Here is a 72,089-nt window from a genome sequence, read left to right on the forward strand (position 1 = left end):
CATATGCTTTAAACAATTCGGCCGTAAAAAATGCTGTTGACGGATTTATTTGAACCCCTCGTTAAAGCTTTATATTTGATGCGAAAAATGATGTGGCTGTCTATACAAATATACTGCACTTTTTCTTGTAAAACTATTATATATTACTTCTGTTCAACTCTCTGTTTCTGAACCTTTTTTCGACCCCAAATACTAAGTGTAAGTATAAAGGCGAAGCTTTGGTGACCAGATTCCTCACTGAACCTTGTGCTATCCATTTTTGCGAAAACTGGAACCCTTCAATTGTCTTATGTTCTCCATAACCTCTTACATAGTTAATATTGGACATAACGGGATACATTTCCAAAAGGCCTTAGCGTAAATGAAAACACTTTGTATTTTGTTTGAAAACCGAACATTGTTTTATCAATCTGCCAATATAATATTAAAATCTCAGCAATAAATGACTACAACCGATGAGCGTTACATTTTTATTTGTACAACATATAAAGCGACAAAGACAGGGGCGCATTTAGGGAGGCACCAGACCATCACCGACTTAGAGCGAAATTTAAATGCATATTTGCGCATGCGTTTGCTCTTGAACGACAGGTGTTAAAACAATCTATTTTATTTTGACACGAACGTTATGAGGTATGTTTGTAACATAATCTCTAAAAATAAAAATAAAAACTTGTGTCATGCGCGATATCATCTTGTTGTTTCCACACGTTAAACGGACTCAAGCCGTAAGACCGAAAAAAGAACAACATTAACGTCGAAATAAAAAGCAGTTTAGAATAAAACGAAAATAGAACTAATTCCTAATAGTCGCAGTATCGTCCAAATCAGAATAAGTCCTAAATTGGTTGGAATAAGAGCTAAATGGTCACGTCTAATCAACACTTTGCCTAACCCCAAACCGTACCCCAGTACACCATTAAGTCCTCTAGTAATTTCAACCGTAACCCATTTTCTAACCCACCAAATTACACCTAACGGCGCCCTGATGGTGCTAACGGCGCCGGCCAAAGTAAGTCCAAGCGTATAGTCACCAAAACAGCCAATGCCAGACCGTTGCCCCCCTCAATACCTCTACCTTTCAGGCGTTAAGACCTTATTTCGACCAAATTTTAATAAACCAGTACAAACAGATGTTTTAATACGCCAGTTTAAAAGTCACACCACAAACAAAAATCATCAATCCGCCCCTAGACGTGACGTAATTTTAAGTGCTGCGTCAAATGCTTCTGTATCACCTTACTGTTAAAATCAGCGAATAGAAATTAAAAGGATATCATCAAAGTGTTACCTTTGTTCTTATTTAATTAGGATAAGATCAATATTTACGACGTTTGGGTCTGCATACAAAGTAATTCTGAATAGAAATGAAAATCAAACTACATTATAAAACAATGCCAAGCAATATAGTACGCTATTTTATAGAAATTTTGCGCAGGGTGTCATTTGCACAGTTTTGAAAGTAGCGAATTTACCTATAGTGCAATTAAAGCATTGGTTGCTAAACAATGGCTAACTGACCAAAAAGAGTGGTTTATTTTTTGGTCAAGTTTATAGTGATGAAGATGGTATATTCGACTGTATGACAGCAAAGCCACCTCTCTTTGAAAAGTTTTTACGCATTTTGAGCTTAAACTATACAAAATGCATTTGTTGTCTTGTTTTGTTATCGACCAATTGCCCGGTCATACTGAGTTTAGTTTTCTTGTTTTGTAATTATAATGTAACTAAAGCTCTTCACGCGTGTTACGATTAATTTTTTAAGGTTTGACTTTGGGTACGGCTCAAAAAAATTGGGGGACCTGATTTAAAAAAGACCGGTTTTTCCCTAAGTGTGTACAAAAATCTGTAGAAGTAATTTTAAGAGACTTTTGAGGACAATTGTAAGGCTGCTTTGGTTCCTAAAGAAACTTAAAAACGCTTGAACATACAAGCTCAAGAACCATGCTTTGTTATAATGATACGTGTGAAATGTTACTGCTCGTTGGACTCCATTCGCGAAACCAAAGTACGTTGACTGAATAACTGATTTGATTCCGATTCTCGTCCCTCTGTCTCTTTCTTCAGGCAACACATTGATCGAAGAAGATTTCTTGCCGCCTTTCGGAACTTTTTATCCACCACGCTGTAAACCAGCACGTTGACAACACTGCGAGAAAAATATGATTCAAATTTTGAGGTTTCTTGAATTGAATATTGCTGTTTGACTTTGGAACATTAACAAAATTTCAGGCACGTTCGTTATTAAAAAAAAGAGTTTGATTAGCTCTGGAGATACCGGTACTTTAATTTCGTATCGCTTGACCCTGAACATGAAAAAAATTTTGACCCTGAATATGACAACGAGTCACGTACTTTAGTAAAAAAAACAAATCTTGGATTATAGCGTTGGTGATACTACAATTTCGTATCGCTGTTTGACCTTAAACCCGAAAAAAAATTTTAAAGCAAATTTGCTATATCTAAAAAAAAATCAACATAAACCTCTTCGAATACTTATGCTGCATAATAACGTTTGATTTGAACCTTAAAACAGTTTTTATGCAGGTTAAAAATAACGTAAGAAAAGGGATGTAGGAAGAAAAAGAAAAAGGAAGAAAAAGGATGAGGATGACAATACTGCGGGAAAAATATGATTCAAATTTTGAGGTTTCTTGAATTGAACTCTAATTGCTGTTTGATTTTGAAACATTAACAAAATTTGAGGCACGTTCGTTATTAAAAAAAAAGAGTTTGATTAGCTCTGGAGATACCGGTACTTTAATTTTGTATCGCTAAACCCTAAACATTAAAAACATTTTGACCCTGAACATAAAAACATTATAGAGCACATTTGCCATACTGAAAGAAATCAGGTTAAAACTATTCGGATACCTATACTTGAGCTGCGTATTACTATGTTTGATTTGAACCTTAAAACAGTTTTTAGGCACGTTAAAACTAATGTGAGCATGTTAAACTAAAACACTTTAGGGTTGTTATTTCTTTAGGGTTGGAATTGTGTGCTTTTGTTTTTGTTGTAAGGTCTAATCAGCCACATTTTGCCATTTATAAGAGTATACATGGTAGTAATTTTACTTTTTAACGTATAAAGTTTGTTGGGATGTTTATTTATCTTTTTCAAGGAAATATATTTTCGGTTGTACATCCGTTAAAAAACATTTTTATGTTTTGTTGCAAAACTAGTTTTTCAACCAACTACTGATGGAAAACATAATGCTTTAAATTTAAGTTTTGGGGACTCTACGGTATACAGAGTAGCATGGCAAAAAATAAAAAAAAATAGGCTGGTAAAGGAAGAATAGCCTGCATGTGGTTGACTCAGCATTAAAACTGTACCATTCCGTTATTAATCAAAGAGTAACAAAAACATTTATCAGACTATTTCGATCAAAAAGTCAAAAGTGGTGCGTTTCCGCGTTTATCAACGTTTTCGCTGCGATCTAAATACTAAGCGTAATTCGAAATGTGTAGATTTGGGAAAGCCATTCTCTTCAATGAACATTTCTTAAGACTTAAATTGAACAAAACACTAATAAGAAAATAGTATTACTGTACTAAAATTTAGTTAATATACGCCATTTAATTGCTGCTTCCCCAATTTTCTTCCATTTTTAAGAAATTCTGTTCAGATTTATTTCTAATAAATGTATTCATAGGAAACTACTGCAGCGGGTCATTTCACCAAGCCAAACAGCCACGCAGTTGCGTAAACATGCTTTCATAAGCGAAATCGTAGATTTATTTCCTATAGTTTGTGGAAGTGTTTAACCAATAGGTGGCCAACATCTGGGCTCTACTTTATTTTGGTTAGTGACTTCCACCGGATGATCTTAATAAGTTAACTGAGCACTTCCTTTGTGCCGCGATCACGGCATAAGTTGTATAGACAGCATGACGTATTGGTCTACAGCACAGACGTGTGCAAAATATTATACGTGGACACATTCGCCTCAGAGCAATCTATACGCCCGCTTCTCATTTTCAACCAAACGCCAAAATAAGCCTTTATGTTTGTTTTATCTTTATTTTAGAACACCTTGTAAGGCTACCGACATCTTGTAAGGCAATCTATGTCCCTACCAGTTTTGCAAAACAAAATATTTATAGCTTTTTTCAAACAAAATACACCATATTGTGCATTTTGGTAAACGTTTTGAACCGGCCCTCTACGACATTTCTATTTTTCATATAACCCCCTGTTGAAAATATTTGTTGTTGCCCACCCTTGCAAGATCACTTTAATCCAATAATCCCAACACGTTTAAAGAAAATGTAATCATCCAATACTCAATTTGTAAAACGGTATGGAGTTTACAGTTAATTTGAAAACACAGCAATGTTCTTGATTGCTGAAGCATTGAATACGTTTATTCTGTATGCTAAATAAAATAATTCTCTTACACAACATCAATCTTAGAAATTGTTCACTTCGCAGGTCCTTAAGTTAAAATATTACCTTTTATTCAGGCAGGGGCGCCCGCAGAAAATTTTCCAGGGGGGGGCAATCAGGAGCGTAACCAGAAAATCAAAGAGGGGGGTCCTGAATTTTCAACTTAGGGAATTTATTTTTTTCGTCTGACGTTAATGAATGATGACGTCATAAAACAGTGACAGTATGACGTCAAAGAATGGTGATTGCAGGACGTGCTAAAAAAACTAATTAGAAACAGCCAAATACGTCCAACAAAAGCGACCGCGTGCGTCGTCGACAATCCTGTCAGGCGCCAATTGCGAAACCACGTTGTGCAATCGTTAACTTGAGGCGAAAAAAACAAACGAAGACCGTGAAATATGTGTGACTAATTGTGGTAGAACCACACATAATTCGACTATCAGTAGAGCAGTTTTCAAGGTCCATGAACGGAACAAGCGCTAAATTACAAGCACGTCTTTAGCAAGGAACATACTGCGTATAACTCGACTATTTTTAGCGAGAAAAAAAGAAAGAAGGTTTGACTTAGCGTTGTCAATTATCGAATACACGCTTGCTAATCAGTCAACCTAAACAAATAACGAAAGAGAAAAACTTCCAGCGTTTACGGTCGACCAAACAAAAGACGAAAAACGGCGTTTTGCGCTCGATTTTGGTTTCGCATTAGATTAAGAAACGTGACCCAATTATTTAAAAAACATGCCGCTTCGAACAGTTTGTTAAACCATGACAAAAACGAACAAAAAACGATAATATCACTTACAAAAGGAGGCAAGAACTCCCGCGCCCTGGATACGCCACTGGGGGCAACGGATAATGTATAATATTTTTAACCTTCATAAGTAATATATATTACACTCATAAATAATACTAATAATCGCATTTTGAAATTCCAGGGGGGTGCAAGTGCCCCCCTTGTCCCCCCGTGCGGGCGCCCATGTATTCAGGGTCAGAGTCAGATTTAGATTCAAATTATTTTTCAAAAATGCAAAGCTGCCCTTTGTAACCTTAACCCTAAAACCATTACCTTCTGACGCAGCCCCGCTAAAAACCACTTGGTAACACTTGCCTTTACCATAAAACTTTTCCATCCTACACAACCCTCATTTTTCCCCTCTTTTTACGTTTCAATAAAGTCGGTTTTTACACAGCATTACCTATTTGTCAAGGCCAGATAGTAGCAGACCACAAAAACAAGTGGGAAGTTTGCCGCGTTCCAATATCCGGTCATCTCCAAATAAACGCCGATGATGTACGGGCCTATATAAGAGCATGGTAAAGATAAAATCAAACTAATAATTATAAGTAACACTAGGTGCTTACGCAAGTTGTAATGGACAGTTCGAGATAAAGAGTTGTTACAGTCTAATGAAATCTTTTAACAGAGTCTATAAAGTCATTATACTGGGGTTTGCCTATTTTGTTTATGGATTTCAACTAGTTATAACTTCGTAAAAACAGTCACATTTTGTAATTAAGGAGCACATGTAGGCTATATTTTAAGAGGCCATTAGACAAAAATACGTTCCGGTCATTCAAAACACCCCAACAAACACTGCGTAAAACATCAGCTTACCTGTAGTAACAGTTAAACCCAACACCATCAACATCAAAGTGACAAAGACCATGACATCGTTGTTTTTCTTTGACCCTTTACGACTTGCTCTGAAGTTTTTGTGTTTTTTTAGATTTCGGCGAAGAAAAACTCCAGTAGTCAATGTGAAAACAGCCTGTTGGAATTAAATGTTTAAGTAGGCTATAGTTCTTTCCAAATATGTGTTGATGTCATTTTTCGGTACTTTAGATGGGTAGGTCATGATGTACAAAATGAAGCTGTGTGTTAAAAACAACCTGAGCCCACTTCCTCCTTTGCAGTTTGCGGTTTTAGGTTTCAAATTGCTATTTGTGGAGGCGTATGCCAGACTCGGGTAGTAGCCTATTATGTTGTCTTACTCAAGTCCAAAGTCTGAATCCAGTAAAATTCACCGACTCAGCTGAGTCCCAAGTCCCCACTTTGCAGCCCTGATACATATACAAGGTTTATATTAATTGAGTAAGAAGGTATAGAGGTGTTTTCTTTTACGCACTTTACAATGTTTCAACCTTTCTTTTTTGCATTTCAGGCTCCATATTCATTTAAAAGACGCAAGAACACCAATCCATCAAAAGCAGTCGATAGATAAAACTTAACATTTTCACTACATCACTTACCATAATGGTGTACGGAAACACTGTCATGAAGGAGAAGTAAAGCTTCATATATCGGTGAGAGCTAGCCGAGTAAAGAAAGATCACGCAGTCGTAAACATAGGTAATCTCCGAAACGAACACTGCATATAAATAAACGTTAGTATTTTGTTTATCATGGACTGGGGTTGTAGTTAATTAATATTAAAGTTCATACAGAACTAAATGTAAGTTTGGAACTTTAGATTTTCATCGAATATCAAGGATCATGGGGTGTAAATATTTCTACACTTGATTTTTAACTTTTGTATAGCGTAATAAATTTTGACTTTTTATTTTATACGCGACAATAAAGCAGGTAAAGTAGAAGTTTTCTGGTTATGGTTCAGCACAGTGATTTTCAAGCGGTGTTCCGCGTGACTGATCGTCATTATTTAAAAACAAAAATGATTCATTTCAAACCTGTTTCATGGAAGACCGGTCGAAAACTACTGGTTTAACACAATAAGCGTATTTATTGGAGAAAAGTGATAATCAAACATCAACCGTTTAAACATTTTATCTTAATTTTCTACATTTATGGTTGTGCAATATGATAGAACTCGGTGTGTAACAATAGGATTGTAAAATCATATGCTTCTTAAAGTATACTAAGTAAACAACGAATACTAATTTTGTGTTCATCTAAAGGCCCAGATATTGCAATAAGAAAACTGAAACTGAATTCAATCGTTGTTGCGTTGTTTATTTTAATTCAATCCTATAAACTTTCGTTTAGTGTGTCCCATTATTTTACCGCATAAGTCTTCCGTGGCATAAAAAGTTTAAAAACATTGGTTTAGCATGAACATACTGTTGCTGCCAGGCATTGTATCAATTGTAAAGGGGGTTCTTCTGACAAATATCTATTCAGTGCCGACGTTTCGATTACCTATACCGGTAATCTTTTTCAGGGAAATAAACTTGTAACTTTACAGAAAGGTAATATACAGCGAGTCAAAAGACGAAAAAACAAGGTGGCAAAACGAGGCGAAAAAAGGAAACAAGGCGCGAATAACGGGAGAACGCGATAACCGGCTGCAGCGTTTTAATTGGTTTAGCATACTTTAAAGATACACCCTATTACAAAAACTTGGAAACTTACAGGGAAACATTGCGATGACAAACGACGTGAGCCAGACAATTGCGATGCCGAGGTAGACGGAATTTTCGTTTTGCTGCTGATATCTTATCGGGAAAGCCACTGCGTACAGGCGTTGCTGGGCAAGCAGTACAAGGTGGTAGAATGACGAGGTGTATACGAGTATGTGGAAAATACCGGCGAAGAAGGCCGTGTCACTCCCGTAAAGTGTAAACCACTCGTTGAAGATGTCCAGGCTAGTTTGGCTCAAAGTTTTAACAAAGTTGGGCAAAATCACGACGAGGAAAAGAAGGCCTGGAAGAAACGACAAGATAAGTAAAGCAGACATAACTTTTCGCAGATGTTTGACTCCAAAAATCGCACTTAAAGAAAATGACAAGAAGAAATGGCAAGATAAGTAACAAAGACATTGCTTTTCGCAGAGGTTTGACTCCGAAAATTTGCACAGGAAGCCTTCGACAGACTCAATGGCAAAAGTATAGCGGAAGTTGGCGCAAAAAAATTTTAAGTCATGTGACTTTTTTACCAGCGATCATTCCACCATCTCCTTGAATGTATTCAAGCCACTACATCGAATGAATAACCTATTCTAAGGTTACTTGTTACAGACTGTTCGGCATGACGTAATTTGAGACGTCATCTGTGGAAATTTGAATGCGTTCTAGTAATACAAGTATTGCACTTTTACCCCTGCACAGACTATAACGGAATCAGTCGATCAATGATGCAAAAATAATAAAAAAACGACTTCAGAAGGGATAGATCACAGTTGTGTACGCGTATGTGTATGTATTTTACAATAAACTTTGTCGTTTAAATATTTGGCAATACTTTGCAATGGACAATTGCTGAGACACCCTGCTCTAGGTCAACCCGTGCTATTCACAATTTTAGGTATTTTTGTTTTAATTTACACTTTTTATAGAGTAACAACTTAAATAAAAGTTATATTCTTTTAAAAAACACTTTCTATGTACCATAGCCATACCTGTAAGAAAATCGGAGAAAGCCAGGGAGACCTTGATTTTTCCGTAGACACCAGTGAAGGAAGATTGGTCCTTTGCAAAAATTATTATCACCAAGCCGTTTCCGAAAAGCACTCCCAGTCCAACCAAGACTACAATAGCTCCAAAGATGGCGGCTCCAACCATACTGCATTCATCGCATTGCTTGATTGGAGTGTACATGCACATCTGTACCGCTCTGTTTTCACAGAAGGGCAAAAATATTGCCATTCCGATGCTGTCATCCTCCGTGGTGCTTTCAAGGGAAGAGTTACTGGGTTTGCCTGTTCCACTGATTTCACTTGCAGTTGTATCTTGATTTATAGATGACAAAGTTGTGTCTATAGGAGTAACTCCGACAGATGTTTGCTGTCCGAGACTTGGAAACAAAATCTGTGCCATGATCATGAAAACAGCGACCCATTTTTCCATATTTATGAACATTGCTAATTACCTGAAACAACATAAAAATGCATGTAGTGTACGCTAAATACACATTAAGTGCACTTAGCCTGACGTATATTGCCGACAGGTTTTATATAGTGTTGTGGTCATGATTAGCAATACACATAATGTACCTATAATGATTTATGTTGTTAGTCTACAGATACACGGCATGTACGCATATTGAAATTTATACATTTGACTATACGTCAAGAACAATGCTATACATTATCAAATCTAACTCGCCCCTTAAGCTTACTTAAATATAGTTGTAGCAAGTTTAAATACTGTGAGTTTATCAACGTTTTGAACGTTATTTGGGTTTCTAACGCCTTCTATTTCATTTAAAGCTTAATTATTCTTTTCGAACATAACAAAGTTTGACTATACCCAAAATAAATCCGCATCAGAGCTAAGCCCTTTCTAGTAAACCAAGTTCAACCAACTCATGCCATACTCGAGAAACAACTTTCGATTCTACCGGACCTTTTTCACCTGACCAATTATACTGCTGCTGCCAGACTTTGCGTCAATTGTGAAAATGTTCTTTCGCCAAAATTTATTAAAGTGAACGTTTCGACTACCTGTTCGGCGAAAATTAATATACCAGACAAACTAAAAAGGTTTACATGCAACAGGACATACGGTCTGCTTCACTATAAACGCTACGAAGTTTCTGCGGATACAAGAATGACGATGTTCATGTTTTCGACCAGCACTGAGCTACATCCGCTGTTGCAGAAAGGAAACAGAGGTAATCAATATTCCTTGGTGACTGAGGTCCTAGTTGACGTTGTCTGCGCTTGGCAAATTTTGTTGCATTGAAGAGCACGTACCAGCAAATCGTATTTCCCCATTTTAAAGCCCAATTTGTCACCTTATAGTTCAGTATTTCGCAACCCTGTGGCGACCGAAATACTAATCATAGACCTAATTCAATTTTGACTGAAATTTTAGGTGAACCATACACATATAAGACAACTGTATGAAACAGTTATAAAACAACTGTATGAAACCGAAATAAATTAACATGAGCCATATCTTCCAATTCTCCCCATGGTTTGGATCAGGTTAAGAACCAATCTTAATAAATCTAACCATATAAACTACAGTCGGCAACCTAACCAAATCAAAGCACCACCCAAACTTATTTGACTATTTGTTTAATAAATTTAAACATGGCTCATAATCAATCGATATCGAGCAATTAAAAGTATTCCTGAAATGTTTTCTAGACAAGTCTCTTTGTTCTTAAAAGTAAGCTTTGGACGAAACTAATGCTGTTTTAACCGACTAAAAAGTTTTAGGAGACGAAAACACCGTTCCCTCTTTCAGACGGTCTTCTTAAAAAAAGGGAAAATACAGTCAAACGACACAAAGTGTGACAGTTTGAACAACACAAACGACTGCTTAAGAAAACATATATCATCAGATCTTGTCAAATTCGCATTTGTTTAGGCTAGCTAAAATCTATGGCTCGTTTAATTTTGCATTTTATTCCAGTTACGGCCTTTCAATATAAGTACACATGCAAACTCAAGGGTGTGTACATAATGTAGAACTTTTAAATAATGGCTAATAAACTAAGTAAGCAAATCCTCCTAAGTTGCACACTTAACATTTTATCATTTATTAATTATAACAACTGAAATATTAGTGAGTATTCAAACTGAGGCATGGAATCCACATGTGTAGCCTATATATACAATCAGCCCTGCCAAAGCAGTACTGAACAACGATCACGCCATACTCATAACCAGGGAGTCGAACCGGAACCGAACCGGAACTTTATTAACCGGTTTTGGGTAAATTTTTTCCGAACCGTAACCGAACCTGAACCGTTTTTTATAGGATTTTAAGGAGCCGAACCGGAACTGAACCGAATAATTTGAAAGTACCTGAACCTTAACCGAACCCGAACCTGTAAACAAAAGCGGTTCGCTCCAGCATGACGTCACAACTTCTATTTTAGAGAGTCAAGTTACGCCATGTTCGAAATTTTATGAAAAAAAATACGAATATTGAATGAAAAAATTGTTGATTGTTTATTTTTTAGATATTTACATAATGAGTTGCTGTTTTTTTTAATAAGTCACGTAACTTAGTTTAAATGACTTCCAATTCAAAGATTATTCTCTACATTTATCGACCCACATTTTGAGATTTAACGCAAATTATATTGTATCTGAACCGGAACTTTATGAACCGGTTTTGAAATAGCGATGGTCGAACCAGAGCTAAACCGGAACTTTTAAATTCCTCCGAACCGAAACCGGAACTGAACCGGATTCCGAAAAAATCCTTGAACCAGAACCGAACCTGAACCGGAAAAGTCAAACGGTTCGACTCCCTGCTCATACCAATAAACCAGGAGGCTTATAAAACATGTTTTATTCGATTGAAGTAATCATGATCAAGACATCTAGTGTGCGGTGAGGCTTGAACTCTTGTTTTTACAAAGTTGAAAACGCTTGTACAAAATTACGCAACTCATACCTTTTGTATTCTTTACATTGAAACCAACAAGAAATATCTGCATAAAGAGCCAGCCACAACCCGACAAAACTCAATTTACTAGATCACTTTATAAATATTTAAAGCTAGCTAAAATTGCATGTAATAGATGTGTTAAGCACTAATTTGGTAGTTGCAAAGAATAGCATCATGTTTCAGTGAGTTGAATTTAAAGGGGTTCGCAGAGATATTTTGCTCCTTCTTTTTTTCTGGCTTGACGTTGAAACTCGCCTCTTCTCTTTTTCTTTTAGATGGAAAAACTTTCGGAGAAGTTCTCGCGACGCTTTTCGAAACTTCTTGTCCATTACACTGTAAACCAGCACGTTGACTATGCTGAAGGAAAACAAAAAATTAGAACAATCAAGATTAATTGAACACTGTTTTGCAAGTTCGATCTATATCGTCAACCCTTTCATTAAATTAACCAATGAACTATTTACAAGTATTATTGAACTGACGAAATACTTGGCCTATAAACATTAAGTAAAACAGCTTTCTAATGTAAGTAGATTACAGCCCATTTAACGTCAACATGACTAAAGTATATAATTAGATGTGACAATTATACGATAATTAGATTTGAGAAAATGGAACTTAGACAATTGCAATTGTTACAAGTAGCAGTATTTTTATTCTTAATATGAACTAGAACCAAGAAGTGGACTCTATTATTTACAACTTTAAACTTCCTTTGTAAGGTCAGCAATATGGAAGGTACGGTAGTTTATCCTATGCAGTTTGGTATGCACTTTATATAATGAAATTACAATTTGATTAATGGTGAAAATAACGGCCCAAATAGACGTAAAAAGCGACATGCTTTATTGTTCAAACGTTTCGGCAGATGCCCATGCCATCATTAGTGATATGAAGGCCACAACAGTTACACCTTGGTGGCATCCTTTATGCGTTTGAACAATAAAGCATGTCGCTTTTTTTCACCATTAAACTTACGAACAGATCCGTATATAGTTTTGCAATTTAGTGTTACAATTTGATTGTTGTCAGTAAACCAAAACTTTGACAGTTCGTCTGTATTGGTTCACCAAACCTTCTTTCAAACCATTAATATTACAAAATGGTTTTAACGCCCTAGATAAGCCCTTATAGCTACAAGCTATTTAGTGTTACTTTACTAAGCTTACCCGTTTGTTAAGGCTAGGTAGTAGCACATGGTGAAGGCAAGCTGAAACTTGGGTAAATGAGTATATCTATGCCATGACAAGAAAACTGCAATCACGTATGGACCTAAAACAGAGGTATGAATTTAAACGAGTTAGTATAGCTACAAAGTAAAGTCACTCTAGTGATAACTAACAACGAGAGTGTCATACGCTAAAACAGAGAGGCAGGCAACTTCTCCAGTCCGCGGGCCTGATATGGGAAACTGAAGTACTTGTCGGGCCGGATTCTGATCGATATATTATTATTAATTGTACTGCCATGGCCCGTTTTGTCGCATAATGGTGGCTATTGTTCTACTCTTTGAACACTGCAACACTTCCATTGTCCTGTCAACAACTAATTTTTTTTCTTGCCGACTTGAAAAAGTACTTCGGTATCCAATCGTTCATAAACTTTACGTTTCTCGGCAAAATACAAGGAATAATATTGATGTAAACTCTAAATTTAAATATGGAACACACAATAAGACCTAAAAAATCAATAATACCATAGTTTTAACCAACGACACAATAAAGCCAAACACGCAGTAATACCTACGACAGAATAATAACTATATCTAAATAAGACACAAATCTGTCGGAATAAGTCCTAAATTCTAAGGCCTATATGACCAAAACCACGCCTGAAGCTGTAGGGAGAGGGTATGGGACGATGGCGGCCATGACATTGGCCGCTTTGGTGTTGAATTTTGGGCGCCCTGGTTTGAAGCCGCTGTTATGGCACCTGATTTTCTGGCCCTATTGGGGGTTATTGGTAGCTGGTGGGTAATGGTGGAGTTGGTGATTTACTTCGGGGTGAGGTTTGGGGTTAGGTAAAATGTTTTATAGGCATGATTCTGGTCATTTAAGTCTTATTCCGATGGGTTTATGACTTATTCCGATTTAGACGGTATTACGACTATTTGATATTAGTCCTATTTTGGTCTTATTCCGTACTGTGTGTTAGTTTTATTTCCGAACTGTGTGATATTTATGTTGCTTTTATTTCGAACTTACGGCTGGAAATCTCTAATTTTAACCCAAAACAGAAACTAAAGAATAACTAACAATCACTATTATTTGACGTAGTAAGATAGGAATTTTTGATTGCGGTAGACTGTGGCCGCGGGCAACATTATCATGTAAAACCGGAAACTGTCTGCGGGCCGCTCAAAATCCTGTCGAGGGTCGTATGTTGCCCGCCCCTGCGCTAAAAGATTGGGGTCAGTACAATAAACCTAATAAGAGTAACAATACAAGTCCGATTGTGGGGTATTATTAACACCGATTCGATGACAATTTGATATCGGCGTTTTTATCATTGTTATTTTTCAGAAAATACTGCAGTATTTGTGCATTTGGAGGTAACTAAATATTTTAACAATAGGGTGCGACTTCCTTTGTTTCAATCACTATGACTTCCTTTGTTTCAATCAACCGTTTTTTCTTTTTGATGAATATTTTCTTTATAAATCAATGATGTTATTAGCGTTAGATTAGACAGAACTAACTTAAACCCAAAACACCGGAATCGTTGTTGAAATAACATACCCTGTAGCCTATCTGGCATTCTTAGTAAGAACATTTTCTAGTAAGTACACATTCAGACAGGCACGTTTTGAAACACACACCAGCAACGATATATTAACAAAACGTTTTGAAACACACACCAGCAACAATATATTAACAAATTGTTGCATAAAAATATGTCCAACCTGTAGTGATGGTTAATCCCAGGAGCATAAAAACCAACGTGAAATATATCATGATTTCCCGTTTCTTCCAATCTCGGTTACCCGAAGCAAACCGTTTGCGGTAAAGACAAATGCCAGTGACCAGGGTATAAATTACCTGAGACATAAAAACAACATTGAGAACAGATTTTCTTCTGTATACTTTACACTAAAATGCGGTGATGCAAAAAAGTAACATGGCGAAACTCGACAATTAGTTGTTATATGTATACGCTTTTGCTATAGGCACTGGAAAAACATGGAGGAGTTTTCTTTAATTTTGTTTAGTCGTTTTGTTTAGCCGCAAAGCACTTAGGAAAGGAGCGATAACTAAGGACCCATAATGTCAAACAAATTTCAGCTGTTGTACTTAATTATATTTGTGTTCTTCGGCAATTGTAGGTAACAATATTTGCATATCGAGTTTTGTTTTTTCATAAAAGCTGTATACGTATATCACATGACTGCTTTATCAAAGTTTAAACATCTGAAGCAGACTTGGAAAAGTAGATTGTTTTAGCTTTTTATAATAAGATTAGAATTAAAATTACATCATTTCAGTTTTTCTATAGACTAAACTTAGAAATAGATCATTTTAGTTTTTCCAAATAGATTAGATTTAGAAAAAGATCATATTAATTTTCTCAAATTAGATTCGAAAAATTAGAATTACAGAATTCTTTAAAAAACGAATTTCCACTAGAATTACATAAAATTATTCATTTAAATCGCAAATTATTCTAAAATGAATGTTAATGGTAAATATGTGTGTCCCAAATGTTATGCCTTTCAGCATAACATATGCTTTTCAGTCTGTAAAAATTACCTACATTTTAATTCAGATTCTTTGTTATGACTGAGAGACTCAAAATGGCCGTTGGACAAAGTAGTATTTTTGATCAAATGCGAATTAGATTAGGACTACAATTAAACGAATTTAGAACTAGAATTAAACGAATTTAGCTCTAACTCATTGAATTAGAGAACTAATATTATCCAGTTGTACATGTCTGATTTTGGGTCCTACAGCTTTTTAGAACTTAACACTTCTTACCATCATTGTATAGGGGACGACAGCCACGAATGAAAATAATATCGTAATATAATAGTAGTTGCTGCCTGCAGTGTAGAGGAATGTGGGACAATCGTACATGTATATCACTTTTCGATCGGTCAACACTGTAAATACGTTTCAAATTAAGTTTATTGACTTACATAAGCATGACACTTTTAAATATTTTGAACAACAAATGACGCATTATGTATTGAACTTCCATTATATATTTTTTTGATATCAAATCGGTTCGGTACCACATATTGTGCACTATAGTGACTAGCAGGCCAGAGCTTCATGGATTTTTACCATTGATTTTGTACATTTTTTTATTTAGTAAACATGGCAAAAGCAAAATTCGGAATAAAAGACAGTTAGGAAAAGGCGTAAGGAGTTAAACCTAATAGTCGTCATAATGACGAAATCGGATTTAAACCAAATGGCCAAAATAAGGCCTATACAACCTTTTATCTAACCCAAAACACCATCCATAACTATCAATAACTTCCAGAATATGTTCAACCCTAACCCAATTGCTAACACCACCAACTACCCGCCCATAAGCCCAAACAGGGGAAAAAATCCGGGGCCAAAACAGCGGCGCGCAAAGGCCACAGCAAAAAACAGGGTATCCTCCAATCATTCCATATCCTTTCGCTACAGTCCTGGGCTTAATTTTGTCCATTTACGTCTAATTCCGATTAATTTTGGGCTTAATTTGACATGTTTAGATCTTATTTAGTCTATTTTAGATTATACTCTGTCGTGGTCATTATAGTCTACTGCGAATTTGGTGTTGTTATGTCGGTAGTCTAAGTACTATTATAGATTATTATCTGACTTAGATGCTGTTGCTTTGTAGGTCTTATTGTGTTTTCTACTTAAAAGTACTGTGGAATCAATGAGCTAAGTTTAACAGAAACGTATAAATATATGTTGTATATATTATTTTTTTCCCTTTTGCTTACGGCGCACCTGGCAGCCTTCCATGGCGCACCAGAAAGAAGTGCTGCATTAGATTAACAACTGGAGGTAACCAAATTTCGTAACGTTAATAAACATTATATCTCAATAACCTGAGTTATAACGACCTTTTAAAGTTTCAATTTTATCTATTTTGCCTGTTGAGCATTGTATAAGGTCATTTATGAGATCGGATTGGCATTGTTTTTGTGCGAAATATCGGGTATCGACATCGCAGTAAAATGACAAATATTAAAGGTCCCTGGTTTAAATTAACCAATTGTTTGTAACTTACCCGGAGCTATCGCAACTAGAAACGATGCAAACCATGCAAGTGCAATGCCCAGGCCCACAGTTATTGGACTTTGTAGTCGGTATCTCATTGGAAATGCAACGGCGTAGAGACGCTGTTGTGCTAGTAGCACAAGGTGATAGAATGATGCTGTGTAAATAAAGATGTGGAAAAATCCGGCCCCAAAAGACCCCGGTGTTCCTTGGGAACGCCAGAGTTTCTGAAAGATCTCGTAGCTCGTTTGATTCAGGCTTTCAACATAGTTTGGAAATATTATACCAAGAAACAGAACACCTGCGAAAACGATAAATTCAAAATGAAAATGCATGTTAAAAAATTTCGTAAAAGTGCATATTAGTAGTAGACTTAGCTTTATCTTTAAAATAATGTTATTTCCATTCTAAAACGTTGTTTCTTATTATGGTTTCTTATAGTTTGAAAATATTATAAGAATAGAACACCCGCTAAAAAGATAAGTTTAAATTTAAAATGCATGTCTTTTGTAAATAGTCTTTGCCATGTTTATTTTGATATTCTCAGGCATTAGTTGATATGTTAAGCAAAACGGCTACTTGGATTTGAAACAAAATAACTCACCCGCCAAAATGTCGGAAACTGCCAATGAGACCTTGATTTTACCGTAGGTGCCATTAAAGGAAGATCTATTCCTTGCAAAGATCCAAATCACCAATGCGTTGCCGAATAGCGCTCCTAGTCCAAGTAAGACGACGGCAAACCCGAAAAAACCCGCAGCCGCCATACTGCAATACTTGCATTGCTTAATTGGCGTCTTAGTACAGGATTGCTTTGCTTCCTTCTGACAAAAAGGTAAGAAAATTGCAATATGTAAACGGCTCTTGTGCCGTCTAGGAATCGTTGAAAGCTTGGAATCGTTGAATCCATTGATCTTAAATGCAGATATATCAACGAAGTAAGTCTCGTTTAGGCCCGGCAGGATCAGGGCATAATCAGCATCTGTTGTTGCTTGCGAATCTTGCAGCGATGCGTTCAATGAGACAACTTTGCTTGATGTCTCATGCTGCCCCAAGGTTCAAAACAGCGCCTGGGCTATTATTGGTAAAACCGCAAAGATTTTATACATCAGAATGTTTCAGTGATACTACCATTTATTGCGTATAAGAGCTATACTCAATAATTAGGGAAGAACCTGTAACATTATTTTGGAATAAAATATGTTGTTACTTTGTGCTTTCAGGTACTTCATAAATGGACTATCTTGTCGACCAATAGCTTGACAAGTCGTCAATTAACTCTGAGCTGTAAGGCATAACATTTTTGCATAGCATTTTCGTTTTACGTTTGTCTAAACTGAATTCTACATTTTATTGTTGATGCAAATCCAGTTACGCACGACATGAAAATAGTAGCACATGAGTGTATGACATACTTCCGATAAAAGGGTAGGATATATCAATCTTAAAATGTTTTTTAAAGGTAACGTCCGTGAATAAATTTTATATTAAACAAACGTTTAATTGTGAGATTTAGTTGACGTACGTCTTTAGCCTTCTGTACGTTTTCCGCCTTCATTAACTAAATGGACTTCCCTTTCTTGTCGACTTTAGTTTGATAAATCGTCAATCCCCTACGAGCTATAAAGGCGTACATTTTATTCGATTTTAACCAACGTTTTCACGTGCAACTTTAGTTACCCTTTGTCGTATATCTCATCACACGGCATTCTATATCTTGTGACTTTGTAGCTGCAAAATCCAGTTACACACGACTGAAAAAGTTACCCCGCGATTGTTTTAAACTGAACGGCACGACTTCTTCTAGTAGCACACCTTTCTGTAAATCCTACTATACTGCTATGCTATTTTATGAAAATCTCCTATCATCGTCAAATGACACAACCTAAGGCGATCAATTTTGGAAGGGGCACATTTTAAGAAAGACTCTTTCAACACATAATACTTTCCTGTGACCACTTCACACGTGGCCACGGTAGAAACATGACCACAGTATTTACATGCGCTGGCAACGATACATCCGCTTTGTTAGGGAGGATAAGGCGACCATTAATCTTCCTAGTTTATACGGCCTTGTTTTGCCTTGCTGCAGTTGGCTTTGAGTTGTTATGCTTTGGGGAGGCCAAATCCCGTATAAACAGCATTACAATTTCTGCTAAAACAATAAATATGACTATCATAAATTTATTAAAACGGTTATGGCTACTTGGAAACCATACACACATAAGACAACTGTATGAAAACAGTTCGAAATGAATTAACATGAGCCATGTCTTCCAATTCTCCCCATGGTTTTCTTAAGTTTTGGATGAGGTTAAGAAACAATCTCAATAAATCTAACCATATAAACTACTGCAGTCGGCAACCTAACCAAATCAAACACCACCCAAACTTATTTGACTATTTGTTTAATAAATTTAAACATGGCTCATAATCAATCGATATCGAGCAATTACAATTATTTCACAAATGTTTTCTAGACAAGTCTCTTTGTTCCTAAAAGTAAGCTTTGGACGAAACTAATGCTGTTTTAAAAGACTAAAAAGTTTTAGGAGACGAAAACACTGTTCCTTCTTTCAGTCTATCTTCTTAAAAAAAGGAAAAATACAGCCAAACGATACAAAGTGTGACAGTTTGAACAACACAAATGACTGCTAAGAAAACATATATCATCAGATCTTGTCAAATTCGCATTTGTTTGGGCTCGCTAAAATCTATGGCTCGTTTAATTTTGCATTTTATTCCAGTTACGGCCTTTCAATATAAGTACACATGCAAACTCAAGGGTGTGTATATAATGTAGTACTTTTAAATAATGGCTAATAAACTAAGTAAGCAAATCCTCCTAAGTTGCACACTTAACATTTTATCATTAATTAATTATAACAACTGAAATATTAGTGAGTATTCAAACTGAGGCATGGAATCCACATGTGTAGCCTATATATACAATCAGCCCTGCCAAAGCAGTACTGAACAACGATCACGCCATACTCATAACAATAAACCAGGAGGCTTATAAAACATGTTTTATTCGATTTAAGTAATCATGATCAAGACATCTAGTGTGCGGTGAGGCTTGAACTCTTGTTTTTACAAAGTTGAAAACGCTTGTATAAAATTACGCAACTCATACCTTTTGTATTCTTTACATTGAAACTAACAAGAAATATCTGCATAAAGAGCCAGCCACAACCCGACAAAACTCAATTTACTAGATCACTTTATAAATATTTAAAGGTAGCTAAAATTGCATGTAATAGATGTGTTAAGCACTAATTTGGTAGTTGCAAAGAATAGCATCATGTTTTAGTGAGTTGAATTTGAAGGGGTTCGCAGAGATTTTTTGCTCCTTCTTTTTTTCTGGCTTGACGTTGAAAATCGCCTCTTCTCTTTTTCTTTTAGATGGAAAAACTTTCGGAGAAGTTCTCGCGACGCTTTTCGAAACTTCTTGTCCATTACACTGTAAACCAGCACGTTGACTATGCTGAAAGAAAAAATAATTTAGATTACAAAGAATCGAAAGCAATTGAGCAGTGTTATACAAGTTTGATCTTTAGTCAACATTAACCAATGGATTATTTATTTACTATTAATATTGAACTGACCAAAATCTATAAACATTAAGTGAAACAGTTTTCTAATGTAAGTATATTGGTAAGTAGTTTAAAGCCCATTTAACGTCAACATGACTAATATATAATTAGATGTGATAATTATACGATAATTAGATCTGAGGAAATGGAACCTAGACAATTGTAATTGTTACAAGTTAGCAGTATTTTTATTCTTAATCTGAACTAGAACCAAGAAGTGGACTCCATTATTTACAACTGACTTTAAACTTCCTTTGTAAGGTCAGCAATATGGTAGGTACGGTAATTTATCCTATGCAGGTTGGTATGCACTTTATATAATGAAATTACAATTTGATTAATGGTGAAAATAACGACCCAAATAGACGTAGAAAGCGACATGCTTTATTGTTCAAACGTTTCGGCAGATGTTCATGCCATCATCAGTGATATGAAGGCCACAACAGTTACACCTTGGTGGCATCCTTTATGCGTTTGAACAATAAAGCATGTCGCTATTTTTCACCATTAAACTTATGAACAGATCTGTCTATAGTTTTACAATTTAGTGTTACAATTTGATTGTTGTCAGTAAACCAAAACTTTGACAGTTCGTCTGTATTGGTTCACCAAACCCCCTTTCAAACCATTAATATTACAAAATGGTTTTAACGCCCTAGATATCCCTTATAGCTACAAGCTATTCAGTGTTACTTTCCTAAGCTTACCTGTTTGTTAAGGCTAGGTAGTAGCACATGGTGAAGGCAAGCTGAAACTTGGGTAAATGAGTATATCTATGCCATGACAAGAAAACTGCAATCACGTATGGACCTAAAACAGAGGTATGAATTTAAACGAGTTAGTATAGCTACAAAGTAAAGTCACTCTAGTGATAACTAACAACGAGAGTGTCATACGCTAAAACAGAGAGGCGGGCAACTTCTGCAGTCCGCGGGCCTGATATGGGAAACTGAAGTACTTGTCGGGCCGGATTCTGATCGATATATTATTATTAATTGTACTGCCATGGCCCGTTTTGTCGCATAATGGCGGCTATTGTTCTACTCTTTGAACACGGCAACACTTCCATTGCCCTGTCAACAACTAATTTTTTTTCTTGCCGACTTGAAAAAGTACTTCGGCATCCAATCGTTCATAAACTTTACGTTTCTCGGCAAAATACAAGGAATAATATTGATGTAAACTCTAAATCTAAATATGGAACACACAATAAGACCTAAAAAATCAATAATACCATAGTATTAACCAACGACACAATAAAGCCAAACACGCAGTAATACCTACGACAGAATAATAACTATATCTAAATAAGACACAAATCTGTCGGAATAAGTCCTAAATTCTTTCGTCGGAATAAGTCCTAAATTCTAAGGCCTATATGACCAAAACCACGCCTGAAGCTGTAGGGAGAGGGTATGGGACGATGGCGGCCATGACATTGGCCGCTTTGGTGTTGAATTTTGGGCGCCCTGGTTTGAAGCCGCTGTTATGGCACCTGATTTTCTGGCCCTATTGGGGGTTATTGGTAGCTGGTGGGTAATGGTGGAGTTGGTGATTTACTTCGGGGTGAGGTTTGGGGTTAGGTAAAATGTTTTATAGGCATGATTCTGGTCATTTAAGTCTTATTCCGATGGGTTTATGACTTATTCCGATTTAGACGGTATTACGACTATTTGATATTAGTCCTATTTTGGTCTTATTCCGTACTGTGTGTTAGTTTTATTTCCAAACTGTGTGATATTTATGTTGCTTTTATTTCGAACTTACGGCTGGAAATCTCTAATTTTAACCCAAAACAGAAACTAAAGAATAACTAACAATCACTATTATTTGACGTAGTAAGATAGGAATTTTTGATTGCGGTAGACTGTGGCCGCGGGCAACATTATCATGTAAAACCGGAAACTGTCTGGGGGCCGCTCAAAATCCTGTCGAGGGTCGTATGTTGCCCGCCCCTGCGCTAAAAGATGGGGTCAGTACAATAAACCTAATAAGAGTAACAATACAAGTCCGATTGTGGGGTATTATTAACACCGATTCGATGACAATTTGATATCGGCGTTTTTATCATTGTTATTTTTCAGAAAATACTGCAGTATTTGTGCATTTGGAGGTAACTAAATATTTTAACAATAGGGTGCAACTATGACTTCCTTTGTTTCAATCAACCGTTTTTTCTTTTTGATGAATATTTTCTTTATAAATCAATGATGTTATTAGCGTTAGATTAGACAGAACTAACTTAAACCCAAAACACCGGAATCGTTGTTGAAATAACATACCCTGTAGCCTATCTGGCATTCTTAGTAAGAACATTTTCTAGTAAGTACACATTCAGACAGGCACGTTTTGAAACACACACCAGCAACGATATATTAACAAAACGTTTTGAAACACACACCAGCAACAATATATTAACAAATTGTTGCATAAAAATATGTCCAACCTGTAGTGATGGTTAATCCCAGGAGCATAAAAACCAACGTGAAATATACCATGATTTCCCGTTTCTTCCAATCTCGGTTACCCGAAGCAAACCGTTTGCGGTAAAGACAAATGCCAGTGACCAGGGTAAGAATTACCTGAGACATAAAAACAACATTGAGAACAGATTTTCTTCTGTATACTTTACACTAAAATGCGGTGATGCAAAAAAGTAACATGGCGAAACTCGACAATTAGTTATTATATGTATACGCTTTTGCTATAGGCACTGGAAAAACATGGAGGAGTTTTCTTTAATTTTGTTTAGTCGTTTTGTTTAGCCGCAAAGCACTTAGGAAAGGAGCGATAACTAAGGACCCATAATGTCAAACAAATTTTAGCTGTTGTACTTAATTATATTTGTGTTCTTCGGCAATTGTAGGTAACAATATTTGCATATCGAGTTTTGTTTTTTCATAAAAGCTGTATACGTATATCACATGACTGCTTTATCAAAGTGTAAACATCTGAAGCAGACTTGGAAAAGTAGATTGTTTTAGCTTTTTATAATAAGATTAGAATTAAAATTACATCATTTCAGTTTTTCTATAGACTAAACTTAGAAATAGATCATTTTAGTTTTTCCAAATAGATTAGATTTAGAAAAAGATCATATTCATTTTCTCAAATTAGATTCGAAAAATTAGAATTACAGAATTCTTTAAAAAACGAATTTCCACTAGAATTACATAAAATTATTTATTTAAATCGCAAATTATTCTAAAATGAATGTTAATGGTAAATATGTGTGTCCCAAATGTTATGCCTTTCAGCATAACATATGCTTTTCAGTCTGTAAAAATTACCTACATTTTAATTCAGATTCTTTGTTATGACTGAGAGACTCAAAATGGCCGTTGGACAAAGTAGTATTTTTGATCAAATGCGAATTAGATTAGAACTAGAATTAAACGAATTTAGCTCTAACTCATTGAATTAGAGAACTAATATTATCCAGTTGTACATGTCTGATTTTGGGTCCTACAGCTTTTTAGAACTTAACACTTCTTACCATCATTGTATAGGGGACGATAGCCACGAATGAAAATAATATCGTAATATAATAGTTGTTGCTGCCTGCAGTGTAGAGGAATGTGGGACAATCGTACATGTATATCACTTTTCGATGGGTCCACACTGTAAATACGTTTCAAATTAAGTTTATTGACTTACATAAGCATGACACTTTTAAATATTTTGAACAACAAATGACGCATTATGTATTGAACTTCCATTATATATTTTTTTGATATCAAATCGGTTCGGTACCACATATTGTGCACTATAGTGACTAGCAGGCCAGAGCTTCATGGATTTTTACCATTGATTTTGTACATTTTTTTATTTAGTAAACATGGCAAAAGCAAAATTCGGAATAAAAGACAGTTAGGAAAAGGCGTAAGGAGTTAAACCTAATAGTCGTCATAATGACGAAATCGGATTTAAACCAAATGGCCAAAATAAGGCCTATACAACCGTTTATCTAACCCAAAACACCATCCATAACTATCAATAACTTCCAGAATATGTTCAACCCTAACCCAATTGCTAACACCACCAACTACCCGCCCATAAGCCCAAACAGGGGAAAAAATCCGGGGCCAAAACAGCGGCGCGCAAAGGCCACAGCAAAAAACAGGGTATCCTCCAATCATTCCATATCCTTTCGCTACAGTCCTGGGCTTAATTTTGTCCATTTACGTCTAATTCTGATTAATTTTGGGCTTAATTTGACATGTTTAGATCTTATTTAGTCTATTTTAGATTATACTCTGTCGTGGTCATTATAGTCTACTGCGAATTTGGTGTTGTTATGTCGGTAGTCTTAGTACTATTATAGATTATTATCTGACTTAGATGCTGTTGCTTTGTAGGTCTTATTGTGTTTTCTACTTAAAAGTACTGTGGAATCAATGAGCTAAGTTTAACAGAAACGTATAAATATATGTTGTATATATTATTTTTTTCCCTTTTGCTTACGGCGCACCTGGCAGCCTTCCATGGCGCACCAGAAAGAAGCGCTGCATTAGATTAAAAACTGGAGGTAACCAAATTCGTAACGTTAATAAACATTATATCTCAATAACCTAAGTTATAACGACCTTTTAAAGTTTCAATTTTATCTGTTTGCCTGTTGAGCATTGTACAAGGTCATTTATCAGATAGGATTGGCATTGTTTTTGTGCGAAATATCGGGTATCGACATCGTAGTAAAATGACAAATATTAAAGGTCCCTTGTTTAAATTAACCAATTGTTTGTAACTTACGCGGAGCTATCGCAACTAGAAACGAAGCAAACCATGCAAGTGCAATGCCCATGCCCACAGTTTTTGGACTTTGTTGTCGGTATCTCATTGGAAATGCAACGGCGTAGAGACGCTGTTGTGCTAGTAGCACAAGGTGATAGAATGATGCTGTGTAAATAAAGATGTGGAAAAATCCGGCCCCAAAAGACCCCGGTGTTCCTTGGGAACGCCAGAATTTCTGAGAGATCTCGTAGCTCGTTTGATTCAGGCTCTCAACATAGTTTGGAAATATTATACCAAGAAACAGAACACCTGCGAAAACGATAAATTCAAAATGAAAATGCATGTTAAAAAAATTCATAAATGAATAATTGTAGACTTAGTTTTATCTTTAAAATAATGTTATTTCCATTCTAAAACGTTGTTTCTTATTATGGTTTCTTATAGTTTGGAAATATTATACCAAGAAAAGAACACCCGCGAAAAAGATAAGTTTAAATTAAAATGCATGTCCTTTGTAAATAGTCTTTGCCATGTTTTTTTTTATATTCTCAGGCATTAGTTGATATGTTAAGCAAAACGGCTACTTGGATTTGAAACAAAATAACTCACCCGCCAAAATGTCGGAAACTGCCAATGAGACCTTGATTTTACCGTAGGTGCCATTAAAGGAAGATCTATTCCTTGCAAAGATCCAAATCACCAATGCGTTGCCGAATAGCACTCCTAGTCCAAGTACGACTACAGCAAACCCGAAAAAACCCGCAGCCGCCATACTGCAATCCTTGCATTGCTTAATTGGCGTCTTAGTACAGGATTGCTTTGCTTCCTTCTTACAAAAAGGTAAGAAAATTACAATATTAAAACGGTGCCTGTGCCCGCTGTGTTTGGAATCGTTGAAGCCATTCATCTCAAATGCAGATATATCAACGAAGTAAGTCTCGTTTAGGCCCGGCAGGATCAAGGGATAATCAGCATTTGTTGTTGCTTGCGAATCTTGCAACGATGCGTTCAATGAGACAACTTTGCTTGATGTCTCATGCTGCCCCAAGGTTCCAAACAGCGCCTGGGCTATTATTGGTAAAACCGCAAAGATTTTATACATCAGAAAGTTTCAGTGATACTACCATTTATTGCGTATAAGAGCTACACTCAATAATTAGGGAAGAACCTGTAACATTATTTTGGAATCAAATATGTTGTTACTTTTTGCTTTAAGGCACTTCATAAATGGACTATCTTGTCGACCAATAGCTTGACAAGTCGTCAATTAACTCTGAGCTGTAAGGCATAACATTTTTGCATATCATTTTCGTTTTACGTTTGTCTAAACTGAATTCTACATTTTATTGTTGATGCAAATCCAGTTACGCACGACATGAAAATAGTAGCACATGAGTGTATGACATACTTCTGATAAAAGGGTAGGATATATCAATCTTAAAATGTTTTTTAAAGGTAACGTCCGTGAATAAATTTTATATTAAACAAACGTTTAATTGTGAGATTTAGTTGACGTACGTCTTTAGCCTTCTGTGCGTCTTTAGCTTTCATTAACTAAATGTACTTCCCTTTCTTGTCGACTTTAGTTTGATAAATCGTCGACCCCCTACGAGCTATAAAGGCGTACATTTTAGCCGATTTTAACCAACGTTATCACGTGCAACTTTAGTTAACCTTTGTCGTATATATCATCACACGGTATTCTATATCTTGTGACTTTGTAGCTGCAAAATCCAGTTACACACGACTGAAAAAGTTACCCCGCGATTGTCTTCTTCTAGTAGCACACCTTTCTGTAAATCCTACTATACTGCTATGCTATTTTATGAAAATCTCCTATCATCGTCAAATGACACAACCTAACACGACCACCTTTGGAAGGGGCACATTTTAAGAAAGACTCTTTCAACACATTATACTTTTCTGTGATCACTTGCAGGTGGCCACGGTAGAAACATGACCACAGTATTTGCACGCGTTAGCAACGATACATCCGCTCTGTTAGGGAGGATAAGGCGACCATTAATCTTCCTAGTTTGTACAGCCTTGTTTTGCCTTGCTGCAGTTGGCTTTGAGTTGTTATGCTTTGGGGAGGCCAAATCCCGGTTAAACAGCATTACAATTTCTGCTAAAACAATAAATATGACTATCATAAATTTATTAAAACGGTTATAGCTACTTGGAAACCTATTTGTCCACTTAGTTTAACTGGTATTGTCCCTTTGGTACGGATTAATTCATAGAGTGTCTTTACGAACTACTCAAAATTATAACCAAACAAAGATCCCAGAAGTGGTGATTGTTTAAGGGAAGCTCTTTTGGAATGTATATCAACAGGCGCTCCAAACCAGGTAGTTTTAAACTTCTTAGTATGCCAGCCTTTTAAATTAATAATAATTTTTCTCAGGGCCGGAACATGCCTTTTAGAGGCCCCAAGCACTTAAGAATTTGGTGCCCTATATGTATAATTTTGAAGTCATGTCATGATTAATTTACATGAATTTTCTTTTGGCAATTGTTCTCTTATCCTACAAAGATTGATAAACAGGTTTAGGATGCTATTAAAAAACAGGTAAAAAACAATTTCAGCCTCGCCACTATTGAGATTTGAGTCGTCTGACCAACTCGAATTATTTCGTTAAACACTCAGACAACATTCAAAATTCCAAGACAACATTAAAAAAGTGCCCGCAAGGTTTTACTCAAATGTGTTCTTTAGATTATATTTTATTCAAGTAATTTCCCCCAAAAGACTGTAGTCATTAATTGAAAGACTAACTTAAGTCAATTCGTTGGCATGAGTCATTAAAACACGAAGACCTGCTTACGACCAATGACCATGAACGTCTGGGTTAAAATCCTAATCTGTGAAGCTCTGTTTAAACTAGTGGTTCTCAACCGCCGGTCCGCATCAACTTCCCTGGTCCGTCAAATATATTACAATTTTATATCTTAATTGCAAAATGCAAGATGTTGAAGGCTGCTTGTCCATCAAATTTAGAACTTCGCCAGTTCCGTAATTCTCAGCATTGTTACGTAACATAGAGTTAATGGTTTACATTGGACTTTATTCTACGTCACAATTCTGCAAGTGTTGTGCCAAAACTGTTATAAATTAGGCTACAACTCATTTAAGTCTTAAACTTTAAGACCAGTTGTACGTGAAAAACTTCAATAGAACCACGTATAACACGTGTGATATCGAAAAGACAGCAGCAAATTGCTCATTAAGTTTCGTTTCCGTTGCATACTTTTGGCGTTATAACATTTTGGGTAGATTTTAATTTTTTGAGGTCCGCAAAATTTGTTTTGAAATTTTACCGGTCCGTATGCTCAAAAGGTTGAAAACCACTGGTCTAAACTACTATATTGTTAGCCGTAGCTTTCAGAACGCTGGAAGGATCAGCAATTATTCATCAGAACTCGTAGATGTTTTCTGGTTCGCTGAACGATCATCAAACAGGCGACGACCTGTCTAAAGACCACGCCGCATTTCCTCTGCGTATTTGAGCCGTGACTATATATATAGTCACGTTTAGAGTTTGAATAATGAAACCGGACTTCACCGCAGGTTTTCGCTTGTGGCAAAACAACAACAAACTGAAACGACCAAGTTTATCGTTTTAGCCGAAATTGTAATGTATCGGAGGCAAAATTATTGAATGTCCGTGCCAGAAAAATCAATCAAAAAAGGAACTAAATTATGACATACATTAATTAATGCAGTTCGTCATGATTGGATGTGCGCTACTAATGCTTTAATTGAAATACATCCACATTTTATTTACAGTTCACCTTGTGAAGTTAACTTCAATATAGGTTTCAGAAGATACAAATATTACAAAAAGAAAATATATTTTTTGTCCTACCGGTGTATAGTAATAAAAGTACGAAATCTTGAATCGGTAGCACTTTAACAACTGTGCATTATGATTTTATTGAAGCAAGCACTTATTCCAATAGTAAAATACAAATAAGCACGACTGGAGATATTTTTCAATGCCTCAAAAACAATTTGAGACAACAGTTAAAAAAAACTATTGCAACGTTTAAAATACTTCTTTGGGTGACGACATGTGGTTGGTAAGGTTATACCGGTTTTAAACCACGTATAGGTCTTGTGAAAAAATAAAATAATAAACGACATAAACGAACATAAATAAATAAATAAAAACGATTAAACAAAAAATGACTTTTACAGATGGTTTGTCGTAATTCCCGGTTTATAAATCGTCGACTTGGTCCTCTGTTCGATATAGGCTACATAAGTCTTACAACTCTATGGTTTAAAGCTAGGCTTAATGTAGATCTAATACAAAATAATTTAATGCAAATAATTAACTTAACGGGATTGCGGTTATATTTTGTCAGGGGTTATTTTTCAGGACCCTATTTTTAAGGATGGTTTGTCAATAATTTAAATTGTAACCGAAAGTAATGTTCTGTATTGTGAATAAAATGAGTCGGGTAAATACTTTTTATAATTAATGTAGGATGCGGCCCTCGTGAAAGCAGCAACAATATTAGGCCGTTCATGTTGGCAAACGCGCTGTGTACAAATTCGTATTCCCGGACCAAATCTTTCTCAAGCATAAGTTGAACAAAATGTATGATTCCTTCAAGCTTGCCTCTAAAAACTAATACGTATTATGTTGTACTCTGCGTCTGCGTCATTCGCTTGAGCCGCATGTTATTGCCGATGATTTAAAAAGGTAATTTACCATGTTACTAAAAAGCAATGTTACGGATAGCGTAATACCCTGGCTTGTACGTTAAATTATGTGTAAAGTCGTAAACATTTTAATTTTTTCTAAATAAATCATTTTAATTTCTCTAATCGTTAATTGTTATACAGCATATATGTTGGTCGTCCCTTGACTATTTTTTTGCCTTTTGTGCCTGAAATGGGTTAAATAAATTATTCCCCACAAATGGAGTCACATAATTAGCCTGTGTGGAAGCAGCATTTAATCGGAAGGCGTGTTATAAATTATCGCATTCATCTGCGTGATTGTGAAACATCTAATTGTTGGTCTTCGCAAACTAAACTTTTACATTTTGTTGAAGCAAAATTCCAAATAATGTGTGCTTATTTGCATTGAAACGGCTAAATACCCAACGTTTAAGCACGTCAAACATGTTTTACGTAACGAAAACCAGTGACATATATCAATAGGGAACCCCTCAATAACGTAAAACCTTAAGTTGTATAGCAGCCGTTGTTCGCATTGCGTGATATTCAGCAAATACGTAATCCTGGTACAACGTAAGCAAAATTTCGTTTGAAACTGGAAATTGGTTACGATTAAAACCGCCGCATTAAATGCGATGTTTTGCGAACTCTACCTAAATTTTGCGCGGTAACATACTTCAAGAAGTTCTTAAACCTAAAAGCTATTAATTTAAATTAAGGCAATATTTAAAGCAACAAATTCAATTCTTCGTCTTGTGAGATTAAATTACTATCTTTACACAGTTGTTTTATACAATGCCACAAAGTATGTAACCAAAAAGCAATTTTGGAAGCACTCACAAACGTGAGACGTAATCCCTGTACCATATTGCGTCCAACGTGAGTAATATCTTGTTTGAAACTGGAAATTGGTTACCATTAAAACCTCCGCATTAAATGCAAATAATTCTACCTAAATTTTGCGCGGTTACAGACATCAAGAAGTTTTTAAACATGTAAGTCTTAAGTTGCAAACATTAAAACTTATTTCTATTGAGGCAATCAGTATATTATAATTGCTAAATGGCTAACTTAAGAGTTTTTACAGTTTTAATTTATTTTTTGTAAATCTCAAATTGAAAAATGGCGGGACACCGGGACAAGGCCTTAAAACCGGGACTGTCCCGGCTAAACCGGGACGTATGGCAAGCCTATTTAAAGCACAATTGCATTCACTTAGTCTTATATGTCAGTATGAGCCGTGAAACTAAAGCCACAAACCTTTAAAACGTCATAATACTCTTTATATTAGAATTTCCAAACAATAAAAGCTACTTTTTATGTTTTCAAAACGTTTTGAACGAAATTACAGGGAGGTCCCTTGCAAAATATTTATGCGCATGCTATAATAAAAGTAACAATATCCTTAGGAAAAAGAGTTATATTTGCTTCGACTTTATCAATTCATTTATTTTTTGGGTTTTGTTGTACATTTCCGCAGCTTACGACGCTACAACACGAACTCAGCTTTGATAACCAGCGCTATAGACTTTTAAATTACAATTAGGTCAGTTACACATGTTTCTGTACACAGTTAAAACAAGCAGACATCCAATTTCAGGACTTGACAGCGTCAGAGATTCGGTGGAGCGACCTTTCATCGGCACTGCTGACGAATGACGACGAACCGCCACGACGCGGTTCCGCATTTAGGCTGAACAGCTTCCTTAGCAGCTCTCGCGACGATTTTCGAAACTTACCGTCGATCACGCTGTAAACCAGCACGTTGACGATGCTGGTCGAAAAAGGAGGTTTAAATGTTGATTTTAAAAGGTGCACGGTATAATTACTTGCTGGATAAGTTAACGATACATGCCGAAAGCATTTTTAATATGTTTTATTTACAGATAACCTCATGTCGTAAAAGTTTTTTTCAATGTGTAAAGTAGGTCAAATCGTTATTGTTACATTACTTGAACAGCATTTTAAACTGTATTCATTTTTTTATTATTTTGATTTAAATAACAAACATGCTAGCAATAACTCTGAAAACCCAAGTATAGTATTGGCTGCTAATTACAATAGTCCCCAAAATGCATAACTTTGGTAGATATGTCGTTTTTCAGAGTTTAGTTGCACAAAATGTGAGCATGAATCTTATAACAAGGGTTAAAACTTTCATGTCGAACAAAACTTTACAAACAAAAACAATGTGCTTTGCCTGATGAAGGTTAATTTAGTTTACAACTAGTACCTGTTTGCCAAGGACAGGTAATAGCATATGACGAAACCAAGTTGAAAACTCGGCTGGTCTGCATATTCATTCCATGAGAGAAATACAATCATCACATAAGGACCTGTAATATAGGTTACATTAATTACATTAATTCTTGGAACATCCATAAGAAGGGTAACACCATGAACGTCAAAACTGACGTGATGCTTTCTGCATGCTACAAGCACCTGCTGAAGGACTAGAGGCAGTCGCTAATTATTTTCTTATCGTTTCGTTGCTCGCGTTTATTTCTGCTTTTTTCCTTTTTTGCTTTCCATTTATTGTACGAGCGTTCAGTGTCATTCACCCTGACGAAGGCGGCTTGTATAGGTTGCCGAAACGTTGGTTAACAATTACAATTACCAGAAGAGCTGTTTTTGATTTATATTACCATGCCTGGTAGCAACAGTTTATATATAGGTTATATTAATGTTTCTCAACCTTTTTTCGTTGTGCTCACGTCCTAAGTTTAAGCAGAAGAGCGATACTTGCATGGCGACTCAATTTCTTCACTGAAATTTTTATATTTACTGTGTGGCCTCTTCCAAGCAATTTATGCTTACCTGTAGTAAGTGTTAATCCCACAACCATGAGAACCAAGGTGAAGAAGATCATGTTCTCGCGCTTTCTTCGTGATCCAAGTATTTTGCGGTGAAGGCAAATACCAGTGGCTGCAGCTAAAATCACCTGCGTAAATTAAATACACGTTGGGCTTTGCCCAGTCTTAATAAGTCTTAATATGTTAATGTCACTGTGACAAAGAGAAGCACAAAAAGCATTGGATGAGTTACTAAACAAAAATTTACACTTTAAGAATGGGATCAAAATCAATAAGGTTAACATATGAGGTTAATATACCTATATATTGTTTAGCATGAACCAGAAACCAACATTTGACGCGGTGGTTCAATAAAGGCAAAATCAATAAATTTTAAGTTGTTTTTATTAACTAATTAATTTTGCAACCCATCGGATTTAAATCTTACCATCAATGTATATGGGACCATGGTCATGAATGAAAAGAGTAACGTGATGTATCTGTTTGGGCTGCGTGCCGCGAAGAGAAAAATGACACAGTCGTACACGTAGTCGATTGTAGGATGCCACACTGTAAAAGAAGAAAATAGTGGTAAATAACAAACTGCCGCTTTAGGAAAGTCTTGGCTGAATCCAAGGCATAACAACATTTGTAAAAGCAAGCAAGTGTAAAAATGTTAGCAAGTGATGCGATTCGAACCAATCAAACAACTGAGCTAGGGCGGCGTTCTGACGGCTCTTGGTGTATTTTATCCAGGGAGTAAAATTGTTTGATTTTTCCGGTTCAGGTTCCGTTCAGGTTCAAGAAAATTGCGTAATACTGTTCAGTTCGTGTTTAGATTCGGAGCAATTTAAAAGTCGAAAACAATATAAGTTGCGTTTAATCTAAAAATGCGGGTCATTAAATGTATAGAGAATAATTATTGAATTGTACTCATTGCTAAAAAAATAAAAAGCAACGTTTTGTTTGTCGAAAATTAATTTATTTCCGTAAAATTTTGAACATGGCATAACTTTACTGTGTATAACACAAGTGGTGTCGCCATGCCGGAGTGAACCGCTTTTTGACAGGTTCGGCTTTAGTTAAGGTTTAAGTTTATTCACAATATTCTTTTCAGTTCCGGTTCGGCTCTCGAAAACTTACAAAAATCGGTTCACAGTTTTTGTAGACGGTCCCGGTATGGTCGGAGGCTAGATCACAGTTGTTGAATACATAAGTGTGTTTATCTTTCATTTAATTACCGAATATAAACTTACTCGGAGTTACAGCAATTAGAAACGATATACACCAGACAAGTGCAATGCCGAATCCTACTGTTATCGGACGCTGTTCCCGATACCGTAGTGGAAAAGTCACAGCGTACAAACGTTGTTGTGCGAGCAACACAAGATGATAGAAGGACGCTGTGTAGATAAAGATGTGGAAAAACCCGGACCCTAAGGCTTCCGGTGTTCCTTGGGTGATTTCGAACTTTAAATAGATCTCGTAGCTCGTTTGGTTTAGCGTTTCGACGAAGTTCGGTAGAATCACACCGAAAAACAGAAATCCTGTGATGTAAACGAATTTCCGCGTTATAAGATCACTGTACAGTGTTGTGAACAAGAAATATTTAAATTACCTTAGTCTAAGTCAAGTCATTTGTGAAATAACTCAAATCTAAGTCAAGTCAGTTGTCAAATAACTTAAGTCAAAGTCAGGTCATCTTGAAAAAAAAGTCCCAGTCAAGTAATAATTAGTGCAAGTCAATTTCAAGTCAAGCTATTGTCATACAAAATTAAACGTTAAAACATTAAAATTGGTGAACTTGTCCGATTATATGACCAATAACCCAACCAAAAAAACAATAAAAACGCAAAGTTTAACAAGAAAATTGTTTTATATGCCAAAATAAGATGAATAAGTCATTTAAAATAGCCACGTGAAAACCCTTCATTTCAGTCATGTCGTTTTTGCAAATGACCTAAGTTAAAATTGCGTCGTTCACCCAATTGTCTTATGTCAAGTTATTTGTTAAAAGTAAGTTAAGAGCACTTAGAGTCATTTACCTAAAGTCTTAAGTTATTACTTCAGTGCTAACTAAGTTTCAAGTCTTGTTTTTCACCTGGCATTTTTTTGATTTAAATATTCAAAACATCTTACCTGTCAACAAGTCTGAAACCGCCAGAGAGACCTTAATCTTTCCGTAGGTTCCGGTAAAAGAAGATTTATCCTTGGCGAAAATGCATATCACCAATCCGTTGCCAAACAGCAGGCCAAGCCCGAGTAAGACGACGAAAAAGCCGAAAAAACCCGCAGATATCATGTTACATTCCTTGCATTGCTTCACCGGTATGGAAACGCAAGATTGCACTGCCGCCTTATGACAGAACGGTATGAATATTTTGATAGCAAAACCAACAGCGTCGCTTGTAGAGCTGTTGCTTATGCTGGAATTGCCGTAAATGCCTGTGTGCCCAAGGGAAGGGCTAGAAATTGCTGTTGCTTGTGTGTCTGGGGAAGACGAAGTTGCAGCCACTCCGTTTGAAGTCTGCTGTCCAAGACTAGGAACCAAGACCTGGGATATAATTAGCACCACAAGAAACCTAGCCATGTTGTTTTTCGTACTTAACCTAACAGTAGGCCTACTGTTACCATAACCTAAATGTGGGTTATCAGGGATAAAATAATCGCGCTAACAGTAGGAATTATATATTTTAAAATAAAAATCTGTTAAGACTGCCGCAATTTAAGACAAATCCTTGCTTTATACTTTTACTGAAAAATATTGACAAGCTCTTTTCACATGTAATTACATGTTGGACAAAATTAATTTTTAAATTTACTATAAATACTGTTAGCTTGTCCTACTATAGCCGCTAACAACCTGTGAAATAATAGCGGTAAAGAGCGTGAAACTCAAGATGTTCATTTACTACGAGAATATTTTTATTAAAACACAAACAAAATTTCGAGATGTTATACCAACGTTTTATCTTCTATTTTAAGGTCCTAATTTTCTAAGGCAAATTGTTGCAAATACAGCAAAATACCCGCGCACGTAGCTAACCTATAGCCTACAGACCAAACTGAAGTATTACAGCAATCCTTTTACAGTGATCGTTTCCGTATTTAACCTAGACAGCAGTATTACAGCAATCCTTTAAAAGAATTGATTTTAAATTTGCTGAAAGTCATAACAAATCATTTTAATACAGCTATAACTTAATATTCAACAATCGTCCAACCGCCAACAAACGATTAAGTTGATCAGGTTGTGCTTCAGCCATAACGCTCACCAAATCGCGACATATCCGCTGTTTAAGCGAGCACGGTAAGTAGAGACTTCCCTTAAAGTGGTCGCCGTAGACTTAACTGTATTCGACATTTAAGCGCGACTGACTGTTACACCCCACCGCGACTCGTGCATAGGCCCCGACGCCTGACCCCACACAGTTGCCCGGAAGAGCGCTCTCCAGCGAGTTCGCTCTGTTGGTTCGTGAAGTATTCTGGCTAGATATGCTACCTGTCATAACCACAACTAAAATACCAATCAAAAGTAGCCTATATAGTTACAATGTGAATTCAAACGTTACCAAAAAGCATTATTGAACGTATATTTGTTTTCAAGTTAATGTGAGATAGGCAGCCACCGCCTAATGCTTAACAATGCGCGAAAGACTGCGCTCAAAACCGCTAAGATACTGCATGTATATAGCTTATACATAGAAAGAAAGGAACATGAAAGTTACGTCATATTTGGCCAATAATGCTGGTTCAACTTCGTTAACATAGCTAGGCACTCTTTTCAGATTACGGCGGCCATTCTAAGGCCAATTTGCAGCGGGAGTTGGACGCCAGCAAATTAAGTGGCTTTTTTGCCTTTTTTGTACAATCCTTTTTGTACGATCACGACCCATAGGTTATGTAATCCTGATTAAAAAAATTGTACATTTAAGTTACAAGCTTTAGTCGTTTGATTGGTAATGATAAGCAAAACATAATGGAAGTATTTTTAATCATTACTAAATCAGTGCAAAACTTTGAATTGGTTTTCCTGATTGCAAAACTTTATATTTACTTTGACCGTGAAAAAACATTCTAGAGGCCACAAGTTTTTTTGCAAAATCAATGAAGTAACAGCACCTCAAATGTTTTTAGCGCTCACAGAATAATGATTGGTGAACTGGTGATTCTTTTTGTTTTTCCTACGCAGGCGTCTATTGCATAGGTTCTTAAATTGTGAAGAGCGATCTTAATTCTGTCGGCGACACTTTCATAATTTACATAAAAAATAGTATTTAGGAAAAGGGAAAAGTTACGCCAGTATTACTTTCTTAGTAGAGTCATTTTCAAGGGGTCACAAACCTAAGTAGTGCACTACTTGGTTTTTCATCACTTGACAAACAACAATGTGCCTATAGGTTAGTTTAATGAAAGTTATTAAATCTTATTTTTTATACTGACTTGGACCCAAACATGCAATCACAAAACTGCGTCACGCTTACTTAACCAATCAGTCTATTTTAGTCATGTCTCGTAAAGTAAGACTTTCAGCAAATTTAAAAACAACTCTTTTAAAGGATTGCTGTAATACTACTGCCTAGGTTAAATACGTACGTAAACGATCACTGTAAAAGGTTTGCTGTAATACTTCAGTTTGGTCTGTATAGGTTATATTTACGAGCGCGGGCATTTTGCTGTATTTGCAACACTTTGCATTGGATAATTAGGACCTTAAAATAGAAGATAAAAATTTGGTTTTACATTTGGTATTACATCTTGAAATTTTTTTTGTGTATCTAATAAAAATATTTTCGTAATAAATGAACATCTTGAGTTTCACGCTTTTTACCGCTATTATTTTCACAGTGTTGTTAGCGGATATAGTAGGACAAGCTAACAGCATTTACAGAAAATTCAAAAATTAATTTTGTCCAACATGTAATTACATGTGAAAACATTTTATTAATTTGTTTTCAGTAAAAGTATAAAGCAAGGATTTGTCTTAAATTGCGGCAGTCTTAGCAAACTTTTATTTTAAAATATATAATTCCTACTGTTAGCTCGATTATTTTATCCCTGATAACCCCACATTTATGTTATGGTAACAGTAGGCCTACTGTAGGTTAAGTACGAAAAACAACATGGCTAGGTTTCTTGTGGTGCTAATTATATCCCAGGTCTTGGTTCCTAGTCTTGGACAGCAGACTTCAAACGGAGTGGCTGCAACTTCGTCTTCCCAAGACACACAAGAAACAGCAATTTCTAGCCCTTTCCTTGGGCACACAGGCATTTACGGCAATTCCAGCATAAGCAATAGCTCTACAAGCGACGCTGTTGGTTTTGCTATCAAAATATTCATACCGTTCTGTCATAAGGCGGCAGTGCAATCTTGCGTTTCCATACCGGTGAAGCAATGCAAGGAATGTAACATGATATCTGCGGGTTTTTTCGGCTTTTTCGTCGTCTCACTCGGGCTTGGCCTGCTGTTTGGCAACGGATTGGTGATATGCATTTTCGCCAAGGATAAATCTTCTTTCAACGGCACCTACGGAAAGATTAAGGTCTCTATGGCGGTTTCAGACTTGTTGACGGGTAAGATGTTTTGATTATTTAAATCAAAAAGATGCCAGGTAAAAACAAGACTCGAAACTAGGTTAGCACTGAAGTAATAACTTAACTTTAAGTAAATGACTCTAAGTGCACTTAAGTTACTTTTAACAAATAACTTGACTTGACATAAGACAATTGGATGAACGACGCAATTTTAACCTAGGTCATTTGCAAAAACGACATGACTGAAATAAAGGGTTTTCACGTGGCTATTTTAAATCGCTTAATCATCTTAGTTTGGCACATAAAACAATTTTCTTGTTAAACTTTGCGTTTTTCTTGTTTTGATTTGGGTTATTGCTCATATAATCGAACGTGACTTGAAAATTGACTTGCTCTAATTATGACTTGACTGAGACTTGACTTATTGTTTATTAAAAGTACTTGAATTGAACTTAAGTTATTTCACAAATGAGTTGACTTGTACTGAAGTTATTTCACAAATGACTTGACTTAGAATAAGGTCATTTAAATATTTCTTGTTCACAACACTGTGCAGTGATCTTATACAGCAGAAATTCGTTTACATCACAGGATTTCTGTATTTCGGTGTGATTCTACCGAACTTCGTCGAAATGCTGAACCAAACGAGCTACGAGATCCATTTAAAGTTCGAAATCACCCAAGGAACACCGGAAGCCTTAGGGGCCGGGTTTTTCCACATCTTTATCTACACAGCGTCCTTCTATCATCTTGTGTTGCTCGCACAACAACGTTTGTATGCTGTGACTTTTCCGCTACGATACCGGGAACAGCGTCTGGTTACAGTGGGCTTCGGCATTGCACTTGTCTGGTGTATATCGTTTTTAATTGCTGTAACTCCGAGTAAGTTTATATTCGGTAATTGAATAAAATATAAACACGCATATGTGTCCAACAACTGTGATCTAGCCCTTCTGAAACTGCTTTTTGACCAACGATTACGGCTGACGTATCAATTGTACACCGAAAGCGATCGCATACTCGCCAAATCTGTCGATCATTGATGCAAGCAAAGCAGGCTAGAAAAAACAACTAGCCTGCAGTGAGGTTCAAACTCACGACGACCTCCGGCCAAACCGAGAACGTGGTTTTTCATGCAGGACCCGTTTTTTTATCAAGATCTTTACTCGACCTTTTTGGTTCGGACATTTTTTACAAAATCTATTTAAATTATTTAAAAACATCGAAAATAATGTTATGCTTAGCTATAGTATTGTGTATTGTAGTAATTTATTGTCATTTGATACTAAATTTTAGTGGAATTTCGTGCGCTCTCAATTTAATCAGCGTATTTTATTCAATTGTTTGATTTAGTTTGAATCGCATCACTTGCTAACATTTTTACACTTGCTTGCTTTTACAAATGTTGTTATGCCTTGGATTCAGCCAATACTTTCCTAAAGCGGCAGTTTGTTATTTTCCACTACTTTCTTCTTTTACAGTGTGGCATCCTACAATCGACTACGTGTACGACTGTGTCATTTTTCTCTTCGCGGCACGCAGCCCAAACAGATACATCACGTTACTCTTTTCATTCATGACCATGGTCCCTTATACATCGATGGTAAGATTTAAATCCGATTGGTTGCATCTATTTATTGGCCAAGTCATAGTTGAAAAGTGTTTTATTCCAATACAAAATAATTAGTTAATAAAAACAACTTACAATTTATTTAATTTGCCTTTATTGAGCCGCCGCGTCAAATGTTGGTTTCTGGTTCATGCTAAATAATATATAGGTATATTAACCTCATATGTTAACCTTATTGATTTTGATCCCATTCTTAAAGTGTACATTTTTGTTTAGTAACTAATCCAACGCCTTTTGTGCTTCTCTTTGTCACAGTGACATTAACATATTAAGACTTTTTAAGACTGGGCAAAGCCCAACATGTATTTAATCTTGTTTTAATGCAGGTGATTTTAGCTGCAGCCACTGCTATTTGCCTCCACCGCAGAAGACTTGGATCAAGAAGAAAGCGCGAGAACATGATCTTCTTCACCTTGGTTCTCATGGTTGTGGGATTAACACTTACTACAGGTAAGCATAACTTGCTTGGAAGAGGCCACTTATTAACTAGCCCATTCATAAAGATTTGTGTCACGAGTCAAAGTTTGTGTTTTAGTTTTACATAATGTCATGTACGATAAGGTAAATCGTTTCAATAAATTCTTAAGCCTAAATATCGAGTGAAAAAGTCGAGTATACATCTTCTTAATAAATAAGTTTCGACACGCAATTTTCCTTATATAAGTGAAGTTTGAATATGTTTTAGTTACATTAACTGATGATAAAACAAGTGCGTTTTGAAATGTCTTTTTCAAGATGTTATCGATTTTCTCAACCATTTTGGATTTAAGAGCATTCATTTACGAGCACTACCTATGTTGTTTTGTTTGGCATATCGCAGAAATTTTGTTAAGTAAAGTTATTCGTGCTTCAATATAGGCAAACCCATAATGACTTAAGCAACACGTGCAAATTATGTGTATGTGTGTTGTACGTATACCACACACTATATAAATTGCTGCAATGTCCGTTAATGATATTTCGTCACTTTGAGAAGACTTAATCTATGAATTTCCATGCTACCTGCTGTTAGATGTTTTAGGTAACCCAGTGTTTCTCAACCTATGTGTAGAAACGCAAATTTGTGTCGCCGCTTGATTTGATTGGCTGACTACAGTAATTCACATGTTTAGATTTATTGAGATTAAATTTAAACGATATTTACAATTGTGAGAAAACTGTAGGACAAATACGAAGACATGACTCACAATGACTTAACTCAATTTATTTATGCTAATGTTTTAAGTTTTATTCGCTTATAGAAATTTCAGTGAAGAAATTGAGTCGCCAAGTATCGCTCTTCTATTTAAACGTAGGACGTCAGTCACAACGAAGGTTGAGAAACATTAATGTAACCTATACATAGGTCCCAGGGGCGGATCTAGGGGGGGGCGATATGGCCATGGCACCGTATAATGAATATTTCAAAAAAATGGTAAAATTCGTTTCGCGCACTCGCGCAAAGCACGTTTTTCAGATTTGCAGAGACGGCTTAAGTGACCATACGCTGCCCTCGACTATATAATAATAACTAACTTATATCCAAGTACAATTAAAAGGTGTTTTGTTGTTAATGCAATCTGTATCAGAACCAGCCTGCCAAAATACTTCATCCGGCCCGCCGCCTCTTTGACAAATTAAGCACGAGTCCATTTTAAATACTTTTTGACTATTTTATGCGTGTAAATGCGAAAAATTTTAGCGTTTCGCGCTAATGATCTTTATGCATCCAGTGTGTTTACGTTTTGATTCCCTTTTTGAACTAGATCAGCGCTTCTTTGCTGTTGCGCCGTGGAAAGCTGCCAAGTGCGTCGCGGACAAACGAAAAACGTATTCAAACATAATCGACAAATATTTTTTAACCATTTTTTTTAAATGTAACAAAACCAAGAAAAAAAAATACCTGTATACTAAATTTATCGCGTTTTTTCAAAGTAGTTTTATTACACTTTTTAATAGTAGTAGGGGGATGGCGACGTTTGGGCTCGAATTTTAAACCAAGTATACGCTTTTTTAGCGAATGTGCGCCAAGACACTTTACTGCCTCCTTAAAAGTAATTATAAACACGTTTTTAAAGTGCAAAAAAATCCGAGGCCCACCTGATTCACAATTGTTATAAAGTTGTAATAACACAAAATCTCATTTAACATATGTTGTGCGGCCCGCAGAGACCTTTCTGAGTTTGGTTTCAGCCCGCGACTACTACACAAAGGTTGCCGACCCTTGTGTAAGGATTTGAATAACCTATCCAATGTTAGGATTAACTCTGCATAGAGTTTTGCTCATTTCAGCAACCTTATTTGGCAAAAACCAACTACAGTAACTTAAAAATTGAGAGAAGTGTCATGAAAGAGAACCACAGCTGACCGCAGCAGACAACGCTATGGTTTTATTGCGACGTGGCCTCGGCGCTTTTTCGGTGGCATGTGCGGTTGCTCTCGCCTTTTCGAGAAAAAGCAAGATCTGTAGACAAACCGGCCAACTGTAGAGGCTAACCTTAATACTTTTTCGTGCTTTCAAAAGGTCTGTTTTTCGCGTTATTTTGCAGGAGTTAGTTTATTCGGCCAGCCGATGTTATTTTTACCTGAATTATGACGTCACGCAATGGTATACTTTCGTAACGTCATATCGAAAAAATTTCATGGCCCTCCCCAAACTGAAATCCTAGATCCGCGCCTGATAGGTCCTTATGTGATGATTGTATTTCTCTCATAGAATAAATACGCAGACCAGCCGAGTTTTCAACTTGGTTTCGTCATATGCTATTACCTGTCCTTGGCAAACAGGTACTAGTTGTAAACTAAATTAAACCTTCATCAGGCAAAGCACATTGTTTTTGTTTGTAGTATTTTGTTCGACATGAAAGTTTTAACCCTTGTTATAAAATTCATGCTCACATTTTGTGCAACTAAACTGTGAAAAACGACATATCTACCAAAGTTATGCATTTTGGGGACTATTGTAATTAACAGGCAATACTTTACGTGGGTTTTCAGAGTTATTGCTAGCATGTTTGTTATTTAAATCAGAATAATAAAAAAATTAATAAAGTTTATAATGCTGTTCAAGTAATGTAACAATAACGATTTGACCTACTTTACACATTTTGAAACACTTTTACGACATGAGGTTATCTGTAAATAAAACATACTAAAAATGCTTTCGGCATGTATCGTTAACTTATCCAGCAAGTAATTATACCGTGCACCTTTTAAAATCAACTCCTTCAGGAGAATCAACATTTAAACCTCCTTTTTCGACCAGCATCGTCAACGTGCTGGTTTACAGCGTGATCGACGGTAAGTTTCGAAAATCGTCGCGAGAGCTACTAAGGAAGCTGTTCGGCCTAAATGCGGAACCGCGTCATTAGTCAGCACTACCAACGAAAGGTCATTCCACCGAATCTCTGACGCTGTCAAGTCCTGAAATTGGATCTCCGCTTGTTTGAATTGTGTACAGAAACATGTGTAACTGACCTCATTGTAATTTAAAAGTCTATAGCGCTGGTTATCAAAGCTGAGTTCGTGTTTTAGCATCGTAAGCTGCGAAAATGTACAATTTTGCAAGGGTAATTTCGTTCAAAACGTTTTGAAAACATAAAAAGTAGCTTTTATTGTTTGGAAATTCTAATATAAATCAATGAGTATTATGACGTTTTAAAGGTTTGTTGCTTTAGTTTCATGGCTCATACAAAATCAGTTAAAAGTGGGTGGACGTTTTGAAAATTGTATATAGTTTCATTGTAAGTTAAAAATGTAAATTGCTAACTGTTTATCACCCATTTAAGTTTGGTTACTGTCATCATAATTCTTCCAGCATAGCATGGATTAATAATAACTGCAACATTTCTTAAGCTGGTAGTTTAATTAGGAATCTTTTACCTAAAGAAAACAAAAAAACAAGAAAACAATCAGTAATTAAAATACCTAGACACTAACATATAAGACTAAGTGAAGGTTAATGTGCTTTAAATAGGCTTTCCATATGTCCCGGTTGAGCCGGGACAGTCCCAGTTTTAAGGCCTTGTTCCGGTATCCCGCCCGGTTAACCAATTTGTCCCGGATTTTTCAATTTGATATTTACAAAAAAAATGAGAACTGTAAAAACTCTTAAGTTAGCCACTTAGCAATTCTTTCTCAAAAGTAAGTAATACTTTTTACTTTTCATTTTTTACTTTCAAGCAAATTTTTTTAACATAATTTAATTATTTTTCCAGCGGGTGTTAGGAAATATTTTTCTGGGGGTGAGGTTTCTGGGGCTAGTTTCTTTTTTGTGTGTGGTGAGTAAAAAAATTAAATGCACATTATCCGGCGGGTGCTGGGAGATATCTTTTTGAGGAAGGTAAGCGAGCGCCGTCGCAAACCGGTCACAGTTAAGCAATTTTTATTTGAGCAATTTTTATTTAAGATTTTTTTTCACGTATGACGCAGTTTGGTGCCGGTATTATTTGCTCGATCATTACGCAAGTCTAAATAATTGCTAAAAATTTTAACGTTTGTCAGTAATTCTGGATCGATAAATGTGGCGGGCTTTCAGCATTACAAATCAAATTGAAGTCATAACATACTGATTGCCTCAATAGAAATAAGTTTTAATATTTGCAACTTAAGACTTATATGTTTAAAAACTTCTTGATGTCTGTAACCGCGCAAAATTTAGGTAGAATTATTCGCATTTAATGCGGAGGTTTTATTGGTAAACAATTTTCAGTTTTAAACGAGATTTTACTTACGTAGGACGCAGTATGTTACCAGGACTACATTTGCTGAACATCACGCAATGCGATAGCTGCTATACAACTTAAGGTTTTACGTTATTGAGTGGTTCCCTATTGATATATGTCACTGGTTTTTGTTACGTAAAAGATGTTTGACGTGCTTAGCCGTTGGGTATATAGTCGTTTCAATGCAAATAAGCACACATTATTTGAAATTTTGTTTCAACAAAATGTAAATTTTTAGTTTGCGAAGACGAACAATTAGATGTTTTACAGTCATGCGGATAAATGCGATAATTTATAACACGCCATCCGATTAAATGCTGCTTCCACACAGGCTAAAGCACCGGTTCTCAACCAGTGTGCCATGGCTCATGGGGTGGGCACAGACCAATTTAAAAAGCTAGATGGTTTGATTTGTGTCACTGTATTTAACTTTACAGGAATAATGGCTTGGGAATGAATTGAGAAGGATTGTAAATGAACGTAAATTTATTGTTCAGAAGCAAGAACCTCACTAATGCACGGTTGAATAAATAATCTGTATTAACATATTCTCTGCTATTTTTTGTCCTAAACCTTTTTTATAGTTTCTCTTTCATAAAAATTTACTGGGCCACAGAATTGTTGTGCACCGAAAATGGGCCACGAACGAAAAAAGGTTGAGAACCACTGGGCTAAAGAATGTGACTCCATTTGTGGGGAATCATTTATTTAACCCATTTCAGGCACAATAAGCAAAAAACTAGTCAAGGGACGACCAACATATATGCTGTATAACAATTAACTATTAGAGAAATTAAAATATTTTATTTAGAAAAAATTAAAATGTCTACGACTTTACACATTATTTAACGTACAAGCCAGGATATTACGCTGTCCGTAACATTGCTTTTTAGTAACATGGTAAATCACCTTTTTTAAATCATCTCAAGAAAATGACGCAGAGTACAACATAATATGTAATAGTTTTCAGAGGCAAGCTTGAAGGAATCATACATTTTGTTCAACTTATGCTTGAGAAAGATTTGGTCCGGGAATACGAATTTGTATACACAGCGCGTTTGCCAACATGAACGGCCTAATATTGTTGCTGCTTTCACGAGAGCCGCATCCTACTTTAATTATAAAAAGTATTTACCCGACTCATTTTATTCACAATACAGAACATTACTTTCGGTTTCAATTTAAATTATTGACAAACCATCCTTAAAAATAGGGTCCTGGAAAATAACCCCTGACAAAATATAACCGCAACCCCGTTAAGTTAATTATTTGCATTAAATTATTTTGTATTAGATCTACATTAAGTTTATTTGCAGTTTCAATATGCGTCCCGGATTTACGTTTCTAAAAAACTACCAAGCCAAGCTTTAAACCATAGAGTTCTAAGACTTATGTATATCGAAGAGAGGACTATAAGTCGACGATTTATAACCCGGGAATTACGACAAACCATCTTTAAAAGTCATTTTTTGTTTAATCGTTTTATTTATTTAATTATGTTCGTTTATGTCGTTTATTATTTTAGTTTTTCACAAGACCTGTACGTGGTTTAAAACCGGTATAACCTTACCAACCACATGTTGTCATCCAAAAAATATTTTAAACGTTGCAATAGTTTTTTTTTAACTGTTGCCTCAAACTGTTTTTGAGGCATTAAAAATATCTCCAGTTGTGCTTATTTGTATTTTACTATTGCAATAAGTGATGGCTTTAATAAAATCATAATGCACAGTTGTTAAAAGTGCTACCGATTCAAGATTTCGTACTTTTATTACTATACACCGGTAGGACAAAAAAAAATATTTTCTTTTTGTAATATTTCTGTCTTCTGAAACCTATATTGAAGGTATGAGCGTAAATAAAATGTGGATGTATTTTAACTAAAGCATTAGTACCGCACATCCAATCATGACGAACTGCATTAATTAATATATGTCATAATTTGGTTCCTTTTTTGATTGATTTTTCTACCACGAACACCGATACATTAGAATTTCGGCTAAAACGATAAACTTGGTCGTTTCAGTTTGTTGTTGTTTTGCCACAAGCGAAAACCTGCGGTGAAGTCCGGTTTCATTATTCAAACTCTAAACGTGACTATATAGTCACGGCTCAAATACTCAGAGGAAATGCGGCGTGGTCTTTAGACAGGTCGTCGCCTGTTTAATGATCGTTCAGGGAACCAGAAAACATCTACGAGTTCTGATGAATAATTGCTGATCCTTACTGCGTTCTGAAAGCTACGGCTAACAATATAGTAGTTTAGACCAGTGGTTCTCAACCTTTTGAGCATACGGAACGGTAAAATTTCAAAACAAATTTTGCGGACCTCAAAAAATTAAAATCAACCCAAAATGTTATAACGCCAAAAGTATGCAACGGAAACGACAATTTAATGAGCTATTGGCTGCTGTCTTTTCGATATCATACGTGTTATACGTGGTTCTATTGAAGTTGTTTACGTACAACTGGTCTTAAAGTTTAAGACTTAAATGAGTTGTAGCCTAATTTTTAACAGTTTTGGCACAACACTTGCAGAATTGTGACGTAGAATAAAGTCCAAAGTAGACCATTAACTCTATGTTACGTAACAATGCTGAGAATTACGGAACTGGCGAAGTTCTAAATTTGATGGACAAGCAGCCTTCAACATCTTGCATTTTGCAATTAGGATATAAAATTGTAATATATTTGACGGACCAGGAAAGTTGATGCGGACCGGCGGTTGAGAACCACTAGTTTAAACAGAGCTTCACAGATTAGGATTTTAACCCAGACGTTTATGGTCATTGGTCGTTAGCAGGTCTTCGTGTTTTAATGAATCGTGCCAACGAATTGACTTAAGTTAGTCTTTCAATTAATGACTACAGTCTTTTGGGGGAAATTACTTGACTTAAATATAATTTAAAGAACACATTTGAATAAAACCTTGCGGGCACTTTTTTAATGATGTCTCAGAATTTTTAATGTTGTCTGAGTGTTTGACGAAATAATTCGAGTTGGTCAGACGACTCAAATCTATATGATGACGTGGTTGAAATATTTTTTTTACCTATTTTTTAATAGCATCCCAAAACTGTTTATCAATCTTTGGAGGATAAGAGAACAATTGCCAAAAGAAAATCCATGTAAATTAATCATAACATGACTTCCAAAGTTTACTTTGGAATGACACATATAGGGCACCTAATTCTAAAGTGCTTAGGGCCTCTAAAAGGCATGTTCCGGCCCTGAGAAAAATTATTATTAATTTAAAAGGCTGGCATACTAAGAAGTTGAAAACTACCTGGTTTGGAGCGCCTGTTGATATACATTCCAAAAGAGCTTCCCTTAAAAACCACCACTTCAGGGATCTTTGTTTGGTTATAATTTTGAGTAGTCGTAAAGACACTCTATGAATTAATCCGTACCAAAGGGACAATACCAGTTAAATTAAGTGGACAAATAGGTTTCCAAGTAACCATAACCGTTTTAATAAATTTATGATAGTCATATTTATTGTTTTAGCAGAAATTGTAATGCTGTTTATCCGGGATTTAGCCTCCCCAAAGCATAACAACTCAAAGCCAACTGCAGCAAGGCAAAACAAGGCCGTATAAACTAGGAAGATTAATGGTCGCCTTATCCTCCCTAACAAAGCGGATGTATCGTTGCTAGCGCGTGCAAATACTGTGGTCATGTTTCTACCGTGGCCACCTGTGAAGTGGTCACAGGAAAGTATAATGTGTTGAAAGAGTCTTTCTTAAAATGTGCCCCTTCCAAAGGTGGTCGTGTTAGGTTGTGTCATTTGACGATGATAGGAGATTTTCATAAAATAGCATAGCAGTATATTAGGATTTACAGAAAGGTGTGCTACTAGAAGAAGTCGTGCCGTTCAGTTTAAAACAATCGCGGGGTAACTTTTTCAGTCGTGTGTAACTGGATTTTGCAGCTACAAAGTCACAAGATACAGAATGCCGTGTGATGAGATATACGACAAAGGGAAACTAAAGTTGCACGTGAAAACGTTGGTTGAAATCGGATAAACTGTACGCCTTTTATAGCTCGTAGGGGATTGACGATTAATCAAACTAAAGTCGACAAGAAAGGGGAGTCCATTTAGTTAATGAAAGCTAAAGACGTACAGAAGGCTAAAGACGTACGTCAACAAATCTCACAATTAAACGTTTGTTTAATATAAAATTTATTCACGGACGTTACCTTTAAAAAACATTTTAAGATTGATATATCCTACCCTTTTATCAGAAGTATGTCATACACTCATGTGCTACTATTTTCATGTCGTGCGTAACTGGATTTGCATCAACAATAAAATGTAGAATTCAGTTTAGACAAACGTAAAACGAAAATGATATGCAAAAATGTTCGGCCTTACAGCTCAGGGTTAGTTGACGACTTGTCAAGCTATTGGTCGAAAAGATAGTCCATTTATGAAGTACCTGAAAGCACAAAGTAACAACATATTTTATTCCAAAATAATGTTACAGGTTCTTCCCTAATTATTGAGTGTAGCTCTTATACGCAATAAATGGTAGTATCACTGAAACATTCTGATGTATAAAATCTTTGCGGTTTTACCAATAATAGCCCAGGCGCTGTTTGGAACCTTGGGGCAGCATGAGACATCAAGCAAAGTTGTCTCATTGAACGCATCGTTGCAAGATTCGCAAGCAACAACAGATGCTGATTATGCCCTGATCCTGCCGGGCCTAAACGAGACTTACTTCGTTGATATATCTGCATTTGAGATGAATGGCTTCAACGATTCCAAACATAGACGGCACAGGAACTGTTTACATCTTGAAATTTTCTTACCTTTTTGTCAGAAGGAAGCAAAGCAATCCTGTACTAAGACGCCAATTAAGCAATGCAAGTATTGCAGTATGGCGGCTGCTGGTTTTTTCGGGTTTGCCTTCGTCTTACTCGGACTAGGAGCGCTATTCGGCAACGCATTGGTGATTTGGATCTTTGCAAGGAATAGATCTTCCTTTAATGGCACCTACGGTAAAATCAAGGTCTCATTGGCAGTTTCCGACATTTTGGCGGGTGAGTTATTTTGTTTCAAATCGAAGTAGCCGTTTTGCTTAACATATCAACTAATGCCTGAGAATATCAAAATAAACATGGCGAAAACTATTTACAAAGGACATGCATTTTAAATTTAAACTTATCTTTTTCGCGGGTGATTTTTTTCTTGATATAATATTTCCAAAATATAAGAAAGCATAATAAGAAACAACGTTTTATATTGGAAATAAATTATTTTAAAGTTAACACTAAGTCAACTATTATGCACTTACGAAATTTTTTAACATGCATTTTCATTTTGAATTTATCGTTTTTGCAGGAGTTCTGTTTCTTGGTATAATATTTCCAAACTATGTTGAAAGCCTGAATCAAACGAGCTACGAGATCTTTCAGAAATTCTGGCGTTCCCAAGGAACACCGGGGTCTTTTGGGGCCGGATTTTTCCACATCTTTATTTACACAGCATCATTCTATCACCTTGTGCTACTAGCACAACAGCGTCTCTACGCCGTTGCATTTCCAATAAGATACCGACTACAAAGTCCAATAACTGTGGGCATGGGCATTGCACTTGCATGGTTTGCATCGTTTCTAGTTGCGATAGCTCCGGGTAAGTTACAAACAATTGGTTAATTTGAACCAGGGACCTTTGATATTTGTCATTTTACTACGATGTCGATACCCGATATTTCGCACAAAAACAATGCCAATCCGATCTCATAAATGACCTTATACAATGCTCAACAGGCAAAACAGATAAAATTGAAACTTTGAAAGGTCGTTATAACTCAGGTTATTGAGATATAATGTTTCTTAACGTTACGAAATTTGATTACCTCCAGTTGTTAATCTAATGCAGCGCTTCTCAACCGGTGCGCCATGGAAGGCTGCCAAGTGCGCCGTAAGCAAAAGGAAAAAAATAATTTAATATATACAACATGTATTTATACGTTTCTGTTGAGCTTAGCTCATTTATTCCACAGTACTTTTAAGTAGAAAACACAATAAGACCTACAAAGCAACAGCATCTAAGTCAGATAATAATCTATAATAGTACTAAGACTACCGACATAACAACGCCAAATTCGCAGTAGGCCATAATGACCTTTGGTTCACGAAACCAGTTCTCTACCACTGAGTTAAAACGGGGCAACGTTAAACTGCTCGAAATTCATATTATGATCTTCACCGACTGTGCGCACATCTTGCCACACACTTACATCTTACATCTCACAAACTTTCTCTTTTATTATGTAGACTAGATAAGACCTAACATGTCGAATTAAGCCCAAAATTAATCGGAATTAGACGTAAATGATAAAATTACGCCCAGGACTGTAGCGAAAGGGTATGGGATGATTGGGGGACACCTGTTTGTATTGGGGGACACCTGTTTGTATTGGCCGTTTGCTGTGGCCTTTGGGCGTCGCTGTTTGGCCCCGGATTTTTTCCCTTGTTTGGGCTTATGGGCGGGTAGTTGGTGGTGTTAGCAATTGGGTTAGGGTTGAAAATATTCTGGAAGTTATTAATAGTTATGGATGGTGTTTTGGGTTAGCTTAAATAAAAGGTTGTAGGAATATAGGCCTTATTTTGGCCATTTAGGTCTAATTCCGATTTCGTCATTATGACGACTATTAGGTATTACTCCTATTTACGTCTAACTGTCTTTTATTTCGAAATTGGCGTTGTTCTTATTTTGGTCACAAGGCTGGAGTCTCTTTAAAGATATGCAACTATAAAGCCAATATAATAAAAAAATGCATGCAATTTAAGAGAAATAAAAACTTCGCGCTCGCTTTGCTCGCAAAGTGCGCCGCCGCGTTTTCAAATGTCCCTAGGTCCGCCCCCAAGTAAAATGGTTAAGAAACAGTGATCTAATGTCTTACATTTTAAGATAGAATAACTTCGTTTCGCAAAATCGTTGAAGAAATTGTATTTGCTATGTTAAATAAATAAATAAATGTACAAATCAAAGGTAAAAATTCATAAAGCTCTGGCCTGTTAGTCACTATAGTACACAATATGTGGTAACGAACCCATTTTCTTGGCGATGATATCAAAAAATATACTGGAAGTTCAATACATAATGCGTTATTTGTTATTCAAAATATTTAAAAGCGTCATGCTTCATGGCAATGTAAGTCACTAAACTTAATTTAAAACTGATTTACAGTGTGGACCCATCGAAAACTCGAATACGTGTACGATTGTCCCACATTCCTCTACACTGCGGGCAACAATAACTATTATACTGCGATATTATTTTCATTCATGGCTACCGTTCCCTATACAATGATGGTAAGAAGTGTTAAGTTTCCAAAAGCTGTAGGACCCCAGATCAGACATGTACAACTGGATAATATTAGTTCTCTAATTCAATGAGTTAGAGCTAAATTTGTTTAATTCTAGTTCTAATCTAATTCGCATTTTATCAAAAATACTACTTTGTCCAACGGCCATTTTGAGTCTCTCAGTCATAACAAAGAATCTGAATTAAAATGTAGGTAATGTTTACAGACTGAAAAGCATATGTTATGCTCAAAGGCATAACATTTGGGACACACATATTTACCATTAACATTCATTTTGGAATAATTTGCGATGTAATTCTAGTGGAAACTCGTTTTTTGAAGAATTCTGGAATTCTAATTTTTCTAATCTAATTTGAGAAAATTAATATGATCTTTTTCTAAATCTAATCTATTTGGAAAAAATAAAATGATCTATTTCTAAGTTTAATCTAATTTGGAAAAACTGAAATGATGTTATTTTAATTCTAATCTCATTTTAAAAAGCTAAAAAAAATCTACTTTTCCAAGTCTGCTTCAGATGTTTACACTTTGATAAAGCAGTCATGTGATATACGTATACAGCTTTTATGAAAAAAAAACTCGATATGCAAATATTGTTACCTACAATTGCCGAAGAAGCACAAATATAATTAAGTATAACAGCTGAAATTTGTTTGACAATATGGGTCCCGAATTATCGCTCCTTTCCTAAGTGCTTTGACGAAAACACTTCATACAGTTTGCAAACACTTCATGCATTTTGCAAGTCCGTTTTTGTTTGAAATTATTTTTATTCGCGATTTAGATCACCAATAATTAAAGAGGATTTTGTTTGGAATACCAATACGTTCAAACAAATTAAAGAAAACTCCTCCATGTTTTTTCCAGTGCCTATAGCAAAAGCGTATACATATAACAACTAATTGTCGAGTTTCGCCATGTTACTTTTTTGCATCACCGCATTTTAGTGTAAAGTATACAGAAGAAAATCTGTTCTCAATGTTGTTTTATGCCTCAGGTAATTCTCACCCTGGTTACTGGCATTTGTATTTACCGCAAACGGTTTGCTTCGGGTAACCGAACTTGGAAGAAACGGGAAATCATGATATATTTCACGTTGGATCTAATGCTCCTGGGATTAACCATCACTACAGGTTGGACATATTTTTATGCAACAATTTGTTAATGTATCGTTGCTGTTGTGTGTTTCAAAACGTACTTGTCTGAATGTGTAATAGAAAATGTTCTTACTAAGAATGCCAGATACAGGGTATGTTATTTCAACAACGATTCCGGTGTTTTGGGTTTAAGTTAGTTCTGTCTAATATAATGCTAATAACATCATTGATTTATATAGAAAATATTCATCAAAACGAAAAACGGTTAATTAAAACGTGCAAATGACATGAAACAAAGGAAGTCATAGTTGCACCCTATTGTTAAAATATTTAGTTACCTCCAAATGTACAATTACTGCAGTATTTTCTGAAATATAACAATGACAAAACGCCGATTTCAATTTGGCATCGAATCGGTGTTAATAACACCCCAGAATCGGACTTGCATTGCTACGCTTAATAGGTTTGTTGTACTGACCCCAATCTTCTCGCGTATGACACTCTCGTTGTTGGTTATCACTAGAGTGACTTTACTTTGTAGCTATACTAACTCGTTTAAATTCATACCTCTGTTTTAGGTCCATTTGTATTGGCAGTGAGCATGTCATGGGATAGATACACTCATTTCCCCAAGTTTCAGCTTGCCTTCACTATGTGCTACTACTTAGCCTTAACAAACAGGTAAGCTTAGTAAAGTAGCTCTACATAGCTTGTAGCTATAAGGGCTTATCTAGAGCGTTAAAATTATTTTGTAATATTAATGGTTTGAAAGAGGGTTTGGTGAACCAATACAGACGAACTGTCAAAGTTTTGGTTTACTGACAACAATAAGATTGTAATTTCATTATATAAGGTGCATACCAAACTGCATAGGATAAATTACTGTACCTACCATATTCCTGACCTTGTAAAGAAAGTTTAAAAGCAATTGTAAATAATACAGTCCAATTCTTGGTTCTAGTTCATATTAAGAATAAAAATACTGCTATCTTGTAACAATTACAATTGTCTAGGTTATATTTCCTCAGATATAATTATCGTATAATTGTCACATCTAATTATATACTTTAGTCATGTTGACGTTAAATGGGCTGTAATCTACTTACATTAGAAAACTGATTTACTTAATGTTTATAGGCTAAGTATTTCGTCAGTTCAATACTACATGTAAATAGTTCATTGGTTAATGTTAATTAAAGGGTTGATGATATAGATCGAACTTGCAAAACAGTGTTCAATTAATCTTGATTGTTATAATTTTATTTTTCTTCCAGCATAGTCAACGTGCTGGTTTACAGTGTAATGGACAAGAAGTTTCGAAAAGCGTCGCGAGAACTTCTCCGAAAGTTTTTCCATCTAAAAGAAAAAGAGAAGACGCGAGTTTCAACGTCAAGCCAGAAAAAAAGAAGGAGCAAAAAGTTTCTGCGAACCCCTTGAAATTCAACTCACTGAAACTATAGTATATTAAAACAGTAGTAGCGACACTAGTGGAAGTCACGTGATTTCACGCTTGACCGGGCCGAGTCACTTTTAGAAATAATGGCTGGCGGAGATACGAAAACTTGTATTCTTCGACGAAAAACAGGACTTAGCGAAACGCTTTTCCGCGTTTCACAATGGATTCTACTATACTCTTCGTCCTGAAAACGTCTTACTAATAGCGGCTTGAACCCCCGCTTCGTTATATCGCGCTCGTGTAGTGAGATCTGCGATGTAACAATCCCTGAGATGACAGAACAAAATTCCATGTGCAAGTTGACCCACAATAAACTAGAGAATCGACAGCTAATCGTTTCTCTCCGAAGACGCCAGATAGCTCTCCTATCAGCTACAGGATCGAATAATGTGCAAGAACAGCCCCGAAGATGCTTAACCCTATTCAGCGTTCGTCAGCAGTCTTGCACCTCAAAGGCGTTCGACGCACTTAAAGTGCTTGGATGGATTATTTCCGAACAAAGATTTCCTCGCTTTGCAGAGGTCTCAGCGAGGGGCCCAGGAGTGAACGCTTACATGGAATAAAGCGCAAGTTAACTTAATGCGAATGGAATGGACCGACTAGGATTTCTTTACGACAACTCAACACCCCAGTAAGACATTTAAGTGGTTTGACGCTATAAAGACAATGTTTAACCGTGCAAATTTCACGGCAAATGCTATAGCAATTCCACAAATCGTTTTAAACTTTTCTGAAACCATTAAGGGAAAACTTTATGTTCTCATGATGTAATTTTCAATATATTTAGTGCAAAGTACTACAAAGTACTAAATTGAGATGTAAAAGTTTTTTTTATATCGTGTCCCGATATTACGTTTCACACAGTGCATTTTCAAGCGCTCGCCCGCAGCGCCACTAAACCATTTCCTGTTCTCACGCTTTTATAACATTGTGCGCTGTTGGACCAGGACCACATTGGAGCTGTATTTATGCAGTTTGCTTATTGTTCGCGAACCGAGTTCGAATCTCGGCCGCACCGTACAAACTTAACCCTTCACCTTTTCACCCTACCCTTTGTGAACCCGAAACTACCACTGTCATACAAACATGCTGTTTGGTGGCAAGACATATGGAGGCCCTTCTGCAATATCGAAGGTTTCTTTACATGAACATGATCTCCCACTTAAAAATATTCCGGGCGTCCTCACAGGTCAACCACGCATCGGAACCAGCTTATCACAAGAACAGCTTTCCGACCGCTCATTGGGATCGAATGTGATCTCAATCTTAAGTGCAACTCTGAACGCACTTCATCAAACACTGCGTTGAACTTCACAGCACAAGAATACGTGATGCCACGTCTTTGCTTTCCGTTCAACCAGACGACGCATTTCTACACCTCCTTGCCTCTGACGAACCCAAACCCCTACCAAACACCCTTCTAACACACCACGGTCCGCAGCAATGCCGCTGACATACCGACACAGGGGCCCAAATTATATGTTTGCTAAATGACCTTTAAAAGCCAAATGCTAATCTTACCGAGTTGTGCATGAAATTTATCGCATGTATCGCATTTCATGAATGAATATCTGATTTTTATTCGCGTTAGAAGGGTTCGAGAAACCAAGAATTCATTATTTACAAAACAGACAACCTTAGCTGTCCATTTAAGTTTCTGTGGTCATAGAATGCACAGCCAGCACTTTATTGCTTCCTGTATTGTATTTTTAAATAGTTTGTGTACAATCTTTTAGAAATTCGCCCCCCAAAAAAATTATAAAAACACCCATAAAACGTTGCTCTGTTGAGTTGTGTATATATTGTTTTCTTATAACGCCACGCTTGTTTTTCGCTCGCCACTTTTGCATGCTATTTCTCTCTTCAAGTTTTTGACACGCACCCAAACCATAACCTGATATCAATCTTTCAGATCTCTTTTTTCTTTAATGAACAACCCTTCCTACGTCTGACTTGTTCATTGGAAGGGGAGTTCTGTAGCAGCTAGCCTACTTTTACGTGACTAAACAAGTGACCGTTGTCCACTGATGTGTGCCCGCCGCGCCTAGCGAATCGCTTTTCCGCGTTTCACAATGGATTCTACTATACTCTTCGTACTGAAAACGTCTTACTAATAGCGGCTTAAATCACCGCTCTGTTTATCGCTGTGTTTCTGAGATTTGTGAATATACTCAAAGAGCAATTATCTACTGAGTGGATTGTCTTTGCCTAGAGCAGTGTTTCTCAAATGAGCGATTTCGTCAAATTCTTAGTCCGGCTGCCACCCTACAGCCTTTATTTCACCCATTTACGTAACTAAATTAAGGTGAATTTTCAGCAATCCCCTCATATGGGTGTCATATATCTCATCCACCCACAATGCATTGCTCGAAAATATCCACGATATGCTATTCCGCCTTTTCAATTTGCAGTTGGCGGCATTAACACTTATTGGTACTCCGCACGTCGGACGGGACTCAGGCAGTCCGACTTCAGCAAAACAAATTGACTACGGTACGTCGAGTCCCAAATTGGACTGTGACTCCACAGCCCTGCTATTAAATTCAATGTGCTCAATAAGACAAGCCTAAAGAAAAAGGAAAACAATTAAATAGGCCTTTCGTGTTGTAAATTATGAAAACACACGGTATGTTAGTTAGAGTTCGATGGAAACACAAAATAAGCCCCCTAAGCAACAAAATCTAACTCAGAAAAAATCCAAAATTTAACGGAATTAGACCTAAATCGACAAAATAACGCCCAAAACTCAAGGGACATCTTCTTGGCATCTGCCGTTTTGGTGTCGACGTTTGGGTGCCTTAGTTTAAAAGGCGCCGTTAGGGCGCCGCTGTCTTGGCACTGGATTGTTTGCCTCTGTTTGGGATTAGGCGCGAGTTATGAGTAGAATTATGGTTCAAATTATTAGGGGAGTTAGTGTTGAAGTTATGGGTGGGGTTTGGGGTTAAGTAAAAGGTTGTAAAGGCCTTATTCTTGCAATTTAGGCCTTATTCACACGAATTTAGGTCCTATTTTGATTTAAACGTTATTACGAGTATTAGGTATTAGTTCTGTTTTGGTCTTAGTCCGAACTGTTTTATTATGCCGAAGCTTGATGTTGTTTTAATCGCGGTCTTATGGCGGAAGCCCCGCTAGATAAGTTGCAATAGTTCCTCTTTCTTTGTTAGCGAAGAGCCAACGTCAACCATTGGGACTTCAATAAGGGTTACGAATCCAGTCCTATTGCTCGGTGTTTATTCACAGAAAATAGCGACTAGAGTTTATTTACAGACATAGTCCTTTATTACAAAAGATAAATCTGAATGGTCATTTTTGATTGAAAAATCATCTCCAAACAGCCTAATTTAACTTTTCCTCTCCTATTTTTTAAGAAAAGCTTTATTTTTATCTGTGGATGAGTGTTTTCAGTTGATTCCGCATTGACAATTTTAAACTACTCAAATGTTGGAATATGTCATTTAAATTTTTAACTTTGAATTCCAAAATTGACCAACGCCATAATAAAACCCAATATATATTTTGGTATAAGATTTAATTGGCCTAAATAACATCCTGATCCGCAGGAAATTGGTATTAAACTATTAGGCGTCGCCACCGCCTTATAAGGGCTTTTTTTTTAAACGGCGGCGTTTGTAGACGCTGTTTTGACACTGGACTGTTGGTCCGATAGGGGTTTGGGTTTGTTAGCTATTAGTCCTCTTTCGATCTTATTCCGAACTGTGTTATATTCCGACGTTGATGTTATTCCTAATTTTGGTCTTATTGCTGGAATCCACTATCAGTCGCAAATTCTAAAAATAATACAAAATTTTTGTAGCATTTTTTCTCTCATTTTCTCGCGGCGCACCTGGCAACCTTCCACGGCGCACCGGTTGAGAAACGCTGGCCTAGAATACAAGAAGTTAAGGACAGGTATTCTAGCGGCCTGCTCCTTTGGAGTCGGATTAAGAACTTGTAAGAGACTTAGGCAGCCGTCGGCTCTCGTCTACAGAGTCAGCAGCCTTCTTACACCTCCTCACGATCCCTCCACGCTAAATTGATTACTTATATTTAGTGAATATACCAATATAGGCACTTAATAAATGCTTTTTGTTATAGTATGTTATAACATATTTTTTTAATGTTGAATAATGGGTCAGTTGAGATGACCGCTTAGTCAGCCACCTTATACAACACTTAATGTCAGAAATAACCGTTTATTAAAAAACTTAAAACAAGCTTGAAGTGAATGTGTTAAGGTTACTTTATATAAAATACCAAGGCATAGTACTTTATTGTAATACAGGATCTAAAAGTATTACCAAAAGTGTTTTAATGGGTCTTTTTTATTTTAAATATTGTTTTTGTATATTGAGAAATAACAAACTTTGTTTAATGGCTTGTTAAGGCATTCCCAAATGATTATTTTCAAATGCATGTCAAACAATATGGAAAGTATTGTGTATTAGGACTGTATGTTTATTACTCTATAAACATTTTTTTGCAAATATATGCAGGCAGCCTTATTAATATTCAATATATATGGTAATTAATAACTGTGTTCCTGGTTGCAATTGGTCAAGAAAAACAGCAAAACGGAGAAAAATTTCTACAACACTATCAACTGTAATATTATTTTTGGCAATGGCTTCCATAATATTAAAAATTATTTTGTTTGGTTCTGCTACTTTGTGTTTAGAGTGAAATAAACTTGGCTGAAGTTTTGCAATTATTAGGTTGTGGCTTGGTATTGTATATTTGTAACCAGTTCAATACATGCTTTAAACGAAACTCCGTTTATGTTGTATTTGGCACCACTCTAGTGACTAACTCATCAGGCAGTAGCTTCAGAAATTTCATATTTTTTATTAGAAGACTGTTGAAAATTATTTAAAGGTAACAAGCAAATATCTTCTTTAAAGTCTTCCGTGAGCATTCATAGGCGTTCAAACAAAACATAAGTGTTGGTAAAAACTTCATATAAAATAAAATGAAGAATCCTGTTCTTTTTCAAAGCTTTACAATACAGTGAAATACCAGCGCGAAATGCTATTTACCAACGTAGCAATAAAATAATGCACCATTAGGGACATGCAGCAAATTAAACCAATAAAATGCTTTTAAAGTCGAATACAATATGCGCTGAATGCGAACATTAAAAACTGACGATTTAAACCTGTATTTAGGATATTTAGGATAAAGTATCTTAGTACTGCTGAAAACAAAACTTTAGGGGATAAACGTACCCTTTGCCCCTTGTAATTTTGTCCCTGTTGCGTGATGAGTTCGCATTAAGGGAATATGCGTCAACAAAACATTTGCGGGATGTTTCGAACGTGTTCAAGTTACGTGACAAACATGCAATTTGACAAAGTTAAATAGCTATATTTTGTCATGGGTTTAATAAGTAAACAATTCAATGTTATAGAGTGTGTATTTTAACAGTTCAATGTTATAGAGTGTGTAGAAGTTGATTGCAATTTGCTAAGAAAATATGGTGCGAAGTAATATTGGCTTTATACCAGGGTTTTGTTGAAAAACGGATATAAGCCAGTTAAAGACCAAAGACAAACCATTCAACTTCGTACAGTTCTTGTTTATTCACAGGCTAAGCATTTTAAAATAGTATAAGATAGAAACTGTCGTGAAAAGGCATCAATAATCTTAATCAGCATGAATCCAAGTCAGAACGTTGTGATCCAAACCATTCCTCAGCTGGAAACCATTCCGAATCCGGTGGCACAAAATCGCCTGAAACAAATCAAAGAAACTCTCAAGGGACTTGGGGTAGGAAAGAATACAACAACTCTGCTTAAGGACTTGACTATGGTCGATTTAAGCCCAATTAATGTTCGCATGAAGTAAGTTTGTGGCAACAGCTGCGCGTACAGCACTTTTCAACAGAAACAGCAAATCATTACTGTAACGTTCAGTAAAATTTGTCAAAAAATTTGTATTTAAACTCGATCATCATACGTAGGCTACAGTAAATTCAAGATAGAATTATTCGAAACGTTCAAGATATGCAAAACATGCTACCAATACTCTCTATATTAGGCTTTGATATTCATTCCTTCTACGCCTGACTTATATTCAAAACATGTAATGATCCCATTTACTGTCTTTGAAAAACAATAAACTTGCTTTAAAGAGTTTGAAAGTCTTTGAATTTATTTCTTAAAAATGTGTGGCGTCTGACTAATGTTTCATGACTAGACCAGCGGTTCTCAACCAGTGGGCCATCGCTCACTGGTGGGCCATGGAAAGTTTTTAGATGAGCCACAGACCAATTTAAAAAAGCTAGATTTATTGAAGAGTTTAGTTTCATTTGTGTCACTATACCTAATTTTACAGGAATAATGGCTTGTGGAGGAATTTAGAAGCAAAGTAAATGAAACGTTGTTTTTTGTTTATTGGTATATGCTCCGCTATTATTTGTTATAAACATTTTTTATAGTTTGTTCGTTCGTAAAAATTTGTGGGCCACAGAGATCCACTGGACTAGACGTTTAAAAAATTTTACCTACTTCTGTATAAGCTTTGACATTCAATCTACAGGCCTAACTACAACATTTAGCCATATCTTAAGATTTATTTGAAACGTTCAGTATTTAACGTCCAAGTTAAAAACATCTATGTTAATAACTATTTTATAGATCATATGATATGGCTAAATAGTTTAGTATCGGTGACCAGTTTTAGACGCTCATCGATACTACATCACTTGGGTATCGGACGTAATCCGATAATATCGTTTATCCTTTTTTGCAGTACGCCGAGCTGGTGATCGGAGTGATCAGTGTTGTTCTTGGAATATCAGTGCTTGCTCACGTTTATGGGAATGCATCTCCGTACAATTATCCTCCGATATTTTGCTTTGGTGAGGGCCTCTGGTGTGGAGTTTGGGTAAGTGGATTTTATATAAGCAAAATATTACAGTAAATCTTACAAAGCAAGTGGCACTGTTGACAAATTGTATTTCACTCTTGAGCTTCGTCACAACTGTGCTTCATCAGTAAGAAAGTTATTTAAGTGTTTCTTACTCTGACCTGATGAAGCACGGTTGTGCAAAAGCTCGTCAACAGCGAAATACGATTATCTAGAGTGCCACTTGTTTTCAGTTTATGAATATGACAAATACGGCTATCAACCAGATTATAGTAAATATGTCGATTATTATACCCGATATGTCGATTTATTATACCCGAATCTAGGAAAGAAAAATAAATAAAAAAACAGAGTTACGATAGGGTCATGCACCTTTTTGTTATAAACATAATCCGAATGTTTTTCTCAAAATATTTGGTGGTTACCTACTAGGGATGATTAATTAGATCGAATCATAGCCGATAACCGATATTACGTGATAACGATTCAATTTGATGGTTTTGCTTATATGACATTAGTGACCAGTGTTTTTTTAGGGTCTTTTGGGGGACCGAAATGGAATTTCTCCAGCGGTTTCCCAAATTTTGGACTTGCCACTTTTTGGTATTTAAATAAAACACTTGCGGTCTCTTAAAACTACTTAGCGGTCACCCAAACCAAACCTTAAAAAAAAACCTGTTATTGACATCCATTGGTATTGGTTCGGACAGCATTAACGTCATTTAGTAACAAAATTTACCCACATAGCGTGTATCGGTAGCGGAACATGATATCAAGTATCGGACCTCCATATTTACCGCCGCAAGTTACTTCCCTATAGCTAGGCTGTATTTGTCTAAATCTAATTAGAGGAATTAGGTGGCACCATATAAAGACAAATTATATTGAATTCTTAACAAGCTTTGGCACAACCGTGCCTAAGTAGGTCAAAGCATAAATTAAAATAAGAAAATAAAAATAACGCACTCGTCTTTGCGAGCATGTGCCTTTGGATATGTTAGACGTCACCATTCTTATCGCCTTTTACTCGCGCTTGTGCTTTTACGTGCATTTTCATTATTTTCACGTATGCCTTGACCTGGCAATTTGTCTTTACATAGTACCACCTGATTCCCTAGCTAAGGTTGGGTTAGCAGAAAAAAAAATGTTTTCTTTTATGCAGATCATCGTTGCTGGCTCGCTAGGTGTCGCCTGTGGAAATAAGGAACTGACTCCTTGTCTGGTGAGAAATTTCTACAATAATAAAATTAATGACTTTCTCTGCAAGTGGACAGGGCTATTTAAAGCTCTCTACAAGTAACCCCGAATCCCCAACTGTATTTTAATGCCTCCCTCCTAATTCGTTGCTTTCTGACATGTATATAATCTCGGCTGTTTTTTTTTTTGTTTTTTCGCACGCGTTTTGTTGTGTCGTTATATGAATAAATGAATAAAATATCTGCAAACAAAATAAAGGTGGGGAAGAGGTAATAGATTTCTTTAACGTATCTGGTAATAGATTTCTTAATACGAATTTTAGTATCGCCTAATATTTTATTATAAAATTTATTCAAACATGTATTAATTTCGGACCATTTTTTGTTTTTTTGCTTTGGTGATCGCTTAAGAATTTTGAAAGACCGCACTTTTCTTAGACAAAACTATTTTATTTAGGTCTGTTAAAATACTAACCAAAGATGTATAGCTACAGCTCTGTGTTGAAACGCGGTTAGAGGAATGTGACCGATTTGGTCCATCCGAACATTAAAATACGCTGCCGAATACTATTCATTATTAAGCCTTTAGCTATAACGTAAATACGATGTGCATAATTTCAGCGTATACCTAATTATACTTAGTGCTTTTTCACGATATGCTGCTTATTTGGTTGTAAACAAAGATAAGGTTGAATTTATTATATCAAAACAATAGTTGTTTCTACAGTGACGCAAAGTCCAGCTGTGTTGCCATTTTTTTTAACTATTATTTAGGTATAGTCATTTTTGATCTTGTTAAACAAACCTAAAAAATGTCTACAACATAATGCAATATAAAAGAACCCTACTTTATTGCATTTCTTTCAAAATAAAATATCATTAAGGTGTGTTATTTTTGCCTGTATATATATATATATATATATATTATTTTTTGGCTACTAACAGCGTATGTTGTTTAGCTCAATTCTACAATGGCATTCTCGATTCTGGGGGCTCTGTTTTCTGCAACATTGTGTGGATTTGCGTCAACTACTTCGACTGTCAACTACTTCGAGGTAACGATTTCTATCGACAAGGATTTGTTGCTTTCTCTAGAGAAACATTGACACAGTGGTTTCAGACCGTCAGTTTTGCGAGGGGTTGTCGGGGGGTCGCCGTGTAGTATTTAAAAGAAAAAAATGACAAGGAAACAAATAAAAAGTTTTATTTATTATACACCAAAATTTGGGGATTCTAAAACTAAACAAAAAATACACTGCCTTAACAGCTATTTAAACCCACGCCCAACAACACACATACACAAAACATACATTAATATATAATTTACGCCTAAAAACTATCAACATGTTAAAGAGATTGTTTTCAGCAAGGCAAGAGCTGAACTAAACCAGCGACAAAGAGTCGAATTTAAAACCTCGGTTATACGAAAACAATTTTAATCGTACTTACCTGCGGTTGGACTTAAAAACATTTTTTTCAACCAAGCTACGCAGTGTAAGACTTAAATCAGCGCAAAAACACTCACGACCGGTTTCTTTGCTCTTGTTTGCAAAAATCACTCGGAATGAGATTTGAACTTACAAATTCATTACGAAAGCCGCTGCTCTTCCATCTGAACTACATGAGTTTAACGTCAAGGAAAGAAAGAACCAATAACAATAAAATTGCTTATTGCATCCTGTTAGTTGGTGTGAATGCTGTGTGTACGAAATGTCGGGATCAGTTCAGTAAACGCCAAAGTATATCTCAGGAATTGTCAACCAATTCGGAAGATAGCTGTCGGCAGACGCTTTCTAAACTGAGAGCTTTAACTAAAGCTAAAATTGTTAAGATTAGAACTGAGCCATGAATACAACAGGAATGCAATGTGATCAAGCCAATCCAGCACCGTAGCTCCACCAACTGAGTTACACAAGCTCAGTGGGAGTTGGTCAAACTAACTTTTTTTGCGGTTCTTCACTGTTCGTACATGCAACTTTATGTGAGGGGATGAACCGACCGGATTGGACAACTGCGCCATGGAATCCGCTTTAGTATATACCAGTGTTTTTCAACGTTTTATGAGTCGTGGCCCCTATCCATGGGCGTTCAACAACTTGTGGGAGTTGTCCACGTTTCAGAAAAACGCTCCAGAACGTCACAAGAAGGTCTCCAAAGTCGTATATAAAATCACAAACTGAAACCTAAATATACATAATGTGTATGCGACTAACCCCAACTGGGGTCCTACTGGCCAACGATAACAGAACATATTATAATAGTACACAAGATGACTTCGTGGAGGCTTCTAGCTTCCGGTGAGGTTCGGAACAAAGTTAAAACCACAAATTAGGGTTTTTATATGATTGTGCCCCTCAGCCATTTACCAGTTAAGAAACCCCGCATTACTGTCATTTAGCCCTGCACAGCCTCATCAAAACTGTCATAATCAACTCTTTATTTCGACAGGGATACCGTTACGGATGTGGAGTGGGGGCCACTTTGGCCGCGCTGAGTTTTTGCAACCTGATCCTGTGCATTGTGAGCGCCAGTTTTTGCTGCTGTGGATCACCTTACCTTGGAAATGCGGCTTGTTGTGGAGGATGCTGCGGAGGGCCCCAGGTTGGCATACAAATTTTTAATTGCTTAGCGGTTTACTGTAACATTAACACAAATTATGCTCAAAGAACTATGCATTTTTTTTTTCAAAAAAAAATCCTTGATGACATTGTTTTCAAAGTTGGTTGTAAGTCATCGAATGGATTATATCAGCAAAATTATAAAGATATTAATAAATGCTTCCCTATACAGGAAATTATTCGTTTCCAAATAGGTCCTTTAAATTTCGTTTTCCAGATTCTTTTAATCATGAGTAAAATGGTGATTTGTTTCGCTAACTTTATGTTTTAAGCAGGTTTACAACGAGGGCCGTGTCATGTACGTGATGTCAAACCCCGGGATTGTACCGGGACAAACTATAGGTAACTATATTTGGCTTAGAAGTTTGGAAAATTAAACAAGTCATAATATGTTCAGGCTACTGGTAAAGTTGTCTTGTTTCCTTATGCCACGTTTAACATATGATTGCCATAGAATTTATCAATGACTAGTGGCGGATACAGAATTTTGTTTGGAGGGTAGAATTCGAAATTTTCTGAGATAATGTCATACACATACGTCATACCGTGACGTATTAAAACAAGCAAACTAAAGAAACAAGAGTTTTCAGTTGGACTTGAGCGAAAATGACCATTCAAAGTCAAATCAATACATTTAATAGGCAAATTTATATTACAATTATAAGGACAAAATGCTGCACTTACCCAATTTAAATAAGTATATAGTTGTGTTGGAAATTATTGTGGCGGCCCCGTGACTTCCCGGATGCGTCCCTGTCAGAAATAAACACAAGCATTTTAACTCGACCATGAAAATTTATTAATATAAAAACTACCATCTACAAAATAGTAAAAATATAAAAATATACAGTGAGTGTACAACTAATGTCATGATAATCGTCAAGAAATCCTTAATATAATCGTCAAGACATTTTTAGTAATTACGACCTATAGATAGTAGCCAGTAGAGAAAAAAATGACAAACTTTTGTTTTAATTTTTGCAACCTTCATTTGATAATAAATATGCTGTTGCCACCAGGCATGGTGTACTAAAAAAGGAATTCCGATACTTCTTTATTTTATCTGACGTATCGGCAACCTATATGCAGGATACCTTCACTAAAAAAGGAACACATAAAAATACTTCCTGCATATTTATAGGTATTCGAATAGTCGGATAAAAAATATGTTAAGGAAATGAACCGAAAAGCCATTGCAGACACAACGAATCTTTCGATCTATGACGCAAGCAGGGCAGTCCGTAAAAACAACTTGCCTGCAGTGAGGTTCGAACTCACGACCTCCGGTAAAGCCGGGACCGTCGCTCTACCAACTGAGCTACACAGACTCAGAAATAAGCGAGTCAAGAAACAACCACACGCCAAAGATTGCAAGTTAAGGGGGTTAAAAGTAAATAAAACTTTAGTCATTACTGCTGAGCACACTTGTCAAAAAAAGCTTTACATTCAGTAGTAAGACCTAGAGAGTTTAACTTCACAAGAATTCTTCCATTCCCAGTCCCAGTAGCATCCGTGATGCCGGTTGCCCAGCCAACACCAACCGCTGCATACGCTACATCCAAGCCGGAGGAAGATGTTCAGCAGACCACGGATAGCAGGAGTGACGCAGCTGTTACTAAGCAACACGAGGTAGATGAGTCTCTCTCGACCAATCAGGAGCAACCGCATATCTGAGTAATGGAAAACCAGTGAACCGTACAATGAAGTTTAAAAATTATATAAATTGTGTTTTTGGTATTTATTTAACCGTTTAACTTTCTGTAAGGGCGAATTTTTTCAACTATCACAAAGTAGATGTGATAAATATCGATCGTTGAAGTCAGCTGTTTTTATAGATTTTTAATCTTATAGATTCTTTAAAAAAACGTTTTGTTATGAACCCTAATGTTTTTTTTTGATTGATTACATCTAAAAATCGTTTGCGTTAGTTATGTCGGATAATATCGAATCGGAGCCGATACCCGTTGCCAAGTGGTTGTGTCGGTACTTGTTCGAAACTAGGAAGGTATCGGTGCCGATCCGATACTAACCTAAATGTGTATTAATAGTAGGTTAACTTTTGGCTATAGCAAAATTTAGCCTAATAACCTAAAAAATTACCTTTGAACGTTTCAATCTTAAATATTTTGGGTTTTTTAGCGAAGTAATAATGTAACTTCGTATCAGATCGAATCGTGGTAGTTTCCATCCAAAATATCGGGAATCGGTGTTGAAATAAAATATCAAGTATGTTGATGACAATTTTAGCGATTAATTATACTACAAATGCCATTGTTTTAGTTGAATAAAATCTTGTTAAGTCATGGAAATCTCGTAAAAACATTTTCAACTTGAGGGATGTTGTAGATTATATAAAAACTGTTTTTTCAGCTGTTTTTTTTTTTATTTTCTACATTTCACGCAGTATTTACCTTGAAATATTATATTATAAAAAAAAAATGGATGTAACTAAACTCTTAACACCAAAGCAAAATTTGGTCTGAAAACCCGAAAAAATACCTTTGAACTATTTCACTTTAGAACTATTCTAAGGCATAGTAATGACGTCATTTAGTGCGGATCGGATCGAAACTTGTTGTCCAAAATTTCGGGTATCGGTATCAGATTAAAAAGCTTAGAATCGAACATGCCTATTGCCTAGTCACAAGTACTATTATTACGTCACCGTCGAATATGAAACAAAACAATACGTCACGAAGTTCGGACCCGTGAACACTGGTTTGGGTCGAGTACCTGTATAAATGCTTTAAACACCAAAAGGGGTGTTTATTCACTTGGCTAGCACGTATAAATATTAAAACATAGTGAAATTGAAATGCTTGTTCTTTTATTATACTTTATGTGTTAATGTATATTTCGTTTTATTATCATTTTCTAACACGACTAATTTCCGTATAACTTAAAGAGGATACCTCCGCTTTTAATTTACGTAATTGCCCATTTTCGAGATTATATTTGCGACAAATTTCTTCAAAAGGCAGCGCAGCCCATTGCTAGCTTATTGTGCTATTTACACTCGTGCACAAGAATATTTTTTTCTGTGAAAAATATAGTAAAATAAATGGTTTACACCACTTTATGTGAATAGGAACACACATTAGGGACACAGTTATTATAACAACAAATTTTAAACAAAGACCATTTTAGACCTTTCACATTAAGCAAACTATCAACAAAAAGTACAAAAATTGTAACACGTTAATTTAAAGTGTTTTGGTTGACGCTGCATAGACAGTTATCTAATAAAAAAACAATCAAATTTTGGAACTAGAGTGACAAAACTGGCAAGTTGCAAATATGACAACTGCTTTAAGCTGACAGGTGTGTCGTAGAGACATGGATGAAAGATTCGCGGCTTAGAACTATAAATCAGAATTTCATATCAACAGCTTCGCTATAGCTAAACAGCAGCTGAACACTTGTAGCGCACAAGAGTCAAACTTTATACAACTGTGGAAAGGTATTTCTGACTTTTAGAAAAATCGTAAAAAGCTTCTCTGGAAATTACATTTATTCTCTAACGTTTCGGGAACCGTATTGGGTCGCCTTCTTCAGGCTGAATGGCATAGAACGCTCGCAGTACAACCTATGGTGAAACACAAAGGGAAAAAAGGAGAAAAACCGCGAGCACAAAAACGATAAAAAGCAATGTGAGATAGCGAATGACTGTAGCAGTGTAGCATCTATGAATCCCTAAGCACGCAGGTGTCTGAAGCACGCTGAACGCATCACGCATGTTTTCATGTTCAAGGTGTTGCCCTTCTGGTGGAAATTCCACGATTCCCAAAAACTACCCAAACAAATTCGCCGAAAAAGTTGGTGGTGTCGATGCCGATCCTATAGCAGCTACAACACCCAATGTCACAACGTACGCATTTCGGTTCTGTGAAACAGCGGAAGTAATCGGTTGAAGCACGTGCGTGGTGGCAGGCGTCAGAAAATCTCGAGGCAACTCGACTGCAGGGGCGAATGGGAGGGGGGTCATGCAAGAAAATCAGCCATGACTTACAAACTTACGGCAAAAAGCGAAAAAGCCAAAATTTAAGTGATAAAATATAACGCGAGTAGCTATAGTAATACGATGCAAACTCTTGCGTGCAGCGTGATTAAAAAATTGTTTAGCTAAGTTACTCAAACTTTCAATCTAGAGTGAATGACGCAAAGCACGGAGCCATTAATCGAACCGTTTGAAACAAAATAGACCTAGACTTTTGGCGTCAGAAAACCTCAAAGCAGTCAAGTTGAACCAAGCGCTACTATACAGGGCCGGATCTAGGATTTTTTCTTAGGGGGGATGCAAAAAATGTTGCGTCAAAATTACCTTATAAAATAAAGGGATGTTTGTTATACTAATACGACGGAAACGCCCGCATTCAGAGTAAAAAACTACCCTTGTTTGGCTTAGTTTACTCAAACTTTCATTTAGAGAGTGATACGAGACGCAGGCTAAAGCGATTTAAACAAAGTACTTGAAAAAATAAGTTAGATTGGCGTGGAACGGAACAAAATTAGCATTTACCATTTACGTATTGTTACAATATGCTAAAATACAGTTTGGCGTGCATGGCTACGACGCTACTTCCCCCCCCTGGATCAGCCCATGCTCGACTGACGATGCTATGTGGAAGTGACTCAATTAAGTTTTCGGAATTTTACAAAACGGAGCGGCTAACGTTGAACAACACGTACGTTGTCGGGTTGCTTGGCGTTCGGGAAAGTGGATTTTCCGCGAATCGCATTCAGGCGAAATCCCGTGATCGATGACGCCATAAAAAAACGTGACGTTGTGGAATATATAAATTCGCCGGTTAAGACCCCACGTGTCAGTCGTTCACAAAAATGGCAGGTATAGACCTAAAAATTCGTGTGGGAATTTGAAGACTAAATTTTTTACAGAGAAAAGCAAAATTACGGTAGTTAGTTTAAGTGAACTTGAAACCGCCTTCGAACAGAATTTCACTATTGCTTTTCGAATAAAAATCTGTTCCTTAGTAAACGAGAACAATTGAATGTAATTCAACTTATTGCAGGCTGTCCTAAACTTGACATTTGCAGTGTTCATTTGGATCCACTTTTGAGGGTCTCATGGTTAAATAAATGCGCCTATTTTTTTCTTAAGGCAGTTTGGACATATTGGACCACAACAGATGTATATAAGCAATCCATCCTAATAGAGGCTTTACGAAGATGGACACTGTTAGTGTAAATTTGAAGCCACCTTTTGAGGGTCCTTTAGTCTGTCCACTTAAAAAATTGCGAGGAAAGTTTTATCAACTACCTCACGTGCCCTATGCTCGGCGATTAGCGCTAATCGTTTGTCATTCAACGGTGCGACTCTCTTTTATCACGTGCGTCTACAGCAATTATAGTCATTGTTATTGTGTGACAACGCAGCTATCACGAGGCCTCGTCAAACACAGGTGCCCAAAGGCGACCCAGTCAATACATAATAGCGTAATCAGCCTGACTTCGTCGGTTAGACCATCTGTGTAAAGCTGTGATCGGCCAAAACTAGGCCCACGATTGCTTGTGTGGGCGATCTCTGCTCAACGTTGCGTTACACTGTGCAAAGCTATAGCAGTGCATTTAGAAGTATACTGTTTATTGAAGGAAGCACTGTACATGGGATATATTTTAGGGACCGTAGGATAAATTTGAGACACCGTTTACGGAAATAGACACACTTTGCAAAACTACTATATGCGAAGGTGTGAATTGCTTGGTCGACGACAGTTTTGTTCAAACCATCAGTTTACACGCGTTAATCCGAAAGCATTAACAAAGAGTTCGAATTCTATTAACTCAATTAAGTTCAAAAAGGAAGCTAAATTGCTGTCCGACGCCCATAAAGTTTAAAACGCACAGTTTAAGTACAACTTCTCCAAACCTATGAAATTACCTTGTTTGAGAAATGGCTATTAAGTGTAAGCCCGATTCGCTTGGGTATACCCGTTATGGATTATACATCGATTTAAAACATAATGAGTTAGTTAGGCGAATAGCCTTTAGCAATACATAAATATAGGCGTAGTTGTTTAAGGTCTTGTCTAAGAAATAAGTTGTCCGTAAACTTGATAAATAGAGTTCGATCGGTCTATAGATCATCAAAGTCGGTCTATAGATCATCAATATTAAGTCAAAGGTTATGACGAGTTTCATGGTGGAAATTGACGCCATGCTTTCATTGAAGTGCTGTATAGTATATACAGCGATCTTGCTAAGTTGTAGAACAGTTACAAAGAGTGAAAAAACGCTTTCCATCCACCGTTTATCCTCATTGCGCTTACATTAAATATGGTACGTGCGGCTTGCGTAACACATCGCATTTGACGTCATTTCCGGATTAATTACATTGGATCAATAGATGGATGGAGCTAATTTGAGGTGTAATTGATTGTATGACCAATTAGCATGGACGTAAGGCTGCTTATCTAGAATTTACCCAAATCAAACGGTCATTAACTGCTTCGTATAGTTCTAATAATATAATTCGATCAATTAATGCTAAAATAACATTAGTATTGAACAGCAACAGAAACATACGTATACACAAAATAAACAGGAACTAGCTTGCGGTGAGGTTTGAAGGAAGCTAGTCGAGAAAAAAACACCAATGCCCGCTGCTTCCATGGGATGTATTAAACAAGACATGTTATTATATTTACCACGGACATATTGAGTTGAAGTTAAACTTTGAAGCTTAGCACGTAACATTCGCCGATTTGAATTTACCAAAAGCTCAAAAAATAAAATTTGGCATTTAAGACCAACCATGATTCCTACTCAAGTAGTATTTACTAATCGAATTCGCGCAGATTATACTTTGTACGGCGAAGAGTTTAAATTTGAAGCATAAACGTTGTAGTTAGTCTAACAATTTATCAAGCCCGGGCAAAAGGAAGAGGCATTTTG

General features: G+C 36.3%; 4 protein-coding genes and 1 non-coding gene across 6 annotated transcripts in view; 2 read left to right on the top strand and 3 right to left on the bottom strand.

Annotated features, from left to right (window-relative positions):
* Positions 1 to 19,878: 19,878 nt before the first annotated feature.
* Positions 19,879 to 26,396, bottom strand: LOC146169889 (adenosine receptor A3-like). Its single transcript, XM_083390888.1, has 6 exons — positions 25,863 to 26,396; positions 25,272 to 25,562; positions 24,016 to 24,140; positions 22,966 to 23,101; positions 21,227 to 21,329; positions 19,879 to 20,410 (listed from the first exon to the last, which is right to left on the bottom strand). Exons 1-6 carry the CDS (start codon positions 26,353 to 26,355, stop codon positions 20,233 to 20,235), a joined length of 1,326 nt encoding a protein of 441 aa, XP_083247014.1. The 5' UTR covers positions 26,356 to 26,396; the 3' UTR covers positions 19,879 to 20,232.
* A 5,138-nt stretch (positions 26,397 to 31,534) lies between these two features.
* Positions 31,535 to 35,328, bottom strand: LOC146169890 (uncharacterized). Its single transcript, XM_083387819.1, has 6 exons — positions 34,878 to 35,328; positions 33,995 to 34,285; positions 33,187 to 33,308; positions 32,764 to 32,887; positions 32,180 to 32,282; positions 31,535 to 31,720 (listed from the first exon to the last, which is right to left on the bottom strand). The coding sequence occupies exons 1-6, from the start codon at positions 35,326 to 35,328 to the stop codon at positions 31,543 to 31,545; spliced, it is 1,269 nt and encodes a 422-aa protein (XP_083243945.1). The 3' UTR covers positions 31,535 to 31,542.
* Positions 35,329 to 60,148: 24,820 nt separating this feature from the next.
* On the top strand, positions 60,149 to 67,053 carry LOC146169891 (membrane-spanning 4-domains subfamily A member 8-like). The gene is made up of 7 exons (XM_083387830.1): positions 60,149 to 60,262; positions 61,247 to 61,381; positions 62,526 to 62,585; positions 63,519 to 63,614; positions 65,008 to 65,160; positions 65,453 to 65,519; positions 66,676 to 67,053. The coding sequence occupies exons 1-7, from the start codon at positions 60,149 to 60,151 to the stop codon at positions 66,849 to 66,851; spliced, it is 801 nt and encodes a 266-aa protein (XP_083243956.1). The 3' UTR covers positions 66,852 to 67,053.
* Positions 66,431 to 66,505, bottom strand: Trnap-cgg (transfer RNA proline (anticodon CGG)). Its single transcript has one exon. It is a non-coding gene; the product is annotated as a tRNA-Pro (tRNA).
* Positions 67,054 to 70,040: 2,987 nt separating the features above from the next.
* The window catches only part of LOC146169893 (membrane-spanning 4-domains subfamily A member 8-like), a 6,010-nt gene continuing 3,961 nt past the window's right edge, over positions 70,041 to 72,089 (top strand). Inside the window, exon 1 of one of the 2 annotated variants that reach the window (XM_083389379.1) lies at positions 70,041 to 72,089. This exon is cut by the window's right edge and continues 290 nt beyond it. The gene's annotated coding sequence lies outside the window, so the exon portion shown is untranslated. The other variant, XM_083389378.1, reaches the window with a different exon arrangement.

This window comes from Ascidiella aspersa, chromosome 1 (assembly GCF_963924565.1).
Source record: "Ascidiella aspersa chromosome 1, kaAscAspe10.2, whole genome shotgun sequence".
In the NCBI taxonomy this organism is placed as follows: Eukaryota; Metazoa; Chordata; class Ascidiacea; order Phlebobranchia; family Ascidiidae; genus Ascidiella; species Ascidiella aspersa.

Bases quoted from the DNA above. Each gene is read 5' to 3' on its own strand.
- LOC146169889 (XM_083390888.1), bottom strand. From the start codon at position 26,355: ATGTATAAAATCTTTGCGGTTTTACCAATAATAGCCCAGGCGCTGTTT. The intron at 24,141-25,271 runs GTAAGTTACAAA...ACGTATTTACAG, and splicing joins TCTAGTTGCGATAGCTCCGC to TGTGGACCCATCGAAAAGTG. The intron at 20,411-21,226 runs GTAAGCTTAGGA...TTTTTCTTTCAG, and splicing joins TACCTAGCCTTAACAAACAG to CATAGTCAACGTGCTGGTTT.
- LOC146169890 (XM_083387819.1), bottom strand. From the start codon at position 35,328: ATGGCTAGGTTTCTTGTGGTGCTAATTATATCCCAGGTCTTGGTTCCT. The intron at 34,286-34,877 runs GTAAGATGTTTT...TTTACATCACAG, and splicing joins GGTTTCAGACTTGTTGACAG to GATTTCTGTTTTTCGGTGTG. The intron at 31,721-32,179 runs GTACTAGTTGTA...TTTTTCGACCAG, and splicing joins TACCTGTCCTTGGCAAACAG to CATCGTCAACGTGCTGGTTT.
- LOC146169891 (XM_083387830.1), top strand. From the start codon at position 60,149: ATGAATCCAAGTCAGAACGTTGTGATCCAAACCATTCCTCAGCTGGAA. The intron at 60,263-61,246 runs GTAGGAAAGAAT...CCTTTTTTGCAG, and splicing joins AAACTCTCAAGGGACTTGGG to TACGCCGAGCTGGTGATCGG. The intron at 61,382-62,525 runs GTAAGTGGATTT...TCTTTTATGCAG, and splicing joins GCCTCTGGTGTGGAGTTTGG to ATCATCGTTGCTGGCTCGCT.